The sequence below is a fragment of the Phycodurus eques genome, chromosome 14 (genome assembly GCF_024500275.1).
Source record: "Phycodurus eques isolate BA_2022a chromosome 14, UOR_Pequ_1.1, whole genome shotgun sequence".
NCBI classification, from domain to species: domain Eukaryota; kingdom Metazoa; phylum Chordata; class Actinopteri; order Syngnathiformes; family Syngnathidae; genus Phycodurus; species Phycodurus eques.
The window spans coordinates 1,117,501-1,176,112 of NC_084538.1; the positions used below are offsets into that span (position 1 = coordinate 1,117,501).

At 42.6% G+C, this 58,612-nt stretch overlaps 3 protein-coding genes across 7 annotated transcripts in view; all 3 read left to right on the plus strand.

Moving 5' to 3' along the window:
* Positions 1-6,573, plus strand: part of cdca4 (cell division cycle associated 4) — an 11,593-nt gene extending 5,020 nt beyond the window's left edge. Inside the window, exons 2-3 of one of the 3 annotated variants that reach the window (XM_061695663.1) lie at positions 1-1,176; positions 3,654-6,573. The exon at positions 1-1,176 is cut by the window's left edge and continues 884 nt beyond it. In XM_061695663.1, the coding sequence (XP_061551647.1) occupies positions 3,663-4,550 (888 nt within the window). In that variant the 5' untranslated portion in view covers positions 1-1,176; positions 3,654-3,662 and the 3' untranslated portion in view covers positions 4,551-6,573. The remainder of the gene's footprint in view (positions 1,177-3,653) is intronic. The other 2 variants (XM_061695664.1, XM_061695662.1) reach the window with 2 other exon arrangements.
* Positions 6,574-9,960: 3,387 nt separating this feature from the next.
* si:dkey-177p2.6 (uncharacterized protein LOC568712 homolog) lies at positions 9,961-16,382 on the plus strand. Of its 2 annotated transcripts, XM_061695705.1 has the most exons (3): positions 10,007-10,062; positions 11,632-11,766; positions 12,167-16,382. In XM_061695705.1, the coding sequence occupies exon 3, from the start codon at positions 12,171-12,173 to the stop codon at positions 12,819-12,821; it is 651 nt and encodes a 216-aa protein (XP_061551689.1). In that variant the 5' UTR covers positions 10,007-10,062; positions 11,632-11,766; positions 12,167-12,170; the 3' UTR covers positions 12,822-16,382. The 2 variants fall into 2 exon arrangements, with proteins under 2 accessions (XP_061551688.1, XP_061551689.1); XM_061695704.1 differs by lacking the exon at positions 11,632-11,766 and having other exon boundaries at positions 9,961-10,062.
* Positions 16,383-30,584: 14,202 nt separating this feature from the next.
* Positions 30,585-58,178, plus strand: LOC133412466 (neuroblast differentiation-associated protein AHNAK-like). 2 transcript variants are annotated; one of them, XM_061695702.1, is made up of 7 exons: positions 30,585-30,767; positions 40,002-40,051; positions 40,829-40,939; positions 42,753-42,857; positions 42,946-43,099; positions 43,237-43,397; positions 43,481-58,178. In XM_061695702.1, the coding sequence occupies exons 1-7, from the start codon at positions 30,710-30,712 to the stop codon at positions 57,515-57,517; spliced, it is 14,676 nt and encodes a 4,891-aa protein (XP_061551686.1). In that variant the 5' UTR covers positions 30,585-30,709; the 3' UTR covers positions 57,518-58,178. The 2 variants fall into 2 exon arrangements, with proteins under 2 accessions (XP_061551686.1, XP_061551687.1); XM_061695703.1 differs by having other exon boundaries at positions 42,756-42,857.
* Positions 58,179-58,612: the final 434 nt, after the last annotated feature.

Sequence of the window (58,612 nt, forward strand, 5' to 3'; positions counted from 1 at the left end):
TTAAGATGGAGAATTTTGGAAATATTCCAAATTGGAAACGTTACGTGGGAACTAACTGGGAATTGAGGGTCATTTAAAAGAAATGTATCATATTCAAGCATGAATGAAAACATTGTGTCTTTCATCAGTAGAAATCCATTCAAACAACAACAACAGGGCTCTCCTTGCCCACACGAGAGGCCATTGCGGCACCTTTATTGGTTTAGTTGCCCCCCCCCCCAAAAAAAAATTTCCACTTGACAAGAGTGGAGGTTTATCTGAAGCTCTCATTTTGCTGTCAGCGCAAAGCAGACACCTCGTAACTGGGAAAAAGTTGTAATTTGGGGTGCCTGTTCGTCAAGGAAGGACAGTACTTGCATGACATCCAATTGTTTTAGTCAGGATTCAACTACAACTTTATTTCAATTCCAATTATGAGCCATTCTGAAATTTGTGAAATTCCTGTTTTTTTTTTTTCCTAATTCCCAGAAATCCCTATAACTTTGCATCCCCAATACAGATGGATTCTAAGGCTGCAACAAACGATTATTATTAATTCATTAATCTGGCGGTTATTATATATTCTTTTTTTTGAAATTTCCAACCCTTTATTCGAAAACAGGACTTTATTTCAAAGTGACAATGAAGAAAATACAGAAAATGTTTATGATTCACTTAGTGCTTTGGTCGGTAACATTTGTCCAAAAAAAATGAGCAAAAATGTCGATCATTGTTTCGCAAAGCCAAAGCAGATGTTTGCAAATGTCTTATTTTGATTGAACGCAAAGATAATCCGTCCGCTTTCACGGGGGACTACAGAAATTGGAGAGTATTTGTTGTCGAGAGGCTGAAATTCTGAGGATTTGGACATTTTTCAGTCAAACGGTGAATCGATTTGTCGTCGATTAATCGACACTTCGAATTGATTCCCAACACAGCCGAAGTGTTTTTGTGTGCGTGTCTCGCATTGTAGTGGACAAAGGTTCAAAGAATGACTTGATCAGTTTCTTATTTTGGTGGCCGACTGGTGCTGCCGGTGTTGTTGAAAGTGTGGTTGTTCCGCCCAGCAGGAGTCTTGCCTCTCAGGGTGGCCTAAAAATGGGCAGCAATGGCGCTGAGCAAAATACAAACGTACTAGAAGCGTTGCGGCCCGGGACCACGCTGCTATGCTAATGCCCGTGCCTGCCGACAGGAAAGGTAGAGCCCCCACTTTTAAGAGCAAAACCCCAACGACAGACAGACAAGACACCTTTTGTGTAGTGTAAAGTCAAAGCTGCTTCTTAGGCCCACGTCCACACGGATGCAGAGTGGTTCCAAAATGTGTATTTTTATGCGTTTTGGCCTTTGATCCACACACAAATGTTGGGTTTCAGACTCAAGTAGTGGGCACTTTGATTTGAATTTAATCTAGCCTACATAGCATTTACATGATCAAGAGTCCTGTGATATTTGTTGAATTCATTTTGCAGTTTTGCCCCTGAAATTGTTTAACACGCATTTCTTCACTTTTAAATTCATTTTTCTATTCTACTCCCAGTTCTGAGGAGCGGGGTTCGATCCCCGGCCCCGCCCGTGTGGAGTTTGCACGTTCTTCCCCGTCCCTGGGTGGCTTTTCTCCGGGCACTCCGGTTTCCTCCCACATCCCAAAAACATGCATGCTAGGTTAACCGAAGTCTCTAAATTGCCCCTAGGCGTGACTGTGAGTGCGTATGGTTGTTTGTTTCTATGTGCCCTGCGATTGGCTGGCAACCGGTTCGGGGCGTACCCCGCCTCCTGCCCGATGACGGCTGGGATAGGCTCCGGCACGCCCGCGACCCGCGTGAGGAGAAGCGGCTCAGGAAATGGATGGATGGGTGGTTCAGATTTATACAACTATTTATCCTTGCGGGGCAATTGGTTAATTATAACTGCATTATAAACATTATGGTTAGCCTAATAACATAAATGCCAAATTTACATCATCAATAGTCCTGAAATATTTTTTGCATTCATTTAGCAGTTGTTCCCCTAAAATTGGTTAAATAACATGTTTTTCTTCATTATTTTTTTTTACATTTTTCATTCATTTACCTCATTAAATAATTGTTTTTTTATGTTGTAAATAATAAAATAAAAATATTAGTAATTTAAAAACTATTATGTAAGTCAGACTCAGAACATATTTATCACCTGGGAAAAATGATAATTACATTATAAATAATACCGTTACCCTAATAGGAACATTTCTTCAGTAATTTTTGATGTACTGAAATACCTTGCTAAAATGTTTTTTTTGGTTTTTTTTTTTTTTGGTTTTTTTCCCCCCCCATTTTCTCAAAACATTAAAATATTACTAGGCAACTCCATCACGCGGCTAATGATATACAAAATGAAAGTGAATTATTTCAACCAAGTTACCTTTTTCACCAAATTGGCCAAAATGCCCTATGGTCCTCTTTTTAAAAAAAAAAAAAAAAAAAAGCAAGCCTGTTGTGTGTGGACGTATAAAAATATAGCCATTTTCAAACTATCTATGTACAGTGCATCCGCAAGGTTTCCACATTTATGTTACAGCCTTATTCCAAAACGGAATAGATATTTTTACATTTCAGAATTCAGCCCTGTGAGTACGTTTGTCACAGTGCTTCACGTTTTCCTCATTTTGTTTTGCAAAAAGTTACGTAAGCTATTCAGCATTTTAAGTAATAACAAAAAATAAATAAAATAAGTATATTCAGAAACATGACTATTGACTAACAAGAGTCATGAATTCTGGCCAAGCCTGTACTTGCAGTGGATATAAAAAGTTTACCCACACCTCTTCAAATGTTAGGCGTTTTTTTTTTGTATTACATTATTTAATTTTTTTAAAAGATGAATAATTTAAAAAAAAAAAAACACTATTAACATGAGCTATAAATTGTACAACTCAAGTCGAGGGAATTAAGAACACTTCCAAATAGCAGTCAGTTTTAGCACTAAACTTGAAGGTTTCTGCTAAAAAGTAAAAAAACAAAAGTCAGGGAAAGCCTACTTGAACATAGGAACTTTATTCATAATCAGAGGCAATTTGGTGCAGGTGACCTATAACCTGTACAAGTCAGAAGTGGTGAGAATTATGAACAGTTCCAAACAGTAGTCAGTTTTAGCACAAAACCTTCAGCCTACTAGAACAACTGAACTATTTTGGGGTTAATGAGAGGAACTTCAAATGGTGGCAGGTGCGTGCTCACTCCCATTTCACATGACTTTGGATGCGATGGGTTAATGCTGAACACAGTCACATCCAGAGTTAAAAGAGGGTGTGCACACTTGTGCAACCACATTATTTCAGTTGTTTATTTTTGCGTTCTCAGAAAGATTTCAACTAAATGTGGAAAAAGTGAAGCGCTGCAAACACTTTCCGGCGCTTCACGTTGAGACTTGAGGAAAAAATATGAACATAATCAAATTTGGAAAAAGGCTGTAACCGACTACAACGTGGAAAAAGTGAAGCTCTGTGAATATTTTCCTGAAGCACTTTACACATGTGGACTGGGCCTTCACTAATGTTACAGCACATAGCCTTACACGCATACATATATTGATATGACTCATAATTGACATGGCAATTATCAGTTAACAACTGTCGTAGGATTGTGGCTAGCGACGATTTCGTCGTCTAATTTAGCGTTATTGTTTCTTGCCGCCTTCAGACAGACGACATGTTTCCAAAGGGCACCAAGCGCAAGTTCCTCGACTCTGCGGAGGAGGCGGCGACGGCGAGCGGTCCGGGCGAGCGGGGCCCGGCGAGCGCTCGGACACCGTCGCCCTCGTACAGCCTCCAGCGCCAGTCTCTCCTGGACATGTCGCTGATTAAACTTCAGCTGTGCCACATGCTGGTGGAGCCCAACCTGTGCCGCTCGGTGCTCATCGCCAACACGGTGCGACAAATCCAGGAGGAGATGACGCAGGACGGCACCTGGCAGCTCATGACGCAGGCGCTGGCCGCCGCCCAGTGCCCCGCGGACCGCCTGGTGGCCACCGAGGTGCTGTGCCGGCAGTCGGACCCGGCGGCGGCGGCGGCGGCCGGTCAGAGCCCCAAGCCGTACCCTCTGGCGGGTGGCCTGGACGAGGGCTACCACTCGGAAGAGGTGGTGATGGAAGCGGGGGACGCCCCCAAGGAGGTCGTGTCCACGCAGTCCTACATGGCGGGCCCCTTCGGGATGGGCCCCTGCTGGGAGGAGCGCGAGGAGGACGGGGAGGAGGAGGAGGAGGAGGACGGCGAGGAGTCGGAGGGCGAGGACGCCGACGAACGTCCCGAGGCGGACTCCGGGCCGGGGGAGCAGGTTTTCGGCACCTTTGAGATCAAGCAGCCGCCGCCCCCGCCCCCGCCGGACCCGGCACTGGAGGAGCTGTTCTCGGACGTGGACCCGTCCTACTACGAGCTGGACACGGTGCTGACGGGCATGCAGAGCGCCCCCAAGATGGGACCTTACGACCTGCTGGAGAGCCTGTCCTCCCACGGGCCGCCGCCCCTCAGCCCCGGCGCCAGTTGCCGGTCGGACCTGAACGAACTGGACCACATCATGGAGATCATCGTGGGCTCCTGAAGCTCGGTGCCGCCGTGGACTTGCTGAATGTGCTTTTGTTACACAGCCAGATTTGGGGAGGGTGTGAAATTAACTGCGAGCCAAAATTGATTTTTAGGATCGGCAGCTCCCGTTGGGAACTTTTTTTACCCCCTCTTTTCGTTTGTTTTTACTCATACAGTATATTCCGAACTTGGAGGAGATGACGTTCACAAGTAGGGTTGCAAAGGGATGGAAAATTCCCTGCAAATTTACAGAAATTTTAGCGAAAGAAAGTCAAGTTGGAAACTTTCGTGGGAATTGAATGGAAAGGTATCACAGTCAAGCATAAATAGAACCTAAGGGTGGGTGAGTACCGATAACGGGTATTGGTACTTGGCCGATACGGGCCTTATTTCAAGGTATCGGGTACCCGTGAAGGCCGCCGATACCGGAGGCACAAAAAAAAAAAAAAAAAACGAGTAAGCCCTCCTCGCCAGTAGTTGGCGCTACACTGCGGCTGTATGACACACCGGCCAATCATCGTGTGTGTCAGAAAGAAAGAACGAGGTCTTTGTTGACAATTATGTTATTGTGTTAATTGAAATTTTATGCATCAAAAGTACTCGTGGTATCTGCGAGTACTCAAGCGGAACTACTCCTACTGGTATCCTTCTGAAAAAGGGGAATCAAACATGACTAATAATTAACAATGTAAAAGAAATGTGGAAGAAAACCCACCATTAAGCGGGGAATAGGTCCCAGCCCCCCCCCCCCACAAATGTCAAACCGCGAATATGTGGCATTCCACTGTATGCCCAAAATATATATTCCGCAGCTATGTTTCGGTTCCCTATTAAGAGCTAACCTTCAATTTTGCAAGTTCCTGTTGTTTTCCTCCATTAATTCCCATGGAACGTTTCCAACTTTTTCCAATTCCTGGAATTTTGCGCCTCGATTCCCAAGCACTCAATTTGTTCCTTTGTGTTCTTTCCATGTTTACGTCCATTGCGCTCGCTCCCGATGGCTTTTTGTGGCAAGTGTTCACACTACAACGACATTAACGACAGCAATCCACAACAAACATCCGGATCTCACAATCCATGCATATTTTCCTAAAGATTTGAGCAATTATGAATGGAATATGTATATGTACGTATATGTAAATAGAAATATATTTTTTTGCATTATACAGTTGTGGGGGGCGGGGAGGGGGGGTATTTTTTTGCAAGTATCATTTGATATTCCTATTATAAATTTTATTTTCTGAGATGTTAACGTAGCCACATTTGAGACTCGTGTCTTCCCGGTTGTCACTTTTCTTTTTTTTTTTTTTGTTTTTTTTTTTTTTGGGTCGGCGCCGTTTTAACTTCACTTGCTCCAAAGTTTTTTCGTTGACTTTTTTTTCTAGCCCAGGGAAGCAAAACCATACCTTTCTATCCAGCTCATCCAGAAGAAGCCATATTGCTAATTTATTCTTCTTTTTTTAATTTATTGTATTTATTCTGTCTGTAGGTACATCCGAGCCACACACGTCAAGCATTCGGTCCGAATGAAAGTTTGTCACTTATGGTTCTTTGGAGTGCAGTACCTATTTATTATTCTTTTTTTGTTTTGTTTGAATAATCCCAAGAACCGGGTCACAATTACAATCACTATGCAGCTCCGTCACACGCGTTACAAAAAATGATTGTAAACGACTCCAATGTCCTTTAAAGTCCTTTTATGCAAACAGTTGCCTTTCTGCAAAATGGACGCTCACGGCGGCGGTGAAGAAAAAGAAAAAGAGGAGGAGGCGACAGCGGCGGAGATCTCAGGCAATGTAAACGTATTCACACACACGCACACACACACAAACCAGTTCAGTATTACACACGCACACACGCACGCACACACACACACACACACCTGAAGGATGTCACTCACGCTGTTTGCAATGGGAGCTAGAACTTCAAAGACTTATTAATACCGTTGTCAAAAATGTATGCATTTTTTTATATCCAGACAAAAAAAAAACTTGTAGCGTCTTTGTAAATATTTTTTTATAATAAAAGATGCAACTATTGGTCGTCTTGTGTGCGTCTGTATTTCGTATGGCCCATTAAGTGACAACTTTGCAATCATTCAATCAATCCTAATTAACAACTTGTTTTAGTTACACATGTAATTTGGAAATCTATACGTTTGTATTGTACATTAGGATACATGTATCCTAATGTATTTGATAATGTCAAATTAACTAGACAGTGTTTAATGATTAAAATTGGCCGTGAAGTAGGTCAAACTGACATATATATATATATATATATCAAAATCTGCACCTGCACCAAAGATTGACATTTTTAACTTGCAAAAATCTTTAAAAAGTATTCCAAATATATTTCTTTTCAAAATAATGAATAAAGCATGAAGACGTGAGAAGATACCGCCAATAAACAGTTACCCTGAAAAACGGGGTAGGGCCCCTTGCCCCGCAAAAAATCTTTTTAAAATCTGTGAATGCTGAACTGCACCTATGCGGGGGACCACTGTATACGTTATTCATTTTGAATTTTCATGTCAATAAGGCTAAAAAACTGGTAAATTGACATTTTATTATTTAAAAATCTCGAAGAAATTTTAAAATAAAAAGGATACAATTTAGGCTTATTTTTCTTTTTCTAGTACTTTTTTTTTTTTTTTTTTTTTTTTTTTTTTATAAATATATTCCTGAATTTCATTCATACTGTCAGTCGCCAAACATGCATGCACTGAAAAACAAAAAGTACTTAATTTTTGGTTGCACATGATTCAAACGTAAAATGATGTCATCTCCCCTCTTTGAACAATAGTCAAAGTAGTATTTTAGCACATTTGAATCACGCGCAACTCATGTACGTTTGAATTAAGTAAATTCAAATTGAGACGTTTCAACATTTAAACATCGAAATGTAAAAAAAAAAAAAAAAAAGTACAAACTTCTCTACTATTTTTCCCATTTGCTTTCTGATTACAAAATGACTCAGCATTCCTCTGTACTGTACAGCGTACACACATGTTCAAACATAATCGCTCGGCCCGCCGGAGAGGACGCGCACAATCCAGTGAAGGTTTTCTATTCTCGTCAGGCTGATGGGGGAGGAAGTGACGCCATGTTGTAGCTCATGAAACCGGGCACTTCAATTGCAGCTTTTGTCCTCTCGTGCTGCCTCTTCTGCTCGTCACAGCACAACATGGCACACCAGACTCAACACGACACTCCCATCGCTTCCCTGCCTGTTATCTATGCTCGGCAACGCTTGAACTTGTCGTGGTCACCGTAGTACAGAGTAGAGTGGAGTGGAATGGAAACTGAGCAAGCGTAGTTTAGCGCGATGGCCTGCTGCCAAGCCATTTTTTCTGAGTCTCTTGTTAAAGATTAACGGCCTGCTGGTGACTCAGCAAAAAAGAAAAAAAAAAAAAAAGAAGCGAAGCCATTCAGGAAGAAGTCAGAGTCCGAGAAGTGTTTCTAACTTCAACAGGAGAAATTAGGTTGGGGTTTTTTTTTCTACAAAGTTTCAAATACCTTAATCAAATGATGTCATACCGCAAAGATCAATAATTACGGGCAACTTTGCACCCCCTATTACTGGTCTTGTTGAAATTAGCCTGTTTTGATGGGGACGTGGAGGGGGTGACACCATATAACTACAGTTTATACGCTACACTATAAACAATTTATACATTTCCCATAGCGCTTCTCCTCACCCAGGTCGCGGGCGTGCCGGCGCCTATCCCAGCTATCTTCGGGCAAGAGCCGGGTTACACCTCGAACTGGTCGCCAGCTAATCGCATGTCCTTCCCGTGCCTGCGTGGCTTTTTTCCGGGTACTCCGGTTTCCTCCCACATCTGAAAAACATGCATTGTGGGTAATTGAAGACTAAATTGCCCGTAGGTGCACTTTTGTTTCTATGTGCCCTGCGATTGGCTGGCGACCAATCCAGAGTGTTCCCGCCTCTCACCCGCGGTCGGCTGGGATAGGCTCCAGCATGCCCGTGACCCGCGTGAGGAGAGGCGCGATGGAAAATGGATGGATGGATGAAAGTTTTTGCTTCGAACATTTTGGCTTTATTCCTGCAAAATCACACTATTTTTTTTTTCTTATTTTTTGATTTTATCATCATAAATTACAAATCTTATTCATGTACAATAATTTTATTGTTGTTCAATTTGGATTTTTTTTTTCTCTTGCCATATTTTTTTAAATATATCTATTTTTTCTTGTAGTATTCTTTGGTCTTGGGTAATGATTATATTTTTTCATATTTTGATTTTCTTCCTGTAAACCTGGTGGTGTTGTCTTTCCCATTATATCACAATTTTGTCATATCATTTGTTGAGTTTTTTTTTTTTTTTTACTGGTAATTTTATGACTTTATGTGTAATTTGAGTTTCTTCACGTACAATTGGGACTTATTCTTGGAAAACTACGTCCTTTTCCTTGTCCAACTTTCTTTACCAACTTTAGGAATACAACCCCGGTCTTGTTTTTGCTAACTATTTCGACCTCCTACACTCCTGTATTTTAATGTTTGGCATTGTAGTGGGACTTGGAGAGGCAGTTATTTTTTGGGCTGGTGCTTGTAAAAAGTTTAAGAACCACTGTACTAATGGAAATTGGATTTCCTGACTTTTATGAACGCTTCTCAATATTTAAGCACAAATAGCCTGTGTGATAAGTGTGATTAGCATTTTCTTTTCTTTTTTTTTGGAATGACCATACGGAAATAATGGGAGAAGTGGGTCAAATCGCAATGAACAAGTGTTCGCGAAAGAAAACCAGAAGAACAGTCGAGAGAAAAAATGAGCGAGCTCGAGTGACGCGCTGACTGCTTTTTGGAGGAAGAAGAAGTGAACGAGGAGGAGATTCCTTATTTGGTATTAACCCAACTGCTTCCGGTCCCCTCCGCGCTGAGTCATCGGGCCCTTTAAAACGTGGCGTTCATGAACCAGTTAAACGACGCAACACCTTCCGGACCGTTTCGCTTTGGAATTTTCATTTTCGATGTGTTTGCACGTGTAAATGTCTGAATATGATACGAATATTGATGTCATCACCGGAAAAAAATAAACAGAAATGTGTCATTCTGACGTGGAATGTTTGAAAACTAATGACTGTTTAAATGGCACGTCTCGGAAAAGCGCATATTAGGTCGTACCGAATTGCAGGAAGAGGACATGAATTGCTAAACTGGCATTATTACGCAACGCAATCAATCGCACACAAAAACACGACTCGTCTGATGAGCTTGGGTGGCTCACGTGTGCGGCCACCCGAGTCCGAGGGGCACGTGAACGCACCACCGCCGCGGCACATTCGCTGCCCCGTGAGGGGCGGAGGCGGAGGCTTGAGCGGCGGCCGAGCGAAACAATCGGAGCCGGCCGAGCTGCTGCGCCCCCGCCCCCTTCGCAGCTCCGGTCCCGCCCCCACTCGATCCCTCGCAGCGGACCGAACATTCGGCATCTTCTCTCCCGGGACTCGACGACGACGTACCGCGGCCGAATTGTGTCCACTCATGACGCGGACCGAGGACACGTAAGCTTTGTTGGCTTTAATTCGTTCATTCGGAACTTTGAAAAGTCGGCTCGCGAGCGGCTGGGACCGGTCAGTTCTCCGGAGCCACCGCAGCAGCTTGCCGTTCGTGACATGCGCGTTTTGTCATTAGAACCGAGTAGACTTGACATGTCGAATTATAGGCAGCTTCGGGGGCTCCCGTGTGTGCTTGCTCGAACCATCGTTCTTAACCTTGTTGGGAATCCTGAACCCGAAGGTTTCATACGTGCATTCACCGAACCCCTGATAAAACGTGATTGTTTTTCTTTCAAATAGGTACATGTTATATATTAGTGCACAAAATGAGTTATGCATCACTAAGCATCAAAATCACCGTGTTCGAAGAACAAAACAAAAACATAACTGAAAGGACATTGATTGCAAATGAATGGAACGAAACATACTCGTGAACAGAAACACGCACACATTGCTGAAACCCTGAGACTGCCTGGTCGAAGCCACGTTAAGAACCGCTGTTCCAGAACCTCTATCTACCTGGTCTGAATCCACCCAGTAGACCAGCAGATCATCGTATTGTCCGGAGGAGTAAAGTCTTATGCATAGCAGTGAGTCACGACATTAGAAGGGACAAAATAAAAAAAATACAAATCGAGGACAGTATTCCCAAATGTCCCGGCTGGGAATGAAGAAGAAATCCGACATATTTGATGACTGTTACATAAACGAGGTAACATGGACGCTAACGTCAAGCAAGCAAAGCACATATTTTTTATACAGTGCATTTCATACACAAGGTAACTCGATGTGTTTATATGCCATGAGCATTTCTTTTATGTATTCAAGACCTAAACCATGTATGATTTATAGGCCAGTAGCAGAATTTTTAAATGCATTTTAAAGCTGACCGGGAGCCAGTGTAGAGACTTTAGAATTGGAGTAATGTGTTCTGACGTCTTTGTTCCGGTCCGAACCCGAGCTGCAGCTGTTTAATGCTCTTTGTAGGGAGTTCAGTCAGAAGACCATTACAATAGTCGAGTCTACTTGAGATAACAGCATGGATGACCTTTTCCTGGTCTGCTTGGCACATGCAAGCCTTCACTCTGGATATGATCTTCAGATGGTAGAAGGCAGTTTTAGTCATTGATTTGATATGACTGTTGAAAGTCTGGTCGGAATCTATCAGAACACCAAGGTTTCGGACTTGGTCTTTGGTTTTTAAAGACAATGACTCTAGGTATTTACTAACAGCAATCGTCTTTTCTTTATTGCCCAAAACAATTATCTCAGTTTTGTTGTGGTTTAACTGAAGAAGGTTTTGGCTCATCTAGTTATTGATCTGTTTTAGAAAATGACACAACACCTCAACTGAACTGTAGTGATCTGGAGACACTGCTAGATATACTGTAACTGTGTGTCATCTGCATAGCTATTATAGTCAACATTGAGGTCCTGAAGAATTTGACCCAAGAGTAGGCTATACAGGCTGAACAGGAGGGGTCCAAGAACTGACCCTTGAGGGATCCCATCGGTCATTGCCATTCAATGAGATTGAACACTACCAATCGTTACAAAATAACTCCTTTCCTCCAGGTAGGACCGGAACCATCAAAGGACTATTCCATTCAGTCATACCCACGTTTCCAACCTGTTCAGGAGTATATTATGGTCTACCGTATCAAAAGCCTCACTGAGATCCAACAGGACCAGAATTGACACCTTTCCCGAGTCAGTATTCAACCTTATATCATTTAGCACTTTGATAAGAGCGGATTCTGTACTGTGATGAGTTCGGAAACCTGATTGAAATTTGTTAAAAAGTCAATTTAAGTTCAAGAAATTGCTGAGTTGGTTAAAAATAACTTTCTCAACAATCTTGGTAGCTGACTATGGGGAGAGATTTGTCTCAAAATTATTTACACAAATATATCCGCAATCTACAAAAAATTTTTCCAAAAAAAATCCAAATTTTTACGAGAATTTTATTGTTGTTTGAAAACCGTTACAATATAACAAAAAATCTCATAATTTTATATGAAAAAAGGGGGCAAAAATATAATTTTCCAGGAATTTTATGATGATGTGACTTTTTAGTTTTAAGAGAGTAAATGGAAACATGATGGTGCAGGTCCATGTTGGGTCGCGGCGTGAAGCGGAAGTGGAGCAGCGTGGAGGCGTTGGACGCGGCCGCTGAGGAGACGCAGCGGCGCGATGGCGCAGACGCGGCATCGGGCGGCTCTGGCGACACCGGTGACATGCGTCGGCGCGTGCTGGGCCTTAGCCTGGAAAAGCTGCAGCGCTACCGGGCCGGCGTGGAGCTCAGCCTGCGCCGCTCGGTGCTGCTCATCAACACGCTGCGGCAGATCCAGGACGAGATGCGGGGCGACGTCCAGGAGAACCTGAACGCGGTCTTCTGCGCTCCGGACTCGCCTGTTCTGCATGTGGATCTCAAGTGTCCCGGGTGTGCGGAGGGTGGCCAAGAAAGTCCGTCCTCAGCACTGGTATCCTCTTCCCCGGAGGTGAACTTTGGGGCGATTAGCGACGTGGTGAACGCCATGGGCTACCTCAGCGACCTGGCCCTGGACGACATCTTCGAGGACATAGACACTTCCATGTACGAGACCTCGGACATGTCCGCGGGCTGGACGGCGGGATCTCTGTGGCCCGTCGGCGTGTCCGTTTGGGCGGACGAGGACGGGAAAGGCCCCGTCGGGAGTCTCCAGTCGTGTCTGATGGACGTGAATGAACTGGACCACATCATGGAGATCCTGGTCAAGTCCTGATCCACCCAAAGTACAATTGGGTGGGCGTCAAACCCTCGTGGATTCTTGCTATTCGAGACAGGCTCATGACCTATCCCCCCGCCGAACAGCCAAGCGTTCTTTGTACTCGTCGGATCTCGGGCCGAGGACGCAGACGGAGTGATGACTTTAACCTGGGCTGCGTCAGGTACCGAGTTGATGTACTGTGTGAAAGTCACTGATACAGAGTGGGGTGTTGAAGTTGACTAGCGGAAGTATCAGAGGGGTAACAACTACTGTTCTTAAGGGGATTCTGAAAAGCTGGGACCAACCCTGTTGCATTGAAAGCAACTGTCGTCGTCAGACATCTACGTCATCACATTATCTGACTGCAGTAAAGCCGTATCACGAGGTCCTGAGTCAAAGGCACAAGTGATTGAATTCTGTATCGGAGGCGTAACGACGGCTCTGTGTAAGGGGATTCAGCAAAGCACTGGAGCAACCTTGTTGTGTCGAAGGAAATTGTCGCTATCCGAAAGCTGACATCTAACTGTCAATTGTTGAAAGTCGCTGGGTTCTCTGTGAAAGGCACAGGGGAATAAATGCCGTTAGACGTCAGATTCGGCAATTTTGCGCAAAAGGGAGTGTGAAAGGGGCTGGTGTCGTGCAGGGACAGATCAATGTTGGGAGAACCTGATCCATCAACCGTGGTAAAGTCGCTTGCGTCACTGAACATCGGAAACAACTACAGTTTTCCCTTTCTCCCCTTTGGTGTCGTGGGCACAACTTAGGAGGAAACCCGAGCCTTGCGGCTTGATTATTAATTGAGATGCTTTCAATTACTTAAGAGGCGGTAGCCGGCCAAGCGGGACGGCATTTACCCAACTGTGGGGTCCGGGTTTGGGACCCTTTCGGACCCTGGTAGCCATCGCCACGACTGCTGCAACTGATCAGTTGCGGCAACTCAGGCGACTTAGGAGACCAAAATATTGCTTGCGCTCTCACAAGGGCGAGGTTTCGCAGAGACCATTAAGCCCAGAAGTTACGCTGATGTAGCGGAAACATCACTGCGAAGTAGCGGAGACATCTCCATGATGTCTTCTCCGTCTCCTCAGTGTCCAGCAGGTCTCGGAGATGTCATCAGAGATCTCTTCCCAGTGGCGGACAGAATTAGTCTCAGAGACCCGCTGGAGACTTTGAAAAAGTTTCCAAAAGGTCTCCGAATGTTTGAATTTTCCGCGACTCACTGGCGACCTGTCTAGTCTCCAGGAGACGTCTCCGCGACATCTCTCGAACCCGCGTGGACTCTGACATCAGGTCGCCAACGAGACTCCAGGCGAGTGCGATAAGGCCTTTATTCACCCTGACAATTCAACCACAAGCCTCTTCTGTAATTTTGATCTAGTTCAATTTTATTTATGCTTGAAAAGCGGCCACAAGCTTCTTCTTTGTGCCTGATTGTTTGTTGTGAGTGCAATTGATCATTCAGATCTATTCCCTTGCGACGTTTCTGTTCCACCTTTCCGTTTCGACGAAAAGGTGGCTCTCGTGTGAAGAGCGACCGCCAACACCAGGGCTACTTTGGTGACACGCGTCCCCCAATTGTGATTACATGACTTTTTTGTACGGCTGAGTTTTTATACGAAGCAATTTTATACGCGCAAAACTTTTATGGTGTGCTTTACTCCTGGTCTACCTCCTGATGTTGACGCTCCTGTGAACCAATCATTCCAAATTTTAGCTTCCTCATGACGAGGCCCAATCCCGTCCGCCTCATTTCGACTACGTGCCTTCTCGGTGGTGCATCTCAGGCCTGTCCGCATTTTCAAAAATGTTCACGACGGGGTTGGAATTTGATTTATTTAAAAAAAAAAAATTTTTTTTTATATATCACAGTCTACATCAGAAAGCATTTGTTGACTCTGGCGTGCATTTCAACCAATCAGAAGGCTGAAAAACAACATGATCAGTCCTAGATGTTTATCCATTTTTGCTTCGGTATGTCCTCATGAGGGTGGCGGGTAAGTGCAACGTATTCCCGCTGACTTTAGGTGAGAGAAGTGGGGTACGCCCTTGACTGGTCACCAGTCAATTGCAGGCCACATAGACAAAGAAACATTCGCATTTAGCACCTAAGGATCATTTCGAGTCGACATCATTTTTATCTTCATGTGTGGGGTCTGCAGCAGATAAAACATCTTTTAAGAGTGGAAAAGTGTTTGTGTGTACCAGGATGTATGTTTTTAAAATACAGTACCAAAGATTCAAACTCAGAACCTCTTGACTGTGAGGCAGACGTGCTCCCCCCCGCCCAAGATATACAAGATAGGGCGTCCGCGACGAAGTTCCGTTCCTGCATCGGCGACGGAACCCAAATGAGTACATTGAAATGCAGCTTAATCTTAATTGCAGTAAATATTTGTATGCAAAAACACTGGTAGGCCATAAATATGAAACAATGAAATGATAAACAGTAAGTACGGTCGTAACTGAAGTTAAGGACGGGGGTACTGGCTTTGTGAATTCCATTTTTACTGCGACAACGTAACACACGTTTACGTACGCAAATTGGATTGCGCCGGAGTCTGTCGCTAAGCTAAGCAAAGTAGGAAAGTCCTAATTACGGTACGTCGTACTGTACTGTATGTTGGGGCCGTGCTAAACCGAGTACGCCCTGTATGTTTACGCGTACCTGGACATTTTGAAAGTTAATGAAAATTTTCCAGATTTACACACAAACACTTCTGGAAAACTGAGTTTTATGAACAAAACCACACACCAAACGCAAAGAAAAAACCCAACCTTTTTGTCAATATCCGCGTTCAGCGGGCCTCGGCATGGCCCGAGGCCCGCTGAGCGTCGCCGACTCAAGCACACAATCTCACCCCGCACACACCGCACCGCACCCCGACTTCCACCACAACCCTTCTTCTGTGCTCCGGCTTCATGTTTCCTGACAGGCGGACAAGCGAGCGGTCCAGGGAGGGGGTTGCAGGCACGGGGGAGGACGGAGGAGGAAGAAGTGGGAAGGGTGGGGTGAGGAAGCACCACTCGTGTCACGCGTCCAGTGGGAGGAGCCTGCGGCTTGTTTTGTCCAAGACCGGGCAGCCTGGCCAGTCGCGTGAAACGTGCACTCCCGTGACTTGTTTTCTTGTTTTTTGGCCTTGTTTTTCTTACGTGTAGAAAAACACAGAGAGCTCGACGAAGATGACCAAGTAAATATTCTATTTAATTTAATAGAAAGCGGAAAGAACGCCACAGTGTTATTCATGTGTGTGTGTGTTGAGGGTTATGTAAGCACAAATGCTGCATGTTGTCCAGAAAATCTTTATATCGTATATATTTGAGTGTAACTGAAGCATGTGTTTGCTGGTTATAATTCATCATAATAATGTATTTTTGGTGGGATATTTTATGGAGTTTATTCACCAATACAGAAATGACAAAAAGGACAATTGTCTTTTTTTTCTTAATGACACATTCACACAAAGGAAATGACTTTTTTTTTTTAACCTTCCCTTTACTACATCATTTGAATAAATAACATGAATTCAGCAGCCTAAGTGGCATTCATTTTTTTTAAATATTTTCCAAACACAAGAAAAAGCACAAACAAATTCAACAAACTAAAAGAGTCCAGTTGCCTCGAATCAACCTTTGTGGATTATCATGACCTGGACAACTAAAAATCTACAAAGACTTCAAAGAAAAACACACACATTTTAGCAAGCGCTCTGGTATTTTTTTGGTTGATACTCTGACTAAAGTTAAAAATCACTTCTTGTAATAATTTGTAATTACGCTATTAGGGTAACGATGATTTTAATAATTTCACTGACAATAAACCCACACACAAAGTACTTCCTGTTTCCTAAAGAATGCGTTCTCCTGAATGCAAAGGGCACCCACGTGACACCCACACGCCCATCCATTTTCTTTACTGCCGGAGCCTATCCCAGCCATCTTCGGGCGGGAGGCGGGCCACACCCTGAACCGGTCGCCAGCCAATCGCAGGGCACATCGAAAGCAACAGGCATTCGCACTCACATTCACCCAGTCAGTGACTTGATTTTTATTCAAGTCACACTTACTAAACAATCATTTCTCTAGGAAACGTGTATTTGTGTATAAATGCCAATGTATTGTCGCTAGAGTAACCGTCGTGACTGAGTATTTAAGTGACAACTTCATTGCACCTGGAAGTCTGAGCTCAGGACAAATTCAGTATCATAAATATTAAGAAAAAAAAAACAAAAAAACGCCGAGGACGCAAAGGCTAATGGCGCTCTCTAGTGGTTACATGACCTTAATGCAGGAACTTACCTAGTGCTCCTCACTTTTTACACTAAGCAGTAGTACCGCCACCTAAAAAAATACTTAGCTTTCCATGAAGTACTATCATGAACAATAATAAAATACAAAAGCGTAGTAGGCCCTAATGTTAATCCAAAACAAGAAAGAGGTTTTATTCCTAAAAAATACTATATCTAATTCTATTGTAAATCTCTGTAACATTAACATCATATGCGAAAGTAAAAAAATTGTCCTAAATAAAAAAATAAAATAAAAAAAAGAGATACAAATAAAGATTAAATGCAAATGTATTGTGCTTCATAGTTAAATACAACTTAACTGTACTCAAAAAGTAAATATTTAATATTTTAAATGTAAATTTACCGATAGTTTGTATTTTATTCAGTGATTGTTTTGCACACTAATAAAGGGAGCCTGTGCACCACTAGAACCTCTTCAGTCCTGATTCAGGGAAAACCACTGTACTGAAACGGCCCTTGCAAAAGTGACGAACGATCGTCAACTAGCTATGGATTGCGACACCTCATCGGTACTATTATTACTCGAGCTCAGCGCTGCCTTTGAAACCGTTGATCACGACATATTACTAGATCGCCTCGAAACACCCATCGGTATTACTGGCCCAGCACTTTCTTGGTTTAGGTATTATCTCTCAGATAGGACGCACCATGCAATTCATGGTAATGTAACCTCTGACTATTATAATGTCCCGCAGGGATGGCTACTCGACCCTCTTTTGTTCAGTATACGCAATTATAAGATTAGGTTTCACTGTTACGGCGACGATACTCAGCTATACATGCCTTTAAAACTAACTAGCTCACGCGATTGCTCTAATCTGCAGGGCTGTCTGGCTGAGATTAAACAGTGGATGTCCTGCAACCTTTTGTTTCTTAACTCTGAGAAAAATGAGCTGTTGATTATTGGCCCTGCTAAACAGCCACTTTGTTTAGGGACACCACTGTGAGTTTCGACAAAAGCACCATTACCAAGAGTGACTCAGCAAATAATCTCAGCATTATATTTGACTCAACTCTCTCCTTTCAAAAGCACATTCAGAACATTACCAAAATGCATTTTTTTCCATCTTGGCAATAGCACAAAGATACGGCCAATGCTATCTGCTAGTGACGCAGAGATCACAGTCCACGCATTTGTTACGTCCCGCCTCGACCTTAACGTGCTGCTTTCTGGTCTTCCCATGTCGAGTAGCAAAAGGCTGCAGTCAATACAAAACGGCGCAGCAAGACGTTTGACGAGGCCGAGAAAGTTCAATCATATTAGCCTCGTTCTGGCCAACTTGCATAGACTCCCTGTCCACTTGAGATCCGATTTTAAGGTCCTGTTCCTTCCTTACTCATAAAATATTACACGCTTTACCACCCTCTTATCTTGCCGAGCTAGCGGTACTGTATGTTCCGTCCCGAAACCTACGCTCGCAAAACGCGGGTCTTTTGGTGACGCCGAGAGCCAGAAAGCATTTTCTATTTGGGTTCCAGTACTCTGGAATACCCCACCTGCGGACATGAAAGCTTCTACCGCAGTAGAAATGTTGAAATCCCGTTTTAAGACTTATTTCTACTCTTTGGCATTTAGTTAAAGTACACGTAGGCCTGTTTTACCGCCGCTTGTCCTATCTCCTCCCCTAGGTGGCGATAACCGAATCTGAGACTGTTGCCGTTGGGTTCTGCACCGAAGACTGACTGCAAATTTTGCCGAGCCAAACCATTCACTGTATGAACATAAAACAGCGGGGGAGGACATTTTAAAGTAAAAACACCATTTGTCAAAGGGGTCGGTGGCGTGGGTGAACGCCGCCCGGGATGGATCGGGGCCTTCGCTGTAGACGTGGTCCCATTAAAGCTCGGCCCCGCTTGTCGGGCCTTTCACGAGACGGCCGATGACGGTCGACGGCAGCGAACGAGAGAACGAGGCGAGCCGGGATTTGTGGGCCGACTCGACACGAACCCACTGAACCAGCAAGCCGTCCGGAAGATGGATAGGCGGCGCCACTTGGCAACTTGTTTGTGTCGACAGAATTTCAAGACTCGTTAACTTCCGTGGCGGTGTCTACTAGGCCCAGTATTTTAATCTGGATCAGAGTGATACGGATTGCATAACCTATTGTCTGCTATTCCAGATCAAACTGAGCTTGTAGCTTTTGTCTTGGTTTTCCAAAGAACTTCCAGACAGGATCAACAAGAGAAGGATTACAAAATTCCGATTTGAGGTTTTCCGATTGGCCGACGACCGCAATTCATCCCACTTGTATTTTTACCTCTTACATTTTTATACTGCTTTTCTTCAAGTTGTGTTAAACATGATATTATGTTCATAGTCAATTCTTTTAGACAAAATGAAATGAAAGAAATTGAGAGTATCTTGAATTAAAGTGCACCAAGTACCGATGTTTAAATAGAGTAGGGTCGTCATAAAAAAGTGTATTTAATATTCTTGTAAGCCTGTAAGGATGGGGATGTTGAAGGTTACCTTAATTATAATATTTGGTGAACACATTTTGAGTTCAATATTATAAGTGGCAATTGGTTGTGAAGGTAGGCTTATGTTTATGTAATCTTAATTATTATTAATATATTAAAAATGTAAGAAATTCAAATGAAACGGCCTTCCAGTGGGATGTGGATAATCGTGATCTTTAGCATCAAACCTACTTTTCAATAGGATCTCCACCTTGAAATTATGAAATACCCAAGAACAGCATTTGATCAGGATTCTGGGTGGCTTACCAGATCCAGATCTCAATTTTACGAGGATCAAAATGACATATCCTGGTTTGAAATACTCCATTTTGAGATTGAATCCTATCCATACCAATCTGATGCAGATTCAATGCTTTGAAACACTGGGGCGGAAACAGGCCGAGGTGGCCGTTTAGTCCGACCAAAGTCCAAATGTGGATTACACAGGGATGATTGGACTGCAAAGCTGCGTTCCAGGACAGCAGATGCACACAAAGAGTGTCGCTTCCACCTCCCGAGACGCGTTTGAAAGCCTCGGCTTTGGAATTCTCTTGTGGGAACGTGTCGCGAGAAAGCTGAGAAAATAGGTTTCTTGATCTGATTATCCTTTAAGTGATTGACAAGGCTCCCCACAGACAGTGTGGAGAGTTAGAGCCAGGTCTGGGATGTGACCTGAACATGCAAACGCAATCTTCACGTAGAAATGGATTAGGGATGCCATTTTATGACCGGTCCCGTTCACTTTTCACATGCTCCTCCAGTATTGTTGTTTTGACTCGCTCAACAAAATCATGTGATGGGAAAACAAAAGGCGGCGGAATATGCTTCTATATCAACGAAAAATGCTGTACAGACGTCACGGAGCTCAACACACACTGCAGCCCGGACTTGGAGTCGCTGTTTTTGAACTGTACGTCACGTACGCGCCGGTTGGCTCCATTTATCCTCGCCGGTGTTTACATCCCCCCCCCCCCCCCCCAGGCTAATATGAATGCCGCACACCCGGACTCACCCCTTATTATTCAAGGGGACTTTAACAATGCTAAACTCAACCACGAACTCCCTAAATACAAGCAGCACATCGACAGTCGCACCAGGGAAAACAACATTCTAGACCACAGCTACACCATGCTAAATGACCCATACGCATTCTATCCCCCGCACAGCTCTGGCCTCGTCTGATCACTGTTCAATTCACTAAAAACCAACATACAGGCACAAACTTAAATGTGCGAAGCCTGTGGTGAAAACAGTGAGGAAGTGGACCAATGAAGCAAAGATGGAACTTCAAGGCTGTTTAGACTGCACAGACTGGAGTGTCTTTGAAACTTCAACTGGAAGCCTGGATGAATATACGGACTGTGTCACATCCTACATCAGTTTCTGTGAAGGTGTGTGCGTACCAACAAAGACATTTCGCATGTTCAATAACAACAACCCATGGTTCACTGCCAAACTTCAACAACTACGCTAGGCTAAAGAGGATGCCTATCGAAGTGGTGATGGAGACCTTCGAGTTCCTGGGAATTACAGTCTCTCAGGACCTGAAGTGGGAGATCAAAATCAACTCCATCCTCAAAAAGGCCCAGCAGAGGATGTAGTTCCTGCGGCTTCTGAGGAAGCACGGCCTGCCACGGGAGCTGTTGAGGCAGTTCTACACAGCGGTCATCGAATCGGTCCTGTGTTCTTCCATCGCAGTCTGGTTCGCTGCTGCTACAAAAAAAGGAGAAACCCCGACTGCAACGGAACCATCGGGGCCGCCGAAAAAATCCTCGGTACACCCTTACCCGCTCTTGAGGACTTGCACGCTGCCAGAACTAAGACAAGAGCACGCAAAATCCTCTTGGGCCCTCCACATCCTGGTCACCACCTCTTCCAGCTCCTTCCCTCAGGTAGCCGCTATCGATCAATGCAAACTAAAACAAGCAGACAGTCGAACAGCTTCTTCCCTCTTGCCATTAACCTCTTAAACAGTTAACTTACAATTCCATTGTAACAGGCTGCCAATTTTGACCTGAGATTGTTGTCACATCTCTGTCGTGCCACTTCTACATTATTCGTGCACTCACTGTAGTAGTCTCGCTATTCTGCACTATTTGCATATCTGTTGTTGACCAATACTGGCCACTCATGCGGTGGAGAAGTATCTGCACCATTTGCACAATTGACACTGCTCCAGACTATCGTTCGAGTAGTCATTTCAGTCAGCTCTAAATTGCTGGAGGACTCTGCATCATTTGCACAACTGTCCCAAAAAAAAAAAAAGTATCCGCATTACCACATTTCCGGTAACCTTTCATTGCTCAGTGACTCTCCATAGTGTGTTTCATGTTTTTAAGTATTTATTTGTCAAAATGGCCGTCTGTTGTCATAGTAGAGCGGCTCCAACTACCGGAGACAAATTCCTTGTGTGTTTTTGACATACTTGGCAAATAAAGACGATTCTGATTCTGATATAAACAAACAACCATTTGCACTCGCATTCACACCTACGGGCTTGCCCAGAGTCAGCTGGGATAGGCTCCAACTCACCCGCGACCCGAACGAGGATGAGCCGTACGGAAAATGGATGGATGGATTTTGAAGCCTCATTTTTGAAATCATCCACATTTAGCAGGGCTGTTAACAACACTCTTCTCTGTGGTGTGTGAAATTCACAAGGCATGTAGACACTTGCGCCGCCGCCATCATGTACGACTGTTTCCACCTGGCCTTCCCTAACTGGCATGGCGCGCCCTCCGGCACATCCAACCCTTTTCCTCTGAAATGTTTGAGCTGAGGGCAGCGCGGTGGTCGAGTGGTTAGCATGTCTGCCTCACTGTTCTGAGGTTAAGGGTGCGAATCTTGCTTGTGTGGGTTTTCTCCGGGCATCCCAAAAACATGCGTGGTAGGTTAATTGAAAACTCTAAATTGCCCGTAGGTGTGAATGTGAGTGTGAATGTTTGTTTGTGTTATATGTGCGCCTGCGATTGGCTGGCGACCAGTTGGGGGTGTACCCAGCCTCTCGCCCGAAGATAGCTGGGATAGGCTCCGGCATGCCCGGAAAATGAATGAATGAATTCATGTATTTTCACTTGGATGATGACAAATTGTACAGCTCATTTTCGTGGAGCAGCTTGCGAACGATTATCACATTCCCCAAACTTCACCATAAAATTCCCCAATTAAGAGATATTTCACATATTTAGCTCGTTCTTCCACATTTCTTTGTTTGAGTCAAACCATTCCAACGTTAAGCTGCTCAGCTCATTCATGATATAAGGGAACTATTGAACACATTCTCGAAATTTTCACAGTAAAGTTTCCAAATTAAGACATATTTTAAATATTTACCACTTCTTGTCACATTTCTTGAACCATTCAAAACATTCCAGCGTCAAGTCTCACATTCGACTGCAGGTGCCACGATTAATTGACAACTAATCAATAACGAGTTTTGACAATCGATTAATCGTGTAGAGACCTTGTTCAACTTGAAATTGGCAAAATCCTCAGAATTTCAGCCCCTCGACAGTAAATATTTATGATTATGTCTATTATAAAAATAATGCAGTAAATATTAACAGTCATATTAATGTTAAAGCAGACTGATTATCTTGGTGTTCCATGAAAATAGGACATTTGCAAACATCTTTTACTTTGGAGAAAAAATACAAATAAAACATTTTTTTTTGACAGATGTTACGCAAACCATCTTAATCAATTTATGCTTGTGCATTTCTTCACTGTCAATTTAAAATAATATTGTGTGTTGGAAAAAAGGGATGGAAATCTAAAAAAAGTTGTTTTAAAATGCAATTCATCGATTCATCGAGAAAATAATCAGTTGATTATTCAAATAGTCATTTGTTGCAGCCCTACATTCCTAGAGTTCAACGATTCAATTAATTCCACAGCATTGCAGTTCATCCTCAGCTCTTCAGCATTTATGAACACTCGCTGCAGAAATTGCAATCTCGTAGAAATAAGGTTTTTCAACTATCCAGCGATTCCGGTTGTAATGATTGTGATGCTGGATGGTTCTCGGAAAATAGGATATCTCATTTCCCCTACATTAATTATAAAGGAGGCTAATTAAGGACACGATCTCGCCCATGTGGCGCCTTCAAGCACATGGGTGGACCAACGTCACGTGGTTGTCACCTGAGAGGCAGCCGTCTAATAACACGGATGAAACGGATTAGCGATACACGTCCACGCTCACAAGTATCTAGACTTCTTAAAGTCCTGAAATGGAGGAGGTTTGACAGTGGCTTCCATGGCAACCACACTCTCTTCAACTTTCCATCGTGATTTTCATGGGAAACTCAATCAAGTGGATGTTTGCAAATGTTGCTAAATGATTCCAAGTCCGAGATAATGAACATGTACAAGAGGCCTCAGTCACAGTAAATGACATTAGCCGGAGGACTTTCCACCTCGTTTCCTCTGGCAGCCATCGTAATGCAGCTGGCCTTCGTGACAATATGGTGGGGTAGGGTCAAGGTTTTCGTCTATTTTTGCGTGAAGTCAAAGGATTCATTCTGCTCATCTTGATCCAAAGCAAGTAAGTCACATGATGACACACCCCCAGTGATAAAAAGTCATGTCGTGGCAAAAACGTGATGAAAGGAAAAGAATTAGGGAGAAAACAGTGGACCCTGTTTTCCAAAAACACATTTTTGGAATTTGAAGCAGCGTCCTGGACTTTTAACCTCAGCAGCAGATGTCGGCTAAGTATTTAGGCCCCACAAAACTCACATTGTTTTTGCATATCAAGTCAAACTCATTGAATTTGCATGACTGTTTCTGTGGATGTCGGTCATACATTGTTCAAATTGTGAGCATATTTTACGACAAATTGAAAAAATATTTTTCCATTTAAAAAAGTGTTTTAACGTAAGCGTTCCGGCGTCTCAATCGAAAATGAAATCACGGCTTCACGCACGGCAACGTAAGGAATTTCCAACACAAAGCGGGGAAAAGGTCAAGTTGATATAAATCACCGTCGCTTATTTACTGTATCGCCTTTACATAACTGGGGATAATGTGATTTTAGCACAGTCGATAAGAATCTGCTAAACAAACGAATGCTTGGACAAGACACCAAACATGACAGACATCAGGCTTAATGACGGAGTCTTCATGTAAGAGCCACAATCTTGAGGTCAGTGGAACCTAATTTCCGCATTCACACACAGCAATAAAGAACTCCTTGAAATGGTCAGTTTTAGATAAAATGACTGTAATAGCAACAGACTGTACACCAAATACACCAATTGGGCCGAGCACCAGGAGGATTAAACGGTAAGCGGTCAAAGCAGTAAACAGAGTTCCATGTACCATGAGGTCCCAAAAACAAGCCAACAAGACGCTAATGAAAACAAACATCAGAGGGCCAAGTGGCCAAAATAGATAAAGGATCCGCGGACCAACTGAAACTGAGGTCCCAAAACCCAGAGGACCAAGCACCATGGCGTCCGAATACCAGGGGGAACAAACAGAGATGCCTAAATATCGAGCGGTCCAAATAGCAAAGGGAGGAACGCCAATGGGAACAAAACATTAGAGGATCAAAAGATCAGAACACCAGGCTGATTAAGAACCATGTGGAGCCTTTAACAAGAGCGCCAATATCCAAGCTGCTGTCACAAAAGGTCCACATCCGACCGAGCACCAAGACGTTGAGACAGAGAGGCCCAATGGAAACAAACCTCGGAAGACCAACCGATCAAAACAACTGAAGAAAGAAGTGCCAAGTGCACCGACGGACAAGAGGTTCCAAAAATCAAGAGGACCAAACATCGACCAAAAGGCTCGCACACAAACAGGACCAAATGCCCAAAGATCCAGAGGTCCAGATAACAATGCTTAAAAACATTAGAGGACCAAGAGATAAAACTCGCTCCTCACTCCTCCATGACCAAAATCCAAGTTCTCCAATCACCAAAAGGTCCACACAGGACGAAGCAACAATCCAAAGGTCCAAAATGACTGCAGACCTGAACTGATAATGATGATAAAAACTTGCTGGTTGGAATTGTGCTCACAGATACAGCCCAAAAGGTCCAGGTACGGTATGTTTTTTTTTTTTTTTTTTTTTTTTTTACAAAACAATACAAATTAATCCAGCGCAACCTGTGATTGAGGAGGATAAATGGAGTGGATGTCATAAATAGTTGTACAGAGATAGGCGAGCCTGCTGGCTCGCATCAGCTCCAGCGCACACTATCCATTTGAGCGTCAAAACTAATTAATCCGAACCACAGAAAAGTCTATTAAAGAGCCATTCCTTCAAGGGTCATGTTAACTCCATCAGTTTCTCCTTTCCGAGCAATTTACCTCACGTAATGTCTTCATTTCGACTGACACTTCACACGAGCTGTCCTGAAAACTGAGAGGACCTAATGCCCCCCAGAGACTGTACCGAGTACAGAGATGTCAAAGCATCCAAAGGTCTGAATAACTAAACCATTTTCTATACCGCTTATCTTCATTAGGGTGGTGGGTGAAGTCAATCTTAGAGCGTTGAAAATACAAAACAAAAGGACCATGCAAGCGCCAAGACATCAAAACATCCAGAAGTCCAAATATCAATCAGAACAAACATCAGTGGACAAAGTGGTGAAAACAGATGTGTAGGACTAAGCTCAAGTGGACCAAGATGTCTAATCTCCAAAATATCCGCAAAAATCAGAAGTCACGACTTGAAGTAACCTCGTGAATATACGTACTTTCAAGATTTCACGGGATTGTAAACACCTTGCTCACCTTGCCCATAAACAAGCCACTGTCTCACATAAACCTTGCCACTGGTGGCTGAGCAGGCTTGGCGGTGTGATCAAACCCCTGGCCGCGTGTCATGAAGCACACTGATGAGATGCTGAGCTTGCAAGAAGAAGAAGGCTGCGCGCTCCAGCTCCGCGTGTTCAAGGGCTGCTGGCAGAGTCGATGCCCTTTGATTGACAGCCACAGCCGTCCATCAGACTGGCGGGATCACGATGACGAGGCGGGGCTAATTGGAGGACGCTTTGGCCGATACTGACGCGGTCCCAGACAAATATTTTTAAAAAATATATTACAATTGTATCACAGTGGCCAGAAAATGCTCAATTCTAATATTTATTTCATGAAGTTGTGTCCCAAAAGTCTATTCTCTTTATTTGTATTGCAAAGGATTTCTTTTTGAAAATCAATTAATTTCACGGCTATGAGTATTGCAGCCGACTGGTTAGCACGTCTGCCTCACAGTTCTGGGGACCGGGGTTCAAATCCCGGCCCCGCCGGTGTGGCGTTTGCATGTTCTCTTCTCCCCGTGCCTGCGTGGCTTTTCTCCGGGTACTCCGCTTTCCTCCCACATCCCCAAAACATGCGTGCTAGGTTGATTGAAGACTCTAGATTGCCCGTAGGTGTGAATGTGAGCGCCAATGGTTGTTTTTTTCTATGTGCCCTGCGATTGGCTGGCGACCGGTTCAGGGCGTACCCCGCCTCCCGGCCGAAGATGGCTGGAATGGGCTCCAGCAGCCTGCGAGCCGCGTGAGGAGAAGCGGTAAAGAAAATGGATGGATGGATGAGTATTTCAATTATTGGCAGTTGTTATCCATCAATAGGTCATAAAAAAACAAACGTGATTTGCAAGATGTTTTCTGAAGATGCGAATGACATCTTTGGATATATTAGATGTTTCTCCTATTGCTTAATTTTCCCTTCCCATGAAAACTAACACAAATACATGTTAGTGTCGAAAGAGTTGCGTTTCCGCTCCTCTTACTAACGGTCCTTCTTTACCGCGTTTACCGTTAATGCCACTGGAGACGATGTTGTTGCAATACACCAGAGGGATCTGGCAGCTGAAGTGCCAGGATGAGGCAGCCATTTTGCATTCACACAATAGCAGACAGCAAAAGAAATGCTCTTATTTCTGAGATATGGATGAATATGTATGAATTTGTGAAGGTGTTGGAACTATTGCATGTCTTTACCGTTATTACAATTGCATAAGTGTGACAAGTGCAATGGGTTTAATGAGAAGTATGTCTTTACCATGATAAAAAGAAGTGTATTTCAGTGGGCCACCGCCATCTGTCAATGGGGATTGCCTTTACTATGAATGCCTCAAATTGGAAAGCATCAGTAACTTTTTGAAAGTCGGATTTTGAGTGTGGCTGTTTCAGCATGGGAGACATTCACCCATGTAAAACATAAAAAAAGCAAAATTTGACTTGATTATTTTGAAGTGGCTTTAGCGTTATTGATGAAATTATATGATCTTGACCCGTACGTACTGTATATATTGGGGCCACGATTGAATTATTTCTTCCCATTTCATGTCTGGAACTCTGTAGCGACTTGCTGCTAAATGTGATATCCATAGCATACATAAAAAGCACCGGCATTTGAAGTCAGTGTGTCCTTTATGGTTATTTCCCCCCCCCCCCCCCCCCCATACAGTCTCATGCATCATTTGGGCTTGTCACGGATATTTATTCCTTTCCTCCGTCGCCATAAAATAAAAGAGGCTTCGCTAATGTTGCTTTGAAGGTGAGTCCAAAATGAATGCTGCGTCGCTTTGGCTGCAGTTGGGGGGGAGGAAACAAAATGTAAAAAGAGGTGATCATCTTGAATGCGGATCTGATGAGAACTGTTGATTTATAAGTACAGTAATAAGCAGTCAGGGATCTGCATACCAACCCTTCTGATACACGATGATGTCATTGGCACTCTGGAAGGGCCATTTGGGAATACTACTCGGATACTCCGGTTTAAAATGCAGGGGAAAACCGAAGGCTAAACAAGGAGCCCGCCCAAACCGAAGCTACGTGACACCTGGACTGCCCATCACGCCGTAACGCTTTACTCGCATTCCCCTGCTATCGATCCACGAGGCTAATGCACCATCAAGTTCACATGGGCATCGCTTAGTGCCCGCGGGCGGGGATGATCACTTCATGTGTGTCCGCTCTCGCTAAACAGTCAAATATGGATTTCTTAACGTCTAGTCAACATTTAGTACAAACCCCACTGAGGGGACTAATGAGCATTTTTAGAACAGCTGACACATCCTACAGGCAAAATACATTTGACTTGTATCTTCTCCTTTTGTGTCCACCTGCTGCTAATGACGTTAGCGATGCCGCTAAGGAAGCGGCAAATCCATTTTCAACTGAAAAGGTCTAAAAGCAGTGACGGCGACCCTATTTCCGCGTTTCAGAGCCGGGAAACACAAATGCTCTCAAAGTGATTTAGAAAATGATTATAGTGTCCAAGTAAACAATGACAACGGTCAATGCCTCGGTTCCTCAATTGGTTTTGATAGATCCGATGATGGTAACCCCGACTTACGAGCAGTGTTGGGAAGATTCCTTTGGAAATGGAGTCGGTTAAAAAAAGTGGACTAAAACCGTAGACCATTATTTTGGAATTAACCTTGATACAAATAATAAATTGATAACAAAACAAAATGAAATGTAAATAGATGCGTTTGTTGCCTACCCGGGATAGCAAAATATTGTTTGCGCTCTCACCGGGAAGATGTCCCGGAGACGTCTCCAGACAACGTGACAACCCATTCAGCCGGAAGTCGTTGATATTAGGCCTCTATAGAGGATATACTGTATATATTCTTACACAAATATGAATATACAACATATACTATGTGTGTGTGCCGTGTGTGTGCTCCGCCGAGACCGGGACAGTCCTCTTATGAGGAAAACGCTTTAATGTCCCTAAAATCCAAAATATCGAGGTGATTGTTCACATATTTTCAAAGGTTGAAGTGGGCATAAGTAGAGATGTCCACATACATTTTGGTGACAATTGATTGCAATTTTGTGACATTAGGCTACTTTAAGGGTTTTCTCTACAGTGAGCATGTCGAGGAGTCGCCAAATGGTCACCAATGCTCGGAACCGTTTCTTTAACCAATCACATTTCAAATTCACCTCTCAGGGCTCGCAAGCTGGTCCACATTTTTCTGTCCTCTGATTGGTTGGTCAGAGTAAAACTTGTTACGGCCCACTTCGACTAGCAAAACACTATGTAGCGATCTGAACACACGAATACATTTAATAATAATCAGCATCTCTGGTGAGTATAATGTATTTGATCTTTTTTTCAATGTTTTTGTCATGTTATTAGATAAACATTGATTCTGACGACAGCGATGGTATTAAGAGGTGGCTTAAATTTGGTTCGTCCCCACTGAAGGCCCAGGTACCAAATGGACGGCCGCTACAAAAAAGAGGACCAACTTGTTTTTCGACATTTCGCAGTGAATCCAAATTCGGGAGGTGGGTATGAAGGTATATGATTCTGTTTTGTGCACGCTACGGATGGACAAAGTTAGCCTCAATATCTTCACAAACTTAATTGCTGCAGCTTCTCATTGTGTCAACCATTATTCAAAGCTTGTGATCGGGCTCTGACCTTGAATGCAAATGCAGCGCCAACGTTTGGAATGCCAATGCCCAGGCGACCGCTGGCTCTATGGGACGGGCCGACTTTGCATCGAACTCCTCCGACTTGTTTGTTTCTTTGTGTCTGATTGTGTCGACATGGATGCTCAAGCTCGAGTTGCCTCCACAAAGGAGGACTTGAAGAAGTGCACGGACACGGCGGCAAATCCACTTATGGCCTCTTATCAGTGTATACACACACGCACACGCACAGACTCATAGACAGACAGACAATGCACACACACACACACACACAAACATAGACACACACATTAAGACACAAGCACGCGAGCACACACACACGCCGGTGCACACACACAATCAGACACAGACACGCACACACATACTCCCATCAGTGCTAGAGTCAGAAGCTGAACATCTTTGTCCGATGAGAGCGATCAATGGGCAAGGAGGAAGAGCAAGAAGGGATGAGTGTGCGCTGGGAGGGGGTGACGCCGACGGTGAGGGCGACCGAGGATGAGGGGAGGGGGGCGGGGGGCGGGGGGCGGCTCCTCCCACAAGCAAGTTATCGAGCCGCGCAGGAGGTCTGTGACGTTTCCGGGGCGAGCCAGTCTTCGGTCGGCAGCGAGCGCTCGTACCGGACTCTCGACCGGCCGAGGAGGGGAGGGAAAACCCTCCCGCAGCGCCGACCTTTACGGCTTAGGACCTCGTCTTCTCTGCGGACCCCTGCGCCGCCGCCATCATGTGCGACTGTTTCCACCTGGCCTTCCCTCACTGGCACGGCGCGCCCTCCGGCACAGGTGAACATCCTTCCCTTTTCCTCTGAAATCGTTTGAGGTGAGGGCAGCACGGCGAGGGAGTGGTTAGCACGTCTGCCTCACAGTTCTGAGGTTAAGGGTGTGAATCTTGCTTGCGTGGGTTTTCTCCCGGTACTGCGGCTTCCTCCCACACTCCCCAAAACATGCAGACAGCTTCATTGCAGACTCCAAATCACGTGCCAAACTCAAGGCAATCTTTTTTTTGTTTGTTTGTTTGTTTGTTTTCGTGCTATACTGAAGCAAATCAATTGTGTTTACCGTCATGTTTCTTGTTCAATGGATTTGTTTCTTTCTGATTTGGTCGAAAATCTGCAAGGAAAATTCCTTCTTAACATAAATTGTACAATAGTCATTCTAATTGGCTTTCACAGTTTTCCATGTCTTCTGATTTCAATGTGTTGTTAAAAATAAAGACGATAACAACGAAATGCATGGGAAATTATGTTTCGGTAATAATATGATGAGGTGATTATACATTTATACGATTTTCGACCATAACTACGAGACCGCCATGAAAATGAGTTTGACCGCCCTGCAATTGTCCATAGGTGAATGCGAACGTTAAAATGTGTCTGGTGACCAGTCCACAGTTTGTCTGTAGATGACCCGTGATTGACTGGTGACCAGCCCAAGGTGTACCCCGCCTCTTGCGCAAAGTCAGCTGGGATAGGCTTCCGGTTAACCGGTCACACGAAGGTATGGAAGAGGGTGTCAAACGCAAGGCCCAGGAGCAAGATCCGGCCCACCATATCATATTTGTGGCCCACTAAAACAAATAAAATGTGTCTACGATATGTTTCCTGCGAAATGAATTTTCATTTTGGCAGTATATCTGGACCCAAATTGTCATTTTTCTTGTCATTCTTTTAACAGTTTTACAAGGATTTATTTTCACTCAGTCTCTTCTTAACATAAATGAGACAATAGTTGCATACCAAAATATGCCACTATTTCCTATGACTTCTGATTTCAAATTCAATTTGTTGTGAAAACAAAATAAGAAGGGGTACTTGTGTAAATGCAATAATAAAACAGGGTGATGATACATTTATATGTTTTTCACAGTGCGCAATGAAAACGAGTTTGACGCGGCTGGGGTATGCAGTGTAAGAAAAATGGGTGGATGTTTGTGCTGAACAAAATGCTGACTCAGTAGCAGCATGTGCGACGTGTGTGTGTTTTGGAGTGTGTGTGTGTGTGTGTCTGTGTGTGCGTGAGGTGCTGGTGCCGACCTGCAGTGAGCGCTGGGTGTGTCGTCTGCAGAGATGTCATCATCTCTTCTGGCGAGCCCGCCATCCTGCTGCTGCTGCTGCACAGACGCGCTACCGTGGTGGCCTCAGGACGCTCAAAAGCGCGGCTGCAGCAGTCAAAAAGAAAAAAAAAAAAAGATGATGTCGTGTGTGTGTCACCTGTACCCTTGCAGCACTTTAAAAAACAGTTGCCAAATGGAGTGAAATTGGCATTCGTTGCTGCTCCCGTCGCAGCCTGCTGACTTGCCTCCAGATTCATCACACATTCTCGTTGCCTCGAGGATGTTAAATGCGGTCGGGTCAGAAGGGGGCAATTCTTCATGCTACAAGCACATTACGCTGGGACCTTGCACTGGTGGTCTGCTGCCTTTCGTGCAGACAGCATGGACTTGAATCCCCATGAGTACCCCAATACCCAGCCATGGCCGGTCATAAGCCCAGATCGAAAATGGGTGGGTTCATGGGTTGTATCGGGGAGGGTATCCACATAGGTGTTTCTGGTCCATTTTGGGGGGTGCTGAACCCCCCCTAAAATTAATCCCAGCACCCCTAAAATTCGAGAGCTCCCAAAAAATTGTTTTTTTTTTAAACTGTATGTTGTTTTTAAACAACCTACAAAAAGGTCCTTTACATTTTTGGCGATTGTACTTGGTTGTATCGTAACATATTTGAACAAGAATATAGCACCCCCCCGTCATTGCCTCAAAAATGGTTTGCTCTAGGATCAGTAGCCCATTTTTGGGGTTCCTGAAGCGACCCTAAAATGGATCCCAGCAGCCGTAAACCTCTGATCCGAGAATCACAGCCAAAATGAGGACTGGTCATGATAATAGTGTGTTGGTAATGAGTGGCTTAAGTTAAGAAATGTGGCACATATCCATGTTTAAGATGGGTAAGCAGACCATATCACTGGAAGGCAGCGAGTAGATTGGAAATTCAAATTTAAAGCTCATGTTGCTGCATTTCAGTATCAAGTTAACTGAAGCTCAGAGTTTCATGTTTCTTGAGGATTATGTTTGGATTGGTCCAGCACACAGCCAGTCATTCCTGACTGTGATTTGAATTAGATTCGATTTTTTGTTGGTCTTTGAAGATAAGATTGCCATGACTAATGTTGTGTGTCAGATGTTTATTGAATTGTGTACTTTTGTAATGTATGAACGTCCGTTCTATCAAAAAAGTTGCGCAGTAGTTAAATGGAGATAGTTTGTTTCCAGGCGCTCGTCGGCCAATGCCAGAAAACGGCTACAGTTTTTTGAATGTCACTCAGTAGAAAGCAGACCTCCGCCAAGACCAGAAAATCCTACTATGGATCAGAACCTTCTAAGCGATTGAACATCTCCATTTTGCCTTAAATATTCACGTGGCATTCAGTGATGTAAGAAAATGTCCCAAATCTCTTGCAACCTAACAAAGGCGGGAAAAAAGGATTTGATTCCTTCCTTGATCCGTACAGCTCCTCCAACACGAAGCTATATGAACTTTTTAAAGAGTAATTTCATTTCGAGAGCCTGCAAAATTGCCGCATCAAAATTGTACCTTTCTCACACAGAACCCAATGAGGTGTACGCGTCGACACAGTTGACCCGGAATCCCGCAACTGGATAATTAGGTGATGTATTAAATAGTTGTCGGACAAGGTGGGAGAAGTGAGTGTCCGGTGTTAAACTCCTCTCCACTGTACCGTCATTGAGGGGTCCAATTCTTCACCCTCTTTCATTTGTGTCAGAGCCGTTTATAGAAAGCAACAAAAACACGGCTTTAGCAAACAGTGTGAAAGTGGGAAAATAAACTTTGATGAAAGCATAAGCTCTTTGGCGGCGGTAACAATGAAATGAATTCTGTAGTTTTCATTCAATTTTTTAAAGAGGAAAATGCCTGTAATTATCTTCAATAAGTCATTATATCTATGTAACTGAAGGCTGTATCTCCAAATTTAGTTATAAAAAAATCGAAACTCAAAGAAATTGTTTGTTTTTTTGTTTCAGTTCAAAATGTAGATATCCATGTGACAATATATATATCAAGTGAAAGATGAAAATACATTTTCTATTATAATAATAAAATCAAAAAGCTGTTACGTCCGATTATTGCACAGCTTTACATACTTGGACCATAAGGTACCGTAATCGACAACAACGCGTATCATAATATATATATATATATATATGCATATATATCATATCATATATCACAATATCGATATTTTGTCCCAGCCAGAATATGAAACAAAAGCTCATAATTGAAAATCTGGGAAATTTCTGTTAACAGCATAAAAAAAAAAAAAAAAAAAAAAACATAATTGAAGACTGATTTTATCGATCTGGTTGCTGCGGTAATGAGGTCAAATTGCAAGGAGAGTTCAGTGGAAGGTTCTTCAGACGACTACTACGTGGGAATAAGATAAGAAATTTGAAGATTATGTTGACTAATTATCTTACATGTTTTTGTTCCAGTGGATGAGAATATAGCATAACCAGAGCACGAGGTTCCAATCTAATTGTGTTTCTTGGCTGAAATCTCATTATGATATGCTCGACTGCAGTGAAAGGAGCTCGTGTCCGAGCACAAGCAGGCAGCTGTGCGACTTGTGATGACTTTGGTCAAGTTACGCCAGACAATCAGACAGGAAACAATCTCCGAACAACTTGAGGTTTTGTTTTCGTACGACATTATGATTAGCATCAAATGTGAACATCCGAGTGTCACGGCATTGAGCTCGTAAAAGAAACCAAAAAGGCAAAGTGCTGAGAGGGAAGAGGAGCCACACCCACGTCTAGAGCTGCAGTGTCAACATGCAGCGAAACACCCGCAGCATCCTCTGCTACTGACAAAATGCTGCTTCAATATGTCTCAGCTCTGGAGCTAAACATTTAGCAGTGAAAGCAGGGGACACATTATCTAAACATGACTTTTCAATGTCATACAAATAGATGGAGTGCCTGCCCACTCAACAAGTGTTAAATTGACCAACCAAGTAAATCTTTTTGTTAGTTTCCTATTTCTGAAAATGTGTTCGTGAGCCAGACATTTTCAATTCAATTCAATTGTGACCAGCGATGACATCACCGTGTGGCTAATTTACATAATAACTTGCCGAGTATCTCCGGCTATGATTTGGCAGATAGTAGTGTTGTGCTCAAGACCACATTAACCGAGACCAAGACCTGCCCGAGACCAGAACTTACTGAGCCCAAGACAAGACCAAGACCGAGACAAGCCGAGACCGAGACAAGTAGAGACCATGACAAGACCAAGATCAAATCCATTTTAAAAACCATGACAAGGCTGAACAGTCAAACAACATTCTCTCTCTAATTTCAATTTTCTTTGAAATACATTTGACAGCCAAAAACAGTGTCAGCAAATCTTTAAAAGCGCAACATGCGAAAATCTAAAATCTTAACAATCCAACAAGTTCAACTAAATTCTTATAAAAAAATACATCTTTGTATGTATTTAAAGATTAAATATGAGGATAAGGCGAGTGCTGCTAATGGTACAAGGAGTGAAAAAAAAAATGGCCAATTTAATTGATTTGGCATAAGCTACTGTTAAACTCAGCTAATTTAAGGTGGAATTAAAACCTCTTTCTAGATATATTCATCTCAGAAAGACAAAACTAGATTCACTGGTGTTACTTACAGTTAACGTTAGCTCACTTGTGTTTAACACCTGTGTTAGTCACACATGGAGGTTTTTGTTATTTCACCAAGTGATTCTCCTTATTATCATAATAACGAAGTTGAAGACTAGCAGATCAGTGCTTGTCTCGACCGGTCTCGACGGAAAATCCCGAGTCTGGCCAGTCGTGGAAGGAGACAAGACCAAGACTTTTGGGAGTCGAGTCCAAGACTTTCAAAATGTGGTCTTGAGACCAAGACTGGCCTCGAGTGTTACAACACTAGCAACAAGGCTGAGTGGGCAAAGATCCTCCATTTTCAAGTGTTGCCATCCAAGCATGTCAAAGCTAAAAGGAGCTGCAATGTTATCACAGATTAGCATTTGCTAACAGCGTTAGCGTCTATTAAGCAGCACATACTTGAACGTTCGGTGAAGCTGCCAACATGGGGTTGTTGGGGGTTATTTGTGTTTAGCGATGTGTCTGCTACGTGCTCCACACATACGACTGATTGACAAAGTGTAACTTGACAGCTTTGTGATGAAGTGCTGCTTCCACCAGAGAAAATACACTTTGATTTTGTCTTTATAGGGGCTCGCTTTTCTCTTTAGACTTTGGGCTGCTCGAGAATAAGCAGCCGCTGCGCCCCTGGTCGTGATGGAAACGAAAGCTGTACTCGCTATTGGCCGAGCAGTATATGGGGTGAGATCCGTGACTGATGCACGAGACAGCCCCACCCCCGCAAAACTGTTTAATTTCATCCATCCATTTTCTACACCGCAAAAAGGGGTAAAAACGAGGGCGCGAAAAGTATAGTATAGGATCCTTTGCCTAGCATGTTATTAAGACACCAGGAAAATAAAAGGCCAATATGTTTCCTTTAAGGCTTATAGAGTGAGCACATGACAAATATTTGAGAAAGGAGTTCCTCTCAACTGCACCGCCGGTTGCTGGACACGTGAAGTCACGCAAAGCTCATCGCACACAGCGACTGAATGGAATGGCACTTCATCAGACTTGGCGTGGACTTGACACGTGTTACGATGATTGTGGCCTTGACACAGCCGGACGCCCTCTCGCTGCCACCCTTAATCAATCTAATCCACTTTAAGACGACATCCAGGAACATCAGTTTCATCAGGATGAAGACAGGAGAGCTGCTGTCTACTCAAAACTATTAACATGGGAATATCAGAAGCCAAACAATAAACAGAGCTGAGGTTTGTTTGCCTTTCACACATTGCCGTGTCTGTAGGCTCTTTCACGCAGTTTATTAAAGCCAACTTTTCCCCCGGGATCGAAGCCCTATGTGAAAGATACCAAAAGAAAATGGCGGATTGAAGTCGACCTGTAAAATGTAACGGCTACGACAGAGTATATCAGTAACAGAGGCGAAAGGCTGCCTGTGTGTCATGAGTAGTGGGAAGCCAGAACCAGGGTGTGAAGTTTAACCCTTGACACTCATTCCCGACACCACTTGGTGCTGAAACCAATTGTCACTATAGCAGACACAGACACCATTCCATCTAAGTATCTTCTGTGGGTTCTGAGTGAAACGCACAGGTGAATAAATGTCTCCTGTGAAATATCTGATGCACCGATATTGCTTTTGCACAGCAGCACAGCATCGCACAGTTAACAAAATCGACATCCTTACCACTGTCGGGTGTGAGGCTGGACAAGTGAGTCGAGGGTGTTAAATTTAATATCCCTGTCCCGACTTGCATATTCACGGAATTCACCAATTTGCAGATTTTTGGGGGGAACCTATCCCATGTTATTTTGGCAAGACCTATTTGCTTTTTTTTTTCTTTTTTACAAGACAGGATAATGTCTTTCTAACTGTGTTTCTAAGCATTTGAAATGCTATGAGCCTCTTCCCAAGTGTTTGTGGATCATAGTATGATGTAAATTTACGGTTGAACTATTAATTTAAGCATTTCAAAGAACTTTTTGAGTGACTTCTGCTCTTCGTGGATTTTCGCTATTCACGGTCGGGCTCGGTCCCTAACCCCACGCGAATAGCAAGGGTCCACTGTGTTCACACAACCACCAAGCCAGCTATGATACTACCTCTGACCTCAAACCCCTTTCTGTGTGGCTCCCTTTCACAAAGAGCAACGACATGGTAAAATACGAGTTGGGTTTTAGATTTTGTCCTGAATAGGATTCATGGATTATTCAATGTGGAATGACGGAAAATGTGAAAATCTATCAAGATTAACAAAAACTAACCAAAATGTTAAGTTATCAAAGTTATCACACCTTTGAATCTTTGAAACTTACAAACTAACAGTGATGTAAACCACATATTTTGACAGGGTAACGTTACGCATTTATGAGAATTTGGAGCTACATTTAGTTTTAACCAAAGTCGTCAGTTAGTATGACAGAGTGACACATGTTCACACGCAAGGCGAGTGGATGTACTCCCACCCTCTTTGTCCACGCTATGCTGAACAAATCCTTTGAGTCGCTTGTTGCGTTTAAAAGCACCTCAAGTCATTTCCAGGATTAGAACAAACAACATCAGCAGGTAGGTGAACGGCTTGTGTAAATATCTCAGTAATTCAGCCTTTTTATGTGATGTAGATATTAAATTGTGAATGCTGGCAATGTTCCATTTGCTCAAATGAACATGGAAGTGGGTTTTTGTTGTTGCATTTTCTTCTTATCGCAAAGTGGAATGTGATTTGATGTTTTCCCCCTCCAAAGCTAACATACCGCAGTCTCTTAACACTAATGCACTTAAAGCAGTCGCAGCTCACATGATAAATGTTAAAACAGTGAGTGACTTAGTTTTTAAACAACATCTAGTCCTGTATACCTAATCAATACCCTGAACACAACTTTATGTCAGCTGAATACAATTTTAACAACCAAATTTTATGGAAATCACTGGGGTAGATTTTGTGTAAAGGAATGATATAATAAATTAATGAAAAAAATATTATCATCATGATGATGATGATGATGATGATGATTATTATTAAAGTGTTTTAACCAGCCGGAGGAGATGGCGCGCAAACACTGGTGCTGAAGATACTGTTCTGTTCTCATGGGCCTCTTTTCTCCAGTTACGGACGGAGACGTCACTCCAATGCAGTGTTAGGCAAGCTACTTGGAAAATGTAGTGAGCTAAGCTAAATGTTATTCTACAGTAATGAGGCTTCATTACACTAAAGCTACCCACCAGAGAACTGTAGCAAAGCTAATCTACCCATACATTAAAATGAAAAATCAGCAAAACCACATCAAAGCTACTCCAGTTAAATATGTTGTAATTGTACTGTTGGCATATAAATGAACACTAAATTCTAAATTCTTTGGATAATCATGCTTGTTACTACCACTGCAATATCAATGTTTTAGACTAACATAGTGACAGCACAGTGTCATTATTAACATAACTGAACAGAGTGTATAAACAATGTATTATAGTTCCCAATGTGGTCATCGTTCTCCTCTATTCAATTTAGGAAGTGCACGGTCACAGCGACGAATCTACTTATGGCCTCTTATCAGTCTATGCACACATTCTATTGCCGCCAATAACATGTTGCTAGGTAGTACTATGTTAGCTGTTAATTTTGGCTGACTGGGTTGTGATCATGAGCTAAGCTGGCAATTGTTAACTTCAGGAGCTACCTGAATGTATGTCCTTAAATTTGTGCTGGACTTGGATGTTGACAGTGGCTTGCTTTTGGGATTTCACAGTAAACACCGGAACGTTTAACTGTTTTGTGAGGACTCGATAAGTAACATGAATTTGTTACGGTATGGCCATGGGGATTCACAAGTTCTACCTAAGCAACTCCGTTGCATTATCAGACATTTTGCGGGCATCTTTTTATACACTGCCGAGGGCGGATAGATATGTGAAATGAAATGTAGCTTCTGTGGATGCTGTTGCGTTATGTAATAACAAAAGTAGGTTCCCTACTGAAAATCTATTTGACGTTGAAAACAGCGACATTACGACCACACTACTGAGAAATGTAGTTAAACTTTTAACTCCTGCTACTGCCCAACACTGCTCAGATGTTTCCTCAAATGACCTGCATGAGTAAAATCTGAGGACAAGCTATCAGGGCGACTGAGACCAACAAGAAGCAACCAGATGCATTTGTAGTCAGATTTTCCCTTTTTGGAAATGCGTCTCATCTATGGATCAATAGACAGGATCACTTAACAGAACATGGAGGAGATGGCCCCCGCGGGGAATTGTTGCCAGGAAGAACTCTATATAAAGTCTCAACACAGCAGGTTCAAATGAGACACAACCATTAAGATAAGACAAATGTTGAAGTTTGCATTTACAGCGCGTTGTGTTTCTGTCCACAGGAGTTGGTCGCAGGCTGAGAGCGCCAGACCTTGGATCAGAGGACCACTCGGTGAGTCTTAATATGGCTTTCAGCTGAGAAGTGATGAAACGGAATCAGTGGTTGGATCTTGGATTTTAAAAAGACTGACATTAGAGAATGATCCCAATGAGGATAAGCGCTACAGAAAAGAGCATTTACATCTTTTTCCCGATGGACCAGAAGCAGAATGGTGTACGAGACTGTTACCAATCGTGTGACAAAGAAGACCAAATGCAGAGGTGGCAAAAGTACAATAACTCGGTACTTAGTAGAAGTACAGATACTTGCGTACAAAAAACACTGGTAAAAATAGAAATATTTACTCAACTCTTTTACTTACAAAGATAAAAACAGTACTGACTCCATAATGTACGTCAATATAATAGTTAAAAGTATATATCTTTTTTACTGTCAGTTGCATACGGAACCTGTTTTGATAAATTTTACATTTTTTTGCAAACTCTCGACGTGTTGTCATCCAAGGAGGTTGAAAAAGTAATAAGCCTGTGACAAACTGAGGAGTAGAAAGATATCTGTTTTCAAATGTAGGGAGTAAAAGTAAAAAGTCGTCAGAAAAGAAATACGTCGAAGAAATAAGTCAAGAAATCTATTAAAGTACTGTAATGAAGTATTTGTATTTCGTTACTTCTCACCACTGAAGAAATATCGCAGCTGTCGTAGGTTCAGCAAAGTGTTATTGTCACACCTTTGGTTTGTTCTGGCAACGTCAGGCTGATAGAAACAGTGGAAAAAAAAAAAAGTGTGTTATAGAATTAAAGCACGGCCTATCTGCTGTTTCGTCTGCAGGCATGTGACGAGCCATCTCATTTCACAGAGGGCGAGAGACCACGCCCTCAGGGATCGTCCCCCGTCGAGGAACATCCGGAGACAGAGAAATATAGTGACAGCGACAAGGAGGTAAAGCGCAGTACAGCACACACGACTGGACACTCGCCAACAAACGCTAACATAAATTATTGACTGGAGCAATTTTCCAGCTCAGGAACTCATTTGAGTCAACAGTATTTGTTCTGGTGTACTTGATACCACAGAGACCACACTGCAATTAGGGCCCGAACATGTGCTGCTTCATTTCTTTGTCGTTATAATTCTTAGACCAAATAAATCACCATTTTGAGGACTTTCCCTGAATCTCTGAAAATTCAGCCCCAAAGCGTCACATAGCAACATGAAATTTGGTAAGCGTGACTATCACGAGTAGACCAACAACAACAAAAAAGAACCAATGCCAAAAAGACAAGTTTTCCATTTTGGTTTGAAGTGGCCACTTAGGGTCTTTAATAAACAGATTTGCTGAAGATTTTGTCTAATTTATCCCAAATTTCAACTACGTATACTTAGGGGCCTTCCCCCCGCAGGACTTTGCAGGAACTTCCCTAGCTTCCCTGGTAGCTTGAGTTCCCTGTGTCCCAACTGAAAAAAAGTACCAGGGCACTGAAGGTTCCCCCTGGATTATTTCATTCCTCCTGGTGGATAGGGTCTTCCCACAGCCACCAGGAACTCTTTGAGGGGGCGGGCTGCGCTGACGAACATTGATTGCTTGACAGACCTCTGTAGGGGTTTACTTTTTTATTCACAGAGCCACTATTAAGTGGCATTATGCAAGGCTCGAAATAAGAGGATTAAAATACGTTGAAAGGCAAAACTTCGAATCGCCAATCGAGCGTGCTGACAGCAGAATAAAACAAAGCAAAAGAGATGCAAATACATATATACTGTACATATACAAACTGTACAATGTGATATAGCAACAAGTTAAATATTACATTACATCATAACACATGGTTAACAAAATGTCCATAGCAGGCATGTGAGCGGATGTTGTCTAAAGCTGGAGAATTTGCATCAAGAAAAATGTTATTGTCTCAAAGCCAAGACATTAGGAAAAACTTGTCTTTGTGAATAAATATAAATAAATGTAGAAGCCTGCAGATTTATTGTTCTCACATTTGGTAGGCTCCGGTACCAGCCTTCTCGAGATGGGTTGGACTCTTTTCCACACTGGAGTGCCCACGGTGAGAGGCACCGAGCAGGTGTGGGCAAACTGATTGCCTCCCGGCTTGGTGCCTATACATTGGGGTTCACCCCAGTAGACGAACTGCCTTTGGGTGGGGCGAACAGGTCCTGAATGTTGTTTGTGCCTATGCACCAAACAACAGCTCAGAGTGCCCACCCTTTTTGTAGTCCTTGGAGTGGGTACTGAAGAGTGCTCCCGCTGGGGACTCCATTCATCAGGTTGGCATTGCAAATGAGAATCAGTTCTCAATTGCCCCACCTGGATATATATATATATATATATATATATATATATAGATATATAGATATATATTAATTGCCTCTACCTTTTGCTACCAGGAACTCCTGCTACCAAGAACTCAAAGTTCCTGGACTGGTTGGTGGAAAAGCCCCTCTTGACTGATGGATGAAACAAAACTGCAATTTTTTTAAATTATTTTTTTTAATGTTTTCGCCATTAAACACAAAACTCTGATCAGTGAACCGGGCCACATCAAAACGGCCACACACTAAAGAGATTCAAAGGTGCCCCCCTACTGTCCTAAATGTATACGTATAATGACTTTGTTCCTGACAAAGAGCCTCTGTAACTACTAAACTAAACAACGACCTACATTTGCATATAGAATTCCACTTTGAGAAGAAATGATGGTTGTGAAAGTGTTCGCTGACAGTTTTGTTGTTTTTGTTGGAGGAGGATGACCCACACCACAAGAGAGGGAGGGGAAAGAAGGCTAAAAAGTCTGGCTTTGCATGTGGGTTTGACCGCCGTTCGACTCCAAAGATGAGCAAACTGAAGGTGATTTTCCAATCAATTTCTCCGGATTCCTATAGCACAACTGTCATTCCTAAACAGCTATACCTACCATATGGTGGTGTTTCAACAGGAAGCGTACAGCCCAGATTCAGGGATGATAGTGAAAACAGCCAAAGATGGTGGTGCAGAAGGTCTTGTCTATGGCGGAGGAGGTAAAGAGGGAATCTTCATCAAAGAAGTGGTACCAGAGTCACCTGCCTCTAAAAGTCTACAATTGAAAGAAGGTATGCTGCCAGTTTGAGAAAAGAAGAACTACACTTTTTCCAGAGGATGGCAACTATAGATCTAAGCTCAGGAGTGTATTTGGAAAATTGTTATCTTACCAATATGCTTCTAAATTGTTGTACTCCTTGAAATGCAGGCGATCAGCTTCTGAGTGCCACCGTATATTTTGACAATGTGTCATATCAGGACGCCATTCAGATTCTGGAGCATGCTCAGGCTTACAAAGTGAAGCTCTGCCTTAAACGCAAACCAGACATCACAGAGACAGAGCCCCTCGCTGAGTCTGACATAATCCCTGTAAGTATTTTAAGTTACATCTTCAGACATTTTGTGGTGTCTTCATTTAAGGAGGCAAAATTAACATTTCTGTTCCCAATCAGGAGGATGAACCCTTCACTCCAGAGATGCGGGAACATGGAAAATCCAAGAGACGAGGTGATGCACGCATTTCTTGGCCCAAGTTTCCATCCTTAGGGAGAGGAAAGAAGTCCCGTTTTGCAAGGTCTCATAGTTCCTCAGAGGCTGATGAGCAAAGGAAGTTGGAGCTGAGTCCTACCACAAGCGACACAGAGTCCCCGATAAAGACTCAGGATGCCCTCAAAGGTAAAAAACGGCACAAGATGAAGCTTCCATCTCTGACAAAGAGAGGCCGCATTAGTTCCTCTGAAGATCAGGACACTGACGCACCGACAACATGCACACAAGAAGTCGAAGAATTGCTCTCACCTGAGGTTCTTCAAAGCCGTGTGGGAGGAAGGCCTGAAGTACACAGGATGGAGGAGATGACTCTGGTAGAAGGTTCCGACTCAAGAGTGACCAAACCCCTTGCTATTCAACACAGGGTGGATCTCATCGCTATAGACAGCGCTTTGAAAACAACCGATCTAACGGTAGCTCTGGCGGGTCAAGAAAGCCCCACTGGACCACTGTCTCCAGATGGTAAAAAGAAAAAGAAAGAAAGGTCAGAATTAAAATTGAAAATGTTAGGAAAGGACAAATCACACAAGAAGGAGGCAAAAGCCAAATCACCCAAAAGGCTAAAAACACTAGGTGCAAGTTTAGATATAGCAGATCAAGGCATTATCAAGGGGGATCAGCCCGAGCATATGACTCAAATTGAACAAGCATCTCCACTCAAAGGCAAAAGCAAAACTAAAAATACAACACTCCTTCCCAAGCGTGAAGATATTGAAATTCCTGGTATGGAGGACATGTCTGTAAGGACAAATGTCAAAGGACTCCACGATGAACTACCAGAAACAGTGCAACTCTCAATTGATGTGGACAGCGTGAAAGAGGCTGTTTCAAAATTACCTGGATATAAATTACCCAAGGTTGATATGTGTGGAGTACCTATTCCTGAAGAAATCACTGTGATAGATGCCAACGCCCAAAGAATATCAGTAAAAACACCCACTAAAGTTGCTGATAGCAAAACAAAACAGGAGACACCCATCAGTACGCCAGAAGACACTTCCACTACAGAACTGTCCAAGACTTCATTCAAGCTACCAAAGATCAATCCAGGTGATTTAACTTCAGAAGAAATTGTAACTGTGACCCGCGTGGACCAAACAACTACAGAGACAACACAAGAATGTGAACCTGCACTCAATTCAAAAGAATGTGACAAGAAATCAAAGATGACAAAGATAGTTTTGCCAAGCATTGGGCTTTCAAAGTCAGACTTTAAAATCCCTGACATTGGAATGTATTTCCCAAAACCAAATATTTCTGGACCAAAGGATGATGAGGTGCAAGGAGAAAGAACTATATTCCTAAAAGAAGAAATAAGTGAGGGTAGCATCGTGTCAGATGCTAAAATGCATGAAACTGAAATAGGTATTGGTGAACTTCAATACATTGATTCAGCTGAATCACCTGTCAAGAAGGAACTTGATGGAAAAAGAAGCCCATTCCAAATACTGAAATTTGATGAATCATTACCAAAATTAAGAGGTCCAGAAATTGATTTAAGCTTATCAAAGACCGATGGTAAAGTCAAATCACCTGATGCTCAATTAGGCGCGTACAAGAATATTCCGGAAGAGAAGCAAGCATTTGATACTGCAGGGTCACCCATAGATCAGGAAGCAAAAGGACGGAAGTTTAAAATGCCGCAGTTTCATTTCACAATGCCAGAAATTACTGAGCCACAGCTCAATGTGAACGTTTTCAAAAAAGACGTGGGTGTGAAAAAAACAGAGCCTGAATCTGAGACCCAACTCCCAGTAGCCTCAGATGTGGATTTAAGTCCTGGAATAGCACAGGAAACACCACGAAAAGATAAAGAACCTGAACGTCTTCTGTCTGGAGTTAAACTTGATGGACACGAAACCAAATTTCCAATAACAAAATTTAAAGTAAAGGGACCTGATATTGATTTTGGTTTATCCAAGGAAGGTGGAGATGCTGCTGTGCCAGAGGCCAAAGTTGAGTCCAATATATTCCCAGAAAAGGACCTTGTAGTTAACATTTCTGCCCCTCGCGTGAATATTGAAGGATCTGTGACAGACACAAAGATTACAGATGCTGAGCAGGATGGAAAAGGTGGCAGGTTTAAAATGCCACATCTCCGTTTATCCATGCCAAAGGTAAAAGGAGACAAAACACACACAGACTTGTCAAAAAAAGGCACGGGGGTGACAACACCAGAGGCTAAAGTTGATGTCCGTATGCCAGATACTCCCAAAATTGACAGTAGTGAAGCCAAAGCCGTAGTCAAACTTCCAACTGCACCATTAGTTGCTGTGGAAATTAAATCACCAGAGTGTGAGGCTGACATGGATGGACAGGGAATGAAGTTCAAAATGCCAAAAATGGGAGTAAGAACGCCAAAAGTAAAAGGGCCCGACATTGAGTTAAATTTAACAAAGAAAGATGTTGATGTCAATCTCCTGGACACAAGAAATGGTGGTAAAATACCAGAGATTCCCCAAATTGGTGTAAATATCAGACAAAGTGATGATTTACAGACAGATATTGACATTGAAAAACCTGAATTACAAATGCAAGCTTTGAAATTTGATGTTGAAGACAGAGAAAAACTACAAACGTTAAAAACAAGTGTTGACATCACACAACCAGATGTTCCCAAAGTTGATCGAGGAAAAGTGAATATTGGGATTGCAGAGGCTAAAATTGAAGAACCTGAGATAGATACTGAAACTTTGTATGCTGAAATTGAACATAAAGGGGGAAAGTTTAAAATGCCGAAATTTGGCATCTCCCTGCCAAAAGTGAAAGGACCAGAAATTGATTTAACTACAGCCAAGAAAGAAGTTACTCTACCAGAAGCCAAAGCGGAAGTCAAAATGCCTAGTGAGAAACAAAAAGAGCTTTCTGTTGAAGGAGATATTAAAACTCCTAAGAATAATATTATGGCAAAGGAAACATCACCAACTAAATTTTGGAGGCCGATATTCAAACTACCAAAATTCGGGATTGTTTCTCCAACACTTTCTGAAGAAGTACCGGATGGAGACAGAGATGTCAAAATTGATGGATTTGATGATAACATTCCTGAGGAGGTTTTAGCAGTTAGCATTGAACCACCTGGCATTGACGTAAGCTTATCAAAGAAAGATGGCGAGATCAGACTCCCAGAAGATGAAGTTGAACTCACAGCTGTTGAGATTAAACTACCATCAGCTAAAGTGGAAATGGAAGGTCCAAAGATTGAAGCTCAAACAAGTAATCTTGGAGGCTCTCCATCAAAATTCAAACTACCAACTGTGAAATTTCCCAAATTTTCATTAACTAACCAAAGTAGCAAAGACTCTGAACTTGAGATTGGTCTCCCAGATGCTGATATCTCTATTCCAGGAGGAAAGTTGGAGGTGACTCAACCTAAAGTTGAGTTTGAAGCACCAGAAGTTGATGTCAAAATAGACAACCAGGAGTGCAAGTTTAAAATGTCAAAACTTGGAATCTCCGTGCCAAAAATGAAAAGACCTGAAATTGATTTGAGCTCATCAAATAAAGATGGAGATATTAATATCCCTGAAACTGAAGTTGAACTCCCAGATGTTGAAATTAAACTACAATCAGTTAATGTGGAAATTGAAGGTCCTAAGATAGACGCTCAAAAAAGTAGTGCTGACGGATCTCCTTCAAAATTCAAACTGCCAACAATTAAATTTCCCAAATTCTCATTAACCAATCAAAGTAGCAAAGGATCTGAAGTTGAAATTAGTATCCCAGATGTTTCTATTCCTGAAGGAAAACTGGAACTTGTGTCATCTAAAGTGGAATTTAAACCACCAGAAATTTATGACCAGGAGAGCATATTTAAAATGCCAAAGTTTGGCATATCCATGCCAAAAATGACAGGGCCTGACATTGATATAAGCTTATCACAGAAAGATGGAAGTATCATACTCCCAGAAGCTGAAGATGAACTCACAGATGTTGAAATTAAACAAACATCCGCTTATATGGAAATAGAAGGTCCCAAGATTGACGCTCAACCAGGCAGTCTTGAAGGATCGCCTTCTAAATTCAATCTACCAACGTTGAAATTACCGAATTTAGGGGCTGCTTCACCACAGGTCCATGTGGAAATGGACAAGCATGTAAAGGTGGATGGAATGGATGTAAAATCACCGGAATTAAATGTTGAGGCCAAACTTCCTGAACCTGCTACAGGTTTTGAAGTAAAAGTCAAAAAGTCTAGATTTTCATTTCCCAAATTCTCATTAACCAAACAAAGTAACAAAGACGCTGACGATGATGTTGGTCTGCCAGATGTTGATGTTTCTATTCCAGAAGGAAATCTGGAGGTTACGCTACCTAAAGTGGAATTTCAAGCACCAGATGTTGATGTCAATATAGACAAGCAGGAGAGCAAGTTTAAAATGCCCAAATTTGGCATCTTCATGCCAACAGTAAAAGGGCCTGACATCGATACAAGCTTATCGAAGAAGGTTTGTGATATTAGACTCCCAGAAGATGAAGTTGAACTCACAGTTGTTGAAATGAAACTACCATCAGCTAAAGTGGAAATAGAAACTCCCAAGATTGAAACTCAACCAGGCGGTGTTGAGGGATCTCCTTCTAAATTCAAATTACCAACATTGAAATTACCAAAATTAGGCGTGGCTTTACCGCAGGTCAATGTGGAAGTGGACAAAGATGTCAAAATGGAGGGAGCAGATTTAAAACCATCAGAAATAAAAGTTGAAGCAGACGTTCCTGATACTGCTACAGATGTTGATGTCAAAGTGAAAAGGTCTCGAGTCTCATTTCCCAAATTCTCATTAAACAAGCAAAGTAGCAAAGAATCTGAAGTTGGCATTTCTCTCCCAGGTGTTGACGTTTCTGTTCCAGAAGGAAAACTGGAAATCACTTCACCTAAACTGGAGTTTCAACCACCGGAAGTTGATGTAAATATCGATGGGCAGGAGGGCAAGTACAAAATGCCAAAGTTTGGCATCTCCATGACAAACGTAAAAGGCCCTGACATTGATATAAGCTTATCAAAGAAAGATGGAGGGCTCAGACTCCCAGAAGCTGAAGTTGAACTCACAGATATTGAAATGAAACTACCATCAGCTCAAGTGGAAATAGAAGGCCCTAAGATTGAAACTCAACCAGGTAGCGTTGACGGCTCTCCATCAAAATTTAAATTGCCAACATTCAAATTACCCAAATTAGGGGTGGCTTTACCACAGGTCAGTGTGGAAGTACCTGATATGGACAAAGAGATCAAGGTGGATGGAGCAACTGTGAAATCACCAGAATTATTGGTTGAAGTCAAACTTCCTGATGCTGTGGCAGATGTTGATGTCAAAGTGAAAAAGTCTAGATTCTCATTCCCCAAATTCTCATTAACCAAGCAAAGTAGCAAAGAATCTGAAGTTGACATTTCTGTCCCAGATGTTGACGTTTCTGTTCCAGAAGGAAAACTGGAAATCACTTCACCTAAACTGGAGTTTCAACCACCGGACGTTGATGTAAATATCGATGGGCAGGAGGGCAAGTACAAAATGCCAAAGTTTGGCATCTCCATGCCAAACGTAAAAGGCCCTGACATTGATATAAGCTTATCAAAGAAAGATGGAGGGCTCAGACTCCCAGAAGCTGAAGTTGAACTCACAGATATTGAAATTAAACTACCATCAGCTCAAGTGGAAATCGAAGGCCCTAAGACTGAAGCTCAACCAGGTAGCGTTGACGGCTCTCCATCAAAATTAAAATTGCCAACATTCAAATTACCCAAATTTGGGGTGGCTTTACCAAAGGTCAGTGTGGAAGTACCTGATATGGACAAAGAGATCAAGGTGGATGGAGCAAATGTAAAATCACCAGAATTACTGGTTGAAGCCAAACTTCCTGATGCTGTGGCAGATGTTGATGTCAAAGTGAAAAAGTCTAGATTCTCATTCCCCAAATTCTCATTAACCAAGCAAAGTAGCAAAGAATCTGAAGTTGACATTTCTGTCCCAGATGTTGACGTTTCTGTTCCAGAAGGAAAACTGGAAATCACTTCACCTAAAGTGGAGTTTCAACCACCAGAAGTTGATGTAAATATCGATGGCCAGGAGGGCAAGTACAAAATGCCAAAGTTTGGCATTTCCATGCCAAACGTAAAAGGTCCTGCCATTGATATAAGCTTATCAAAGAAAGATGGAGGACTCAGACTAACAGAAGCTGAAGTTCAACTCACAGATATTGAAATGAAACTACCATCAGCTCAAGTGGAAATCGAAGGCCCTAAGATTGAAGCTCAACCAGGTAGTGTTGACGGCTCTCCATCAAAATTTAAACTGCCAACATTCAAATTACCCAAATTAGGGGTGGCTTTACCACAAGTCAGTGTGGAAGTACCTGATATGGACAAAGAGATCAAGGTGGATGGAGCAAATGTAAAATCACCAGAATTATTAGTTGAAGCCAAACTTCCTGATGCTGTGGCAGATGTTGATGTTAAAGTGAAAAAGTCTAGATTCTCATTCCCCAAATTCTCATTAACCAAGCAAAGTAGCAAAGAATCTGAAGTTGACATTTCTGTCCCAAATGTTGACGTTTCTGTTCCAGAAGGAAAACTGGAAATCACTTCACCGAAACTGGAGTTTCAACCACCGGACGTTGATGTAAATATTGATGGCCAGGAGGGCAAGTACAAAATGCCAAACGTAAAAGGCCCTGACATTGATATAAGCTTATCAAAGAAAGATGGAGGACTCAGACTCCCAGAAGCTGAAGTTGAACTCACAGATATTGAAATGAAACTACCATCAGCTCAAGTGGAAATAGAAGGCCCTAAGATTGAAGTTCAACCAGGTAGTGTTGACGGCTCTCCATCAAAATTTAAACTGCCAACATTCAAATTACCCAAATTAGGGGTGGCTTTACCACAAGTCAGTGTGGAAGTACCTGATATGGACAAAGAGATCAAGGTGGATGGAGCAACTGTAAAATCACCAGAATTATTGGTTGAAGCCAAACTTCCTGATGCTGCGGCAGATGTTGATGTCAAAGTGAAAAAGTCTAGATTCTCATTCCCCAAATTCTCATTAACCAAGCAAAGTAGCAAAGAATCTGAATTTGATATGGATCTCCCACATGTTGATGTTTCTGTTCCAGAAGGAAAACTGGAAATCACTTCTCCTAAAGTGGAGTTTCAACCACCGGAAGTTGATGTAAATATTGATGGCCAGGAGGGCAAGTACAAAATGCCAAACATAAAAGGCCCTGACATTGATATAAGCTTATCAAAGAAAGATGGAGGACTCAGACTAACAGAAGCTGAAGTTGAACTCACAGATATTGAAATTAAACTACCATCAGCTCAAGTGGAAATAGAAGGCCCTAAGATTGAAGTTCAACCAGGTAGTGTTGACGGCTCTCCATCAAAATTTAAACTGCCAACATTCAAATTACCCAAATTAGGGGTGGCTTTACCACAAGTCAGTGTGGAAGTACCTGATATGGACAAAGAGATCAAGGTGGATGGAGCAACTGTAAAATCACCAGAATTATTGGTTGAAGCCAAACTTCCTGATGCTGCGGCAGATGTTGATGTCAAAGTGAAAAAGTCTAGATTCTCATTCCCCAAATTCTCATTAACCAAGCAAAGTAGCAAAGAATCTGAATTTGATATGGATCTCCCACATGTTGATGTTTCTGTTCCAGAAGGAAAACTGGAAATCACTTCTCCTAAAGTGGAGTTTCAACCACCGGACGTTGATGTAAATATCGATGGGCAGGAGGGCAAGTACAAAATGCCAAAGTTTGGCATCTCCATGCCAAACGTAAAAGGCCCTGACATTGATACAAGCTTATCAAAGAAAGATGGAGGACTCAGACTCCCAGAAGCTGAAGTTGAACTCACAGATATTGAAATGAAACTACCATCAGCTCAAGTGGAAATAGAAGGCCCTAAGATTGAAGTTCAACCAGGTAGTGTTGACGGCTCTCCATCAAAATTTAAACTGCCAACATTCAAATTACCCAAATTAGGGGTGGCTTTACCACAAGTCAGTGTGGAAGTACCTGATATGGACAAAGAGATCAAGGTGGATGGAGCAACTGTAAAATCACCAGAATTATTGGTTGAAGCCAAACTTCCTGATGCTGCGGCAGATGTTGATGTCAAAGTGAAAAAATCTAGATTCTCATTCCCCAAATTCTCATTAACCAAGCAAAGTAGCAAAGAATCTGAATTTGATATGGATCTCCCACATGTTGATGTTTCTGTTCCAGAAGGAAAACTGGAAATCACTTCTCCTAAAGTGGAGTTTCAACCACCGGAAGTTGATGTAAATATTGATGGCCAGGAGGGCAAGTACAAAATGCCAAACGTAAAAGGCCCTGACATTGATATAAGCTTCTCAAAGAAAGATGGAGGACTCAGACTAACAGAAGCTGAAGTTGAACTCACAGATATTGAAATTAAACTACCATCAGCTCAAGTGGAAATCGAAGGCCCTAAGATTGAAGCTCAACCAGGTAGTGTTGACGGCTCTCCATCAAAATTTAAACTGCCAACATTCAAATTACCCAAATTAGGGGTGGCTTTACCACAAGTCAGTGTGGAAGTACCTGATATGGACAAAGAGATCAAGGTGGATCGAGCAACTGTAAAATCACCAGAATTATTGGTTGAAGCCAAACTTCCTGATGCTGCGGCAGATGTTGATGTCAAAGTGAAAAAGTCTAGATTCTCATTCCCCAAATTCTCATTAACCAAGCAAAGTAACAAAGAATCTGAATTTGATATGGATCTCCCACATGTTGATGTTTCTGTTCCAGAAGGAAAACTGGAAATCACTTCTCCTAAAGTGGAGTTTCAACCACCGGAAGTTGATGTAAATATTGATGGCCAGGAGAGCAAGTACAAAATGCCAAACGTAAAAGGCCCTGACATTGATATAAGCTTCTCAAAGAAAGATGGAGGACTCAGACTAACAGAAGCTGAAGTTGAACTCACAGATATTGAAATTAAACTACCATCAGCTCAAGTGGAAATAGAAGGCCCTAAGATTGAAGTTCAACCAGGTAGTGTTGACGGCTCTCCATCAAAATTTAAACTGCCAACATTCAAATTACCCAAATTAGGGGTGGCTTTACCACAAGTCAGTGTGGAAGTACCTGATATGGACAAAGAGATCAAGGTGGATGGAGCAACTGTAAAATCACCAGAGTTATTGGTTGAAGCCAAACTTCCTGATGCTGCGGCAGATGTTGATGTCAAAGTGAAAAAGTCTAGATTCTCATTCCCCAAATTCTCATTAACCAAGCAAAGTAGCAAAGAATCTGAAGTTGACATTTCTGTCCCAGATGTTGACGTTTCTGTTCCAGAAGGAAAACTGGAAATCACTTCACCTAAAGTGGAGTTTCAACCACCAGAAGTTGATGTAAATATCGATGGCCAGGAGGGCAAGTACAAAATGCCAAAGTTTGGCATTTCCATGCCAAACGTAAAAGGCCCTGCCATTGATATAAGCTTCTCAAAGAAAGATGGAGGACTCAGACTAACAGAAGCTGAAGTTGAACTCACAGATATTGAAATGAAACTACCATCAGCTCAAGTGGAAATCGAAGGCCCTAAGATTGAAGCTCAACCAGGTAGCGTTGACGGCTCTCCATCAAAATTCAAATTGCCAACATTCAAATTACCCAAATTTGGGGTGGCTTTACCACAGGTCAGTGTGGAAGTACCTGATATGGACAAAGAGATCAAGGTGGATGGAGCAAATGTAAAATCACCAGAATTACTGGTTGAAGCCAAACATCCTGATGCTGTGGCAGATGTTGATGTCAAGTTGAAAAAGTCAAGATTCTCATTCCCCAAATTCTCGTTAACCAAGCAAAGTAGCAAAGAATCTGAATTTGATATTGATCTCCCAGATGTTGATGTTTCTGTTCCAGAAGGAAAACTGGAAATCACTTCACCTAAAGTAGAGTTTCAACCACTGGACGTTGATCTAAATATCGATGGGCAGGAAGGCAAGTACAAAATGCCAAAGTTTGGCACCTCAATGCCAAACGTAAAAGGCCCTGACCTTGATATAAACTTCTCAAAGAAAGATGGAGGACTCAGACTTCCAGAAGCTGAAGTTGAACTCACAGATATTGAAATGAAACTACCTTCAGCTCAAGTGGAAATAGAAGGCCCTAAGATTGAAGTTCAACCAGGTAGTGTTGACGGCTCTCCATCAAAATTTAAACTGCCAACATTCAAATTACCCAAATTAGGGGTGGCTTTACCACAAGTCAGTGTGGAAGTACCTGATATGGACAAAGAGATCAAGGTCGATGGAGCAAATGTAAAATCACCAGAATTATTAGTTGAAGCCAAACTTCCTGATGCTGCGGCAGATGTTGATGTCAAAGTGAAAAAGTCTAGATTCTCATTCCCCAAATTCTCATTAACCAAGCAAAGTAGCAAAGAATCTGAATTTGATATGGATCTCCCACATGTTCATGTTTCTGTTCCAGAAGGAAAACTGGAAATTACTTCACCTAAGGTGGAGTTTCAACCACCGGAAGTTGATGTAAATATCGATGGCCAGGAGGGCAAGTACAAAATGCCAAAGTTTGGCATCTCCATGCCAAAAGTAAAAGGCCCTGACATTGATATAAGCTTACCCAAGAAAGAAGGCGAGATCAGACTCCCAGAGGCTGAAGTTGAACTCACAGATGTTAGGATGGACCTGCCATCTGCTAAAGTGGAAATAGAAGGTCCAAAGATTGAAGTTCAATCAGATAGTGTTGACGGCTCTCCATCAAAATTTAAACTGCCAACATTCAAATTACCTAAATTAGGGGTGGCTTTACCACAGGTCAATGTGGAAGTCCCTGATATAGACAAACACATCAAAGTAGACGGAGCAGATGGAAAATCATCAGAATTAAAGGCTGAAGCAAAGCCTCCTGATCCTGCTTCAGATGTTGATGTCGATGGCCAGGAGGGCAAGTACAAAATGCCAAAGTTTGGCATCTCCATGCCAAAAGTAAAAGGACGTGACACTGACACAACTTTATCAAAGAAGGATGGTGAGATCGGAGTCCCAGAGGCTGAAGTTGAATTTACAGGTGTTGAAATGAACCTACCATCAGCCAAAGTGGAAATAGAAGGCCCTAAGATTGAAGCTAAACCAGGTAGTCTTGAAGGATCACCTTCAAAATTCAAACTGCCAACATTCAAATTACCAAAATTAGGTGTGGCTTTACCACAAGTCAGTGTGGAAGTGCCTGATATGGACAAAGACATTAAGGTGGACGGAGTAGATGTAAAATCACCGGAATTATTGGTTGAAGCCAAACTTCCCGATCTTGCGGCAGATGTTGATGTCAAGGTGAAAAAGTCAAGATTCTCATTCCCCAAATTCTCATTATCCAAGCAAAGTAGCAAAGACCCAGACGTTGATGTTTCTACTCCAAAAGGGAAAATGGAAATCACGTCACCTAAAGTGGAGTTTCAACCACCAGAAGTTGATGTAAATTTAAATGGTCAGGAGAGCAAGTCTAAGTTTGGCATTTCGATGCCAAAAGTAAAAGGACCTGACATTGATATAAGATTATTAAAGAAAGATGGAGAGATGAGACTTCAAGAAACTGAAGTTGAACTTACTGATGTTGAAATTAAACTACCATCATCTGAAGCGGAAATAGAAGCTCCTAAGATTGAAGCTCAACCACAGCGTGTTGAGGGATCTCCTTCAAAAATTAAATTGACAAAGGTAAAATTCCCTAAATTTGGAGTTTCAAAACCAAAGTTCAGTGTCGCAGTACCTGATATGGACAAAGACAATTTAGTTGGCGATGTAAAGATTGTGGTCCCGGAACAAGAAGCTGCAATAAATGTTCCATCACCCACCACTGACAGAGGAGGAATATCAGTTGATGTGAAAGAAGGTGAGCTTGAAGGATCAGGAAGCAAGTTTATCATGCCAAAGTTTGGCATCTCCATGCCAAAGGTCAAAGGGCCTGACATTGATATAGGCTTATCAAAGCAAGATGGAGATATCATACTCCCTGAAGCTGAAGGTGAACTCACGGAAGTTGAAACGACACTACCGTCATCCAAAGTAGAACCAGAAGACCCTAAGATGGAAGCTCAGCCAGGTAATGATGAGAAATCTGCTTCAAAATTCAAACTACCAACAGTGAAATTTCCAAAATTTTCATTAACTAAGCAAAGTAGCAAAGAATGTGAAGTTGAGGTTGCCCTCCCAGATGGTGACTTTTCTCCTCCTGAAGGGAATTTGGAAATCACTCTACCACAAGTTGAGTTTCAACCACCAGAAGTCGATGTAAATATAGATGAGCAGGAGAGCAAGTTTAAAATGCCAAAGTTTGGTGTTTCGATGCCAAAAGTAAAAGGCACTGACATTGATATAAGCTTAACAAAAAAGGATGGCGGTATCACACTCCCAAATGTTGAAGTTCAACTCCCAGATGCTGAAATGAAACTACTGTCTCCTAAAGTGGAATTAGAAGGTGCAAAGATTGACGCTAAAAAAAGTGTTGTTGAAGGATCTACATCAAAATTTAAACTACCATCTTTGAAATTACCTAAATTTGGAGGTTCTCCATCAAAGGTTTGTGTTGAAGTGCCTGATGTGGAGGAAGACAGTGAAATTGATGGCATAAAAATGGAGATACCTGAAGATGACGTCACGCTGGTTGTTTCCGCACCCAGCATTGACACTGAAGACATTTCTGTGGAAGTGAAAACTGAAGGCGGTGAACTTGAAGGACCAGGAATCAAACTTAAACCATTGCCAGATGTTGACGCTGAGATCAAACTGACGGATGGTGAAGTTGAACAATTGGAAAGTACCATCTCAGCCCTGGAAGCGCCGAAAGTTGAGTTTGACGTCAAGATGAGCAAGGGGATGGAGAATGATGACGTGAGTCCCGTCTCTCCAAGCAAATTCAAACTGCCATCCTTCAAAATGCCAAGACTTGCATTTTCACGACAAAAACCAGAAGGCAAAAGTGTATCACCTGAGACAGAATATAAAGACAATCAACTAGAGATAAAAACTGAACTGAATGGAGATGGTAAATCACCACAAGCCACTCCCACATCATTTGGAGTTGTCCTCAAAAGATTTGAAGGTGAATTTGATATGGCACAAACAGAACAAGTGGAAGAACATCCAGACGCCTCAGAGAAGGAAAAGGACACAAAGGACAAACAAGCCAAGCAACAAGCCACCAAAACTCCTGAGCGGACAGGATGGTTTAGCTTTCCAACATTTGGGCTCTCCTCACCTTCAGCACGTGCCAAAACTCCCCAAAAAGACGACGAGAAGGATCAAAAGAGTCCATCAGGAGAACGTGAGTTAGACATCAGCCCTACCTGTTCCGTCCAGTCATCAGATGCCTTCGCTGACATCAGCTCAACAGTGACAAGCGAGTATGTCAGTTTGCCCCCATCTTCTCCGACCAAAGTAACCGTCAAATACTCTGATCCGAACTTACCTCCGGAACTCGGAGAAATGAACGTCGTAACTTCCACTGCAAGGTCCGAGCTGATCACAATCGAGCCAGACTTACCCGAGAAGATCACCATCCTGTCCTCTGAGGTCTCGTCTTCCTCTGAGGAAACTCTCAGACTGGCGTCTGGGAAAATACATGTGTTTACGTCCAGCGTACAAGCAGGCCCTGAATCACAGCACACCAAAGTTCTGTCCAAGGTCCAGTCAACCAGCGAGGCCAGTCAGATTTCGTCATCATGGACGGTGGAGAGTTCTCAGAGTAGCAGGACGTTGTCCCAGAAACAAATTGTCCGGGAAACGTCGCGCGAAAGCACAGAAACCTTTGTGATTACCAAACAGATCACCAAAATGTTTGAGCCCGCTGAGTTCTTCGGAGACGACGAGACGGCTTCATCCATCCAGCGACTCAGAGAATCCGTTCACTCAGAGAAGATGAGATTTTTTGACGGTGCTGAGAAGTGAGGTGCTAGCTAAATCAACTTCATTGGTAAAAAAATTTGAACATTTGTCAGTGTTTAGTCAAGCGCAGGTATTAATGGAACTGCATGTTGCCGAACGGAAAAAAAAAAGATGGACAAACGTTGCTGGCATAAGAAAAATGTGATGAAATTATTAATAAGCTATGTATCTAAGTGTCTTATGACCGGGCTTACGTAAATCTGCTTACAGATTGCTTTCTGTGGTACAGAAAATGTTTACTTGCAGCATTTGTGCTCTAACATCATAAGGGCGTTAACAATCCGGCTATAGCAAAATTTAAGTTGACGATAATGAAGTGTATGTCATAAAAAAATAACGTGTCTATGTATCCGCTGAGGTATTCTTGTTACTGCAGTAAAGGAAACACTAGCAAAGAAATGTAACAGTTATGATGACAAATAGTGTACTACTGTAACTATATTTTTATTAAGATTTTTGCTTAAACCTTATTTGCTACAGTACATACATATATATGAATCAGCAGTGCATTAACAGCCAATGTAAATAATAATAACAATAATAATAATAATAATAATGCTGTTTGTGTAAAAAGCTTTCAATGACTTCTGGATTATTCCATGTGCTTTAACTCCAAATGTTTGCAATATACACATAAATAAATACATATTATTACAAGTCAAAAGCATGTCTGAAGATTTAATGCCTTACCACCTGTTGATGACGAGAAGTCAGAGCTCGAGGGGAGTTCTTCCACACCAAACTCATCCAAGCATGCTTTGTTGGGCCTTGCTTTGTGCATAGGGAACAGAAAAGTTAGATACATTACATATGTACTTTAAAGAGGACAAATTGAATTTTTAAAGTTTGTATACAAATAGTTATGTCTCGGTGAAATTAAACAACTAAGTAAATATTTAGCACTTCTGCACCTCTATTACCAATAATGATGATGAAATGCTGCATTTCCAAGTGATAATGCAAGGGAATCTCTGTGAGTGCTGGCTTTACGGGTGTACATTTGAGGGTGTTAAATTATCCAGTGGTGGCTTCGCGCAAGGTAATCAGCAGTGCATTAAGTGTTGTTTGAGTCACAGATTAGCGCGATGAGGAGCCTAT

Bases quoted from the DNA above. Each gene is read 5' to 3' on its own strand.
- si:dkey-177p2.6 (XM_061695704.1), top strand. From the start codon at position 10,043: ATGACGCGGACCGAGGACAC. The intron at 10,063-12,166 runs GTAAGCTTTGTT...ATGATGGTGCAG, and splicing joins ATGACGCGGACCGAGGACAC to GTCCATGTTGGGTCGCGGCG.
- LOC133412466 (XM_061695702.1), top strand. From the start codon at position 30,710: ATGTGCGACTGTTTCCACCTGGCCTTCCCTCACTGGCACGGCGCGCCC. The intron at 42,858-42,945 runs GTGATTTTCCAA...GTGTTTCAACAG, and splicing joins CAAAGATGAGCAAACTGAAG to GAAGCGTACAGCCCAGATTC. The intron at 43,100-43,236 runs GTATGCTGCCAG...CTTGAAATGCAG, and splicing joins AAGTCTACAATTGAAAGAAG to GCGATCAGCTTCTGAGTGCC.